The following is a 72,089-nucleotide window of genomic DNA, read 5'->3' as shown; positions in this document are numbered from 1 at the left end:
ATCACCACCTGAATGAGGGCTACCTGTGTAAGGAAGCGGCGGATCTTCCTAATTTTCCGTAGATGGAAAAAGCATTTGGAGACTACAAGACCCACTTGAGATTTCAGTGAGACGTCACCGCTAAGCGTTACTCCAAAAGTTTTTTCCGAGGGGGAGGGGAGAGGCAGACAGCCCATTTCTGGGGGCCAATAGTGCGGGCCCCAGAACTTGTGATTGTCTCCTGTAAGAACTAGCTCCGTTTTACACAGTCACCTTCTTGTTTTTGAGGGCTTTTATCAGAGGAAGGATGTAGAGGTTGAACAGGTGGGGGACAGGGAGGAGCCCTGCAGGACACCACAGGTGATTCTCTGCATAGGGTCCCGCATGTTGTTTAGACGGACTGCCTGCGACCTGTCCTTCAAGAAGGAGCTTATCCAACTGGCGGCAGTGCCCTGGATCCCGGCTTGTCCGACCCGGTCGACCAAGATGGTGTGGTCGACCGTGTCGAACGCGGCAGAGAGGTCCAAGAGTATCAAGGCCTCAGGGGAGCAGCGGTCTGCACCCTCATGGAGGGTGTCCAGTACAGCCAGGATAACTGATTCCGTTGAGTGGGCGGGCCGAAAGCCCGCCTGATGTGGCTCTAGAAAGTTAGATTCTTCCAGGAAGTTAGAGAGGCATCTAGCAACGTGTGCCTCTAAAATTTTCGCTAAAAAGGGTAGTAGGGAAATAGGGCGATAGTTGGACATACAGGAGGGATCGGCTCTAGGTTTTTTCAGTAGAGGCACCACTGTGGTCTCTTTGAAGGCCGTGGTAACAAGGCCCAATGCAAGAGAGTCATTGAGGAGGGTAAGAGCCGGCTCAGGGAAAGTAGAAAAACTGTTTTTTAGTATGTGGGGAGGGCAGCAGTCAGTGGGAGCTTCTGATTTGACTTTAACTAGGAACTCCAAAAACGTTTCCAAGCTTATTGATGGGAAGTTGTTGATTATGATTTTTTTTTTGTATGTGGTGTGGGAAACAGTACTAGGGTGTTTAGGGATGCTATCTTTGATGGTCAAAATATTATCTATAAAGTAGCTGTTAAGTGAATCGCACAGAGCTTGAGTAGGGATGCCCTTGGGGAGAACTCTGGCAGGGTTGGACAGTTTGTTCATAATGGAAAAGATCTCATTGGAGCTGTTTTTAGTGTTAAGGATGCGTGATGAAAAGTGGGTAGACTTGGCTTGGAGAATAGATTTCATGTATTCCTTGCATGCTGTTATGTACTGAAGCTTTAATTCTGGGGAGTAGTAGCGCCGCCACTGCCGTTCAAGTCGGCGGACTGTCAGTTTATGGGCTTTAAGTTCGGATGAGAACCATCTCTAAGCGTCTGATCGGCGGGCGAGTTTAACATTTTATAAGGGGCGTGCGTATTGCTGGCCGCAAGTAGCCAGCTAGAAAGATCAGCTTCAGATACATTGATATCAGGGTGAGATGGAGGGGCGGATCTAGTGAGAGTGTCAAGGAATTCCTTCTTATCTAAGGTGTTCCATTTCCTAGCTAGACCGCCAGTGGCCGTCCGGCTTTTCCTGGTGGAGATAAGAGCTAGTGTAAATTTTAAGCAGATAATGGTTGGACCATATACAGGGGGACATGGTGGGGGTCGTTATTGTCAAATTGTTGGACCATATTTGATCGAGAATAAGCCCTCTTTGATGGGCGGGCGAAGAAACCCATTGAGTAAGATTCAGGTTAGTAAGGAGATCAGTCAGTTCCGAAGAATGGGAACATTCATGGGGGTCATTGAACCAGTAGTTAAAGTCGCCCACAAGGAGAACTTTAGCGTGATCAATGACGAGATTGGCGATCTGTTTGCTCAAGGATAGGGAAACAATGGCATATGGTGCGGTGGCCGATAAACGAGTGCACAGACGAATGAATCGATGGTAGATTCAAATTTGATAATGAGATTCTCTGACCCTGGGAGGTTGAGGCATGTCAGGGAATTGAATTTAAGTTTATCATGAATAATTGCTGCGACTCCTCCTCCTGCTTTCCCAGGGGGCAGTCAGCCTGGATGATATAATAATCTGGTGGTAGCGCTGCCAGAATGTCGGGGGAAGAGTCGGTAGTCAGCCAGGTTTCTGTCAGTAACAGAATATCAGGTTTGTCATCTATACTACTATAATAAAGGAAGAACTTTCAGCCTTTCAGGCGGGTAAACTCGGGAACCACAGTGCCAATCCACACACCCGATACACCGTTGGAATCGTCAGGGTGTGTAGATGGTTATAGGCAATATAAATTTAAAAAAAAAACCTTATTTAAAAAATTGACAGTAAAAAAAAGTAGTCCCTCCGAAGTAGCGCCGGCCGCGACGTGCATGCTCACGTCAGGAGCGTGGGGAGGAGCGGCGTCCAGGAGCGCGACGAGGAGCGGCGGACATGGCGCGGGGGAGGAGCGGTGACATGAGGAGCAGCGGACAGGCCAGCGGCGGTGCGAGCAGCGGTCAGGCTGGAGGAGCGGTGGCTGAGGTAGGGGAGCGGCGGACATGGCGCGGGGGAGGAGCAGTGGACAGGCCAGCGGCGGTGCGAGCAGCAGACAGGCGGGAGGAGCGGCGGCTGAGGTAAGGGGACCCATGTCGGGGCAGGCGGGGGACGGGCTGGGCGGGGGCCCGGGCTGCAGGAGAAAATAGAATGATCCTGTGTTTTTATGGTGAAACAGCAATCATCAACAAAACCTCTAGGCCAAAAAGATTAGCTATGATGTAAGCTTTCCCAGCCAATGTACACTCTGTAGAACGGATTGGTCAGCTGTACACCTCTGCAAACAAGAACAGACATATTTAAAGCAGTATATCAGCAGCGGACAGGCGGGAGGAGCGGCAGCTGAGGTAAGGGGACCCATGTCGGGGCAGGCGGGGTCGGGGCAGGCGGGGGACGGGCCGGACGGGGGCCGGGCTGCTGGACAATGTCGGGGCGGGCGGGGGGCGGGGAAGCCTGTTGGTCCCGGACAACGTCGGGACGGGCTGCTAGTAGTTTAATAAAAGAAAGATGTCCATTTGGTGCTTAACCAGGGAGCAGGTATTAAGGTATCAAATGACTAGTGGGGAGCGCTGGGTTGGGCCTGCCTTTGACAGGGTAGTGAAACTAAGTTAGGTTGGCTTCGTATTTCCGGGAAGGAGCTACGTTCCGAATGTATTCCCATCTTGGTGATAAGGCTCACTGTTTTGCATGGGGTTTAAGGTGAGACGCGTGCAGCTTCTTGAGAGATTCGGGGAAATAGGTGATGGGACAAGCATAATGGCTGGCCCCTGGTCCCGGATGGTCCCGGACGAGCACAGACGGGCTTGCCTTTAGCGCGCATTTGGCGCGCCATCAGCGCGTCCGCTGCGCCTCCGTGCTGAGTGCTGCATAAATCTCCTGGTCCTGCCCCAAGTTCCGCCCCTAACCAGCGTGATTGGCTCTGACGCGGGGGTGAGGGGGATCAGCTGGGGTGTCGGAGTAGCTGCCCTGAGCGGTACGTGCAAATTTTAAAAAGATAATTATTTTAAAAGTCACACAGATAAATTCTAATTCAATTCACACAAGTTTTAAAAAAAGCCAGACTCAGTTTTTGCCAAGAGCGTGCCTAATCCACGTTCTCCAGTTACGAGAGATGCTAAGGGAGAGACTCCCGCACTGCGGTAGATTAAGTCTCCTGGCCCCGCCCCAAGTTCCGCCCCTAACCAGCGTGATTGGCTCTGACGCGGGGGTGAGGCGGATCAGCTGGGGTGTCGGAGTAGCCGCCCTGAGCGCTACGTGCAAATTTTAAAAAGACAATTTTTTAAAATACACAGGTAAATTCTAATTCAATTCACACAAGTTTTAAAAATAGCCAGACTCAGTTTGTGCCGAGAGCGTGCCTAATCGACGTTCTCCAGTTACGAGAGATGCTAAGGGAGAGACTCCCGCGCTGCGGTATGTTAAGTCTCCTGGCCCCGCCCCAAGTTCCACCCCATATCATCGTGTTTGGCTCTGACGCGGGGGGTGAGGGGGATCAGCTGGGGCGTCGGAGTAGCCACCCTGAGCGCAACGTGCAAATTTAAAAAAGACAGTTTTTTTAAAAACACAGGTAAATTCTAATTCATCTAAGCATTGAAACCTATGTGACTGATCTAAGGCGTTTAGCTTCTACTTGCAAGTTTGATGTCCTCATTGAAGAGAGGATACATGATCAATTTATGCTTGGGAGTATCTCTGAAAAAATACGAGATGAACTATGGCTTAAAGATGAACCCACATTAGATGAGGTCTTAGTTATAGCCAAAAGAATTGAACATTCGCTTGAATGTGCTAAAGAAATTAAAAGAGATTTAAAAAGGACGTTAGTAAAGATGTTTCAGTAGTTGTTACAAATTCATCCTCTAAAAATAAAAAAACACAGGTTAATAATTTCATTAAAAAGAAAAATACCCAACAGACCTAATATTAAATTTGACAAAGAAAATAAATGCTATAGGTGTAATAGTCCAGGTTAATGATAAAACATGTCCAGCTCTAAATGCCACATACACTTAGTGTAAGAAAAAGGGGCATTTTGTAAGTGCTTGTAGAATCAAGGCTTCCAAGCAAAGTGTCAATGAAATTTCTCATGACGATGACAATGCTCAACATGATTTTGAGTGTGGACAGATTGTGGTTCAGGTTGGTGGTGGTGGGCCTTTAGATTTCATCCTTGTGGAAGGTCACAAAACTAAAGTCTTATTTGACCCTGGGGCCAACATTACCATTGTTTCTAACAATTTTTTTAGTAATAATCTAAGCTCAAAGATTAGTCTTTTGAAACCTGATATTAGACCCACTGCTTATGGTGAAAATCAAATAAAATATTGAACTCCCAAAACAGATCCAAGGATGTTTTTAAAATAGTAAACAACCTCTGCACTAGTGACAGAACAGCTCCCACCCAGGAGCTCTGCAACTCACTTAATGAGTTTTTTATAAATAAAATCGCTACCATAAAAAGGAGCATCCCTAACTCACTCAGCTCAGAATTTATAGATGACATCTGTAATAATCCATTGACTCTTGATGCTCTTCCTCTCATTGATCCAAAAATACTCTTGGATTCCGGGTCACCCCTTGACAGCTGCCCTCCACACATCTTGAAAGAGGTATGCTCAGCCTTGTCCCTAGGTTTTCTTCCATTTCTGAATGAATTTCTCTCACAGGGCAAGGTCCCCTGTTCGTTTAAAACGCTACGGTTGTCCCACTATTACAAAAACCGGGTGTAGACCCGCGGGACCCGGCTAACTACAGGCCCATCTCTCTCCTCCCTTTCTTGTCTAAACTCCTTGAGGCTCACGTGTCTAGATGTCTCTCGAAGTTTATAGAGCAATCTGACTACTTAGAACAGAATTAAGCCGGCTTCTGTCCGGCACACTCCACAGAAGTGGTGATTCTTGCAGTTCAGGAAACCTTAAGAGTCAATGCAGACAAGGACATCCACCAAGCCCTGGTGCTTCTTGATTTGTCGGCCGCATTCGACGCGGTCGACCATAACGTCCTGCGGAACCGTGTCGAACAGGCCGTCCTCAGGGGACCTGCACTCAGCTGGATAGCCTCCTTTATTACTCACCGGACGCAGTCGGTGCGACTCGGAACTTTCACAGCTGAGAACCTGTCTTCCCCCTGTGGGGTGCCACAGGGCTCGTCACTCTCGCCACTCCTATTTAATTTGTATCTCAGACCTCTGCTACACTCCCTAAAAAATTGTAAAGTCACCGTCTTTAACTACACAGACAACTTGCAGTCAATAATCCCCCTGAACTCTCCGGATTCGGTCGATGAGTTTCAGGCAACAATGTCTCACATACTGAGATGGATGAACCTAAACCATCTTAAACTCAACCCGGCCAAGACTGAATTAGTTTTGCCCGGGAAGAGTGAGCTTAGCTGGGGCACCCATTTTTGGCCACCAGACATGGGTTCTCCACCTACGGCTTCTCAGTCGGTCAAAAGCTTGGGGGTTACCCTCAGCGCCGACTTGTCACTTAAAGGACAGGTGGGAGCTACTGTCGCTTCCAGCTTTTTCCAATTATGGAAAATTAGGAAAATCAGACACTTGCTGACTCATTCAGCACTCGTACAGGTAGTAATAGCCTTAGTACTTTCCCGCTTGGACTTTTCGAATGCTCTGTACCTTGGTCTTCCAGCCAGACTGCTGAAACGACTCCAGATGGTCCAAAATCAGGAGGCAAGACTCATCTGGAATCAACCCAAATGGCAGTCAGCCAGGCCAGGTATGGAAAAACTCCACTGGTTACCGCTAGCCCAAAGGATTGCCTTTAAGACCGGTTGCACTGCCTTTAAGGCACTGCACGGCAATGGCCCAAAATTTGTCAGACAGATGATAACTAAGCATAAACCCCAGCGCAACTTACGTTCTGCCCATCTCAATCTGGTCACTATCCCATCATTCAATAGGAAAAGACAAGGAGGATGCTGCTTTTCCTATCTGGCGGCTACCCTCTGGAATTCCTTTCCCCTCTCACTCAGGAATTACGACAATCTGCTGGTCTTCAGGAAATCCCTGAAAACGTGGTTATTCAAGCAAATCTACGTTTAGGGAGTGTATCTGGTCCTCTGACACTAGCACCATGAAACCTACGGGTGTACGTGCGCTTTATAAACAAAAATATTAACATATTAACATAACAGAGTTGAGTGGTTATTTTGTGGGTTTGATCGAATATAAGGGATGGTTTGCTTCTGGGAAAATGTATGTCTCCAAGAAAGGTGACAGTATTATTAGTTGGTGGCATCAGAAGGACCTAGGTGTAATGTTAGACCCTAATAGCAGTCTTCCCATCATTGTTAAGGAAACTGTAAAGTCTGTAAATAATTCCTCTGTTCCCAAAAGTATTTCCTCTGTTCCCAAAAGTCAATCATCTCTACAAACTCAATTAATGGAGGAATATCCCCAAGTTTTTGGAGAAAGGTTAGGGTGTCTGAAGGGATATTGTCATAAGATAAGATTAGTGCCTGAGTCTGTTCCTGTGTCCAGCAAAGTACGGAATGTTCCTTTGACTGTAAGGGATGAAATGTTGAAGGAGTTGGACAAACTTAAATCTCAAGGAATCATTGAGGAAGTTGAAGGAACCTCATGGTTGGCTCTGGTTGTGGCAGCTAGAAGGGCTGATGGGTCCCTGAGACTATGTGTGGACCTTTGGCAACTTAGTAAATGTGTTCTAGTGGACAAATATCATATCCCTAACATTTCTGAAATTCTGAGCATGGTGCGTGGTGCTAAATATTTCATCACAATTGACTTAACGTCCGCGTAACATCAGATCTTACTGGATGAATCTTCCAAAGATTTGACTGTATTCGTAACACCATTTGGTGCCTTTAGATTTATCAGACTACCATTTGGGTTAGTCTCTGTGGCCTCCGTTTTCCAACGGGTTATGGAAAGGGTGCTTGTAGACATTCCAGGGGTCTCTGTCTATCAAGATGATATCCTAGTGTATGGGTGTGATGAACTTGAACATTAAAGTAGGGTTCGACAGGTGTTAGAAAGGCTCACTACTCACAATCTCACCACCAAACGAAAAAAAAAAAATTTGGTCTTGACAAAATTGTTTATTTGGGTCATACCATAACGGCTGAAGGGGTAGTTCCAAAGGCTGATTTGTTCAACACTATCACAAACTTAACTACACCCATCTCTAGAGAAGAACTCATGCGGTTTTTAGGGATGGCGGAGTATTACAATAAGTTCATAAAACATTTTGCAGAGGCTACTTTTCATATGAGGAGCTTATTAAAGAAAGGTAACACACTTTTATGGACTGTGTTGTGTTTAAAAGAATTTGTAGAAATTAAAAAAGAGATCAAAAAACACTCCTAATCTTCGAAATTTTGACCCTACAAAAAGTTCTATTATCTCTGCTGATGCAAGTCTGAAGGGACTGGGTGCAGTACTATACCAAGGTGGGATTTCTCCAGAGAACACCATAATGTTAATTTCAAGAAGTTTAAAAGGCGCAGAGTCTAGATTTTCAGCTATTCAGAGGGAAGACGTCGCTGTTTATTGGGCTATCAAAAAATGTTAAAAAAATCTGTGGGGCACAACTTTTATTGTTAGAACAGACCACAATCCCCTGTGTGAAGTATTGACCAATAAGGGTATTGATGCCATTTCTCCTAGAATCTCTAAGTGGATTATTGGTTTACAAGGTTACAATTTTACTGTAATACGTGTTCCTGGTTCTGGCGATTTTGTGGCAGACACACTTTCAAGGTTAGTTCCTATTGATGATACTGATTCTTATACTGACTTAGCCTTTGATAATTCACACGATTTTGTTTGTGAAATCGATTATAAAGTAATTTCACACGGAAAATGGCTGGATGCCTGTAAAGAAGATGTAGTCATTCAGGATCTTTTTAAACGTATTCGAGATGGTTGGGACCATAAAGATCAGTGTGAACCAGCTAAAAAATATTTTTGGAGTGTTAACGATCAGCTCTCTTGCTGTGATGGTTTACTCATTAGGGGTCATAGATTGATTCCACCTTTATCCTTGAGGCAAGAGTTATTGGATTTAGCCCATGAGGCTCATCTTGATGTTTCCAAGACTAAGAAGAGAGTACGTTCTAGTTATTGGTGGCCAGGTCTTGACTTACAAATTGAAAGGTTAGTTAGAGAATGTGTTCAATGTTCTCTTAGTGAGAAAAGTTTGAAGATTAGAACTCAACCCATGGAAAAGAGGTCACGTTCTACTAGTCCATGGAAGGACTTTGCACTTGATATTTTAGGACCAATTCATGGTGAAGGTTTTGACACTTTTATCATAGTGACAATGGATCTCTATTCTAGATGGCCAGAGATTTTATTTACTAAGATTTTTTTAAATCACTTATTTCAAGAGAAGGGGTACCTGAGACGCTACTCACGACAATGGTGTTCAATTTGTTTCTGCTAATAAGGAAAACCTTCTTGATAATTGTGGTATTACTCATAAAAAATGTGCATTATATCACCCTGAATCCAATGCTACAGTCGAGAGATTCAATCGTGTTTTTAAAGAAACTGTATCTCTAGCGAAACAAAATGGGCTTAATTGGAAAGATGAGGTTGCCAAGAGAGTTTGTATATATCGCTTTGATACTCATTCTATTACTGGAAAGTCTCCTTTTCTTTTATTCCGTGGTAGACACTGTGACACTTTGTTTGAACGGGGAAGACTTGGATTCTAATTCGTGGAAAGAGAAGGAAGATCTAAAGTGTCTCAAGAGTAAGGTATACTATGATAAAAGACAAGCTGTTAAAGCAACTAAAGTTACCGTTGGTGATTTTGTAAGGATCAAAAAACCTGGGTTTTGTGTTTCTGGTCCTAAGTTCTCAAAACCCTTTAAAGTAATCAAAGTTTTTGATAATGCTGTAAAAACATCAGATCATAGAGTATGGAATTTGAACCATGTTGCTGTCTTTAAAGGTAAAGATCTTTCTGACAACTCATCAGAATTTCTGAGTGATGGGAATGTTCCTGTTGTATGAAGATCTTTCTGTAAAGGTAAAGGTCTTCTTGACAACTCATCAGAAGTTCTGACTGATGGGAATGTTCCTGTTGTACGAAGATCTTGTAGGTTTGCTCGTAGTCCTTCATATTTACATGACTATACTACTTAAACTTTGTTTGTTTTATTAATGTATAAAGGAGGGAGATGTGTTGTAATGTTCTTATCATTTTAGATAAGATTCTTGTGTGACTTAGTTTTGTTCAAGAATAGAACTTAATGAGCCTGACTCTGATTTAGATTCTTGGAGACAGATGATGTTAGAGCCTGTGCCAGTTGGGTGGATGAGCTGTATTACCCATTTTACTTGAAGATTAAATCTATATTTTAAGACCTACGTTTTCCTGCTTATAATTTCATAGGAAGAATCTACTTTTTAACAGCTATTCTCTGAAATATTCTGTGTCATGTTTTGTAACAAATGGATCTACAAAGTCCAACTAACACAGCGAGAACAATATCCTTACAAGCTTGAATATACCAACTGCCAATACATGGGATATACCTACTGGGCTGAGGAAGAGACTCAGCCGAGGAAGCAAGATTGAGTTATTCAGTTTATCTAAAGAAAATAAGAAACCAACCAACCTTGGTGGCGCCATGTCGTGTAGTTTTCACTAATCAGTAGGAACTGAACATTTGCAGACAACATAAACTTAGAATGATGTCAGACTGATTCAATACACCCTTATAGGATATGTTGCCCCTAGGCCCAGCTAGCTTGCAGTGCCACCGTTAGCCCCCCTAAACCTGAACAGGGAGCAAACAGTTTTGGCAACCACTGAACATGACAATACTGTTCCCTCATGAACTGTGGGCCCAGACTTCAAACCCTTGCTCAGTCACTCATGCTTTCTTTTGTCCGGAGAAAATAAATAAAGAATAGACAGAGGGGCATTATAAATATTTATTGAACCATAGTTATTATTGTATAGACTATATAGGCTGCAATGATTAATAGACAGAAGCAGATACAAGTAAAAATGAGTGTCATCACAGAGAATAAAATAAAATGTTGCACATTCATGTTGAGAGAGGATCAATATGAATACATATAAAAGGCTATAACAATCAAGTGTACCCCTACAATGCTAACCATTACTGAACATGTCTAGGGTGTGAATATTTGTTCTGCCAAGAAAACCCCCTTTTGGGTGATCTAACCCCTTTTTCTGGTGGGTAAGATGTATGACCCCGTCTTGGTCACAAACTGGACACCACTCATGGAGATGTCATGAGCAAAGGCTTCAGCATGCAGGAACCCTTCAGGATCAGCAGAAGTGTCTCTTTTGATTATGCTAGGAAACAAAAGGCTTTATATAGAAAATTACATCCTTACCTCGGGCCAAGATTGTGATCAGTCAACCATTGTTTGTTTTCTACTGATAGCTGTGTTGCCATATGGATGTAATAATAAACACATTTGCATTATGCATGTGGGAGGCCTTGCACCAAATGCCAAGACAGTGTGATAGTATTCTCACAAAGTGTTCCGTGTCAACAAGGTCAGTGTTTCTACAAAACTAATATAAGCATCACAAATGCAAATGTGTGTCAGACGTCGATGTGGCAAAGAGAAGGCAGCTTCAGGGAAAGGGATTGTGTAAATGTAAGAACTGCACTAATTCCAAGTTTAACATGTTGGGTAAAGAGTCACAAAATAAAGCTTACAATGCTCACCTTCAATGTTCTCTGGTAAACTAAAAATTTGGAGATTATAAAGCCTAGTTCTATTCTTTAGATCAATTTGTGAACGAGAGCTACAATCTTAACTATAGGTGAAATTTAATCTAATCACTTATTATTTATATTTCTGATTTCATTTTCTGATAATCTTGTGGATTGCCCTGCACTTTCTTTAAGAATGCACTTAATGTCATTACTGATGGTATCAGTGCTCATACGTATTGCCAGAATAATTTTTCAGAGAAGGTTCTTGATATTCCTTAAGTTTTGGCTTAGTCTGAGGAAACTGTGTCTGTTTTCTTTTAGTAATTTTTAGATTCAGTCTTTGTGCCAAATGGTTTAAAGCAGATTAAATATTAGTGCAACTATGGGTTCTCACTTTACGAATAAAATGCTTCAAAATGCTGGAATATATTTATATATATATATATTCACTGAAAAAACCATAGGTTTTACACACGTTATAGTTAGGAAGTAGCATTTACAAAACCTATGAAATTCACTGAAAAAACCATAGGTTTGACACCAGTTATAGTTAGCTGTAAATTTTACTGATATAAAACCAATGAAATTCCACGTTATAGTTAGTTGGACTCACTATAACTTGCGCGTGTAATGCACTGCTGATGACGTCACATATTACATCACTCATGACATCACTGATGACACCATCCAGTGAATGTGTGTCTTTCTGAAAAATAAATATGTGTTATATATGTATATATTATTGAATATCTTAGTGAATACATATATTAGTGAGTAATGCTTAAATGTTTAAATATATGTATTAGTGTTTCACTTTGTGTATAAGTGGCTGCATGGGTTGATGAGTAGCTACATGTGTATGTATATAGGTTATTAGATGTTTTTCTTAGTATCAGTATGAGTGTTTGCATGCTTTGGTGGGAGTATTACTTAGTACATAGATGCAAGAATGACTGAGTCTCTGTTTGTATGTGTTTTGAAGACAGCATATGTGCAGGACTGTATGGGTGGATGAGTGTGTATATGTCTGTGTTAGTGAGTGAATGACTGTCTTATTAGTGGCTTTATCAGTAACTACATATGTTTTAATCTAGTATATGTGAATATTGATGTATATAAGTGAGTATATGTGAGAGTGAGGGATTGTAAGAGTTCCTGTTTAAATTAGTATGTGTTTCTATAAGTGATTTTTTAAGAGAGTAACTATGTGTAAGTTTCCTTAGAAGTAAAGTGGTAGTGTGTGTATAGCTGTTTATGCAAATAAATGGATGTTCAATAGTTTATTTGCATGTGTGAGTATGTGTGTGAATAACTTTTGGATGACTGTCGGTGTGTAACAGGATGTGTAGGTGTATCACTACATATGATTAGTGAATATATGTATGAGTGACTATATAGAACTGTTGGTGAATTAGTGCATGTGTATATGGATGGTGGAATTATTGAATTGGTTGTTGTAACTGGTATGGGTATCTCCATTTTTTTGAAAATTTTAGTTTCTATTTTTGAATATGTGTTTCAAGGGTTAGATTACAGTGAAAGGAGGTCTGTCACTGTGTCACAAGGATGGTGTCATCAGTGATGTCATGAGTGATGTAATATGTGACGTCATCAGCAGTGCATTACACGCGCAAGTTATAGTGAGTCCAACTAACTATAACGTGGAATTTCATTGGTTTTATATCAGTAAAATTTACAGCTAACTATAACTGGTGTCAAACCTATGGTTTTTTCAGTGAATTTCATAGGTTTTGTAAATGCTACTTCCTAACTATAACGTGTGTAAAACCTATGGTTTTTTCAGTGAATTTCATTGGTTTTAAAAATGCTAATTCAGAAATATCTCGTGTATACAACCTATACTTTTGTCAATAAAGTTCTGGAAATATTTTTTTCGGAAACAAGCCGTTTTCTTCACTGTTCAAGTTGCATAGAGACTCCTTGTAAAGCGATACAGAATTAGAAAGTCTGTCCCTTGCCTTTTTTTCAACGCATTAAAATTTGCCTGTAAATAAAAATAGCCTTTCTAAACTTTCGTGCACGACCCGGTGTGCGCACTCTCGGCAACAGTTCTCAATAAAATGGATAGCGCATTTCCAGGCTTTCGTGCGCGACCGACTGCGCGCACCCGCCTATATATTTCTTGAAAACTTTGCAATCTGAACTTATTGAATTTCTTCATAGACCCATCAAAGAACTTATACTACGTCAAAGAGACTAAACCTAGGCTTCTTTTTTAATATTATGAAAATTTTCATTAAATGGAGCCGAATGTTTTTTTAAACTTTCGTGTGTGACCGAATGTACACACCTTGGTATTTAAAAAAAATATATAAAAGGTTTTATACTTTAACAATTGTATGCTAGAATCGAGCTCAGAAGATATATTAAATCCGGATATGTTTGGATTTACTCCTTTTCACGTTTTGAAACTTCGCTGAATTAGACCGCTACTTCCAAATGGCGTACGTGACCAGATACTATCACCGCGTACACGTCCTGAGACGCGCATGTGAAGTCATGTGACTTGAAAACAACACTTCCAATTGGTTCTTAGTAGTTTCTATTCTGCAATTTACACGGAGCACTCCACCCACTTCTCTCACTATCTTTTCTACTCTGAAAAGAGAACAACGTTCAACATCTTTCGAAAGACTTTCTTTTCACGCGATAATGTGAAATACTGAGATTGTTACAGGATTTTCTATCAGATATGTGTTCCCATTTCTGTTGAAGCACTAACACCGTGGAAAATTCCACCGATAGCAGTGATATTTTTAACGCCGAGCACCGGCGATTTTTATCACTTAGAAGCCTTCCTATTATGAAGGTTTATCTCCTAAGTCTCTGATTCTCAAACTGTGCAAGACAGCTCCCCTGTGTGCCGTAATGAAGTACTAGGGGCGCCGCCCACACTCTAGTGTGACTAACCATCTATAAATTCCACAGACATCTCTACCCTGTTATCTGCAATTGTGAGCATCAAAAGGAGCTGCGCTACGCCCCTGTGAGAGGCCTCACTCCCACTGCTGCAACGGCTTGGCAGTCCTCCAGATGCACAGGAACAGCCCCTCCGATCCATTGAAGTTCTGTGTCGGTCTCAATACCACTTACGAAATGAAAATAAGCACTGAAGAATATTCAAGCATGTAGTACTCCTCCTGCTACAGCATACAGAATGCATTGTATTACCTATAAAAAAGTGAAACACCCACGCTACAATCATATAGAATACTTCCTCTAAAGAAGCCTGTGAATAACTTTAAAACATCAGGTTAACCTTTTTTTACTCTCTCATCATTGTTAAAGATAAGTATTTACAATACTATATTAAACAATGCCATGGTTGTTGCTTTTTAATTTTAAAAATCTTGCAATCTTTCACAAACGCAATACTCATGGCTTCTTTTTCGTGACAAAAATATTGCAATATTACATACCTACATAGAATAACAGAAAAAACATAAAACTACAAAGGCCAAACAGTCTACTAAACGTGGATTTGTAACCTATGGGGCAGATTTATGTTAACTACTTCATACCCAGATATGCACCAGTTAATGTGCACCACAGTATGCTAGTGCTCCGTTACCCATGGTGTGCCACATTTGAAATGTGGCGCACCATGGTACAAAAACACCATACATGCGTAACACATCTGTGCTGAAAAAGTAATACATTGCTAGAGTTGCATCGCAACTGTGATGCAGCTCCAGCAAGGCTCACCAATGCACTATATTCACAATGCTGCGTCAATACCTACGCCTGCTTCAAGCACATGCACAGTTTTGAAACAGCATGGGCCTGAAAGTCACTGAGTGAAATATCATACATTACAGTCAGCCACTTTCAAGACGCATTCCTCCAGAGAAACACTTACCGTTTATTAGAGGTAGATCGTCCGACTCCACCGGAGGACACCCCTAATAAAAAAGACATATATATATAAAATGCGGACTAGCCGCTGTATCGTGCTAGCAAACTTTAACTTAAAAATCGTTAGAAAAAACAAAAGGAATCGAGCAAAATCAGTAGGCCACTGATAGGATCTCTTTTTGACCTCGCTAAAATAGAAACATTAGGAACAACCCCTCATGAGAAATATGAAACTAGTGAGAGAAACCGAGCTCGATGCCATGATGGCTGCAACATAGCTCGGCTCCGCCGCCCACCCCGCCCAAAATAACGACAAACCCTATGCAAATATTATAAATAAATACAACACACCAGCAAAGTAACAGGGTAAAACATTTTATTAAATAACTATTTACATGGCAGCCTGCTGCAACATGAAAACAACACTTCCAATTGGTTCTTACTAGTTTCTATTCTGGAATTTACACGCAGCACTCCACCCACTTCTCTCACTATCTTTTCTACTCTCAAGAGAGAACAACGTCCTACATTTTTCGGAAGACTTTGGTGAAATGGCTACCGTATCTCATTCATCTTCCGAATCTGAACAAAATGATCGACTACCTTTAAGAAGAAAAAAACAATCTTTCATCTGGCAATTTTTCACTTATCCTAAAGATCAAAAGAAAGTAAATGCACCAAAAGTAACCTGCACGATATGTGACTCGTTTCTCTCAAGAGGAAAACCAACAAAAAAATATTCCATTTCCATACATACCATGGTGCAGCATGTCAAACAAGTGCACCCTGTGCAATTTGCAGAGGCATCGACAAAAGCCCTGGCCACGCTATTACCATTAGAGGTGGCCAGCACATTTTCTGATCTACGACCTGTATCTCCATCGAGTGCACAGATGGACTTGAGATATTTAACTATATATGGTCTATAACCTATGGTTTTTTCAGTGAATTTTCAAGGTTTTGTAAATGCTAATTCCTAACTATATATGGTCTATAAGCTATGGTTTTTTCAGTGAATCTGCTCCGCCGCCCACCCCGCCCAAAATAACGACAAACCCTATGCAAATATTATAAATATATACAACACACCAACAAAGTAACAGGGTAAAACGTTTCATTAAATAACTATTTACATGGCAGCCTGCTGCAACATCGATCCAAATGCATGACACTGTTCCTGTCAAGGTAGCATAGCTGGCGGCCTTGGGGTGGAGGACCGTTGTGCAAATACCCCGGGGAGGACTCTGGATATGCTTGGTCCCTGAGATTCTTCGATGTCACTGCCTTCCACAAATGGCATAAGTCCTGGATGTTGGGTGCCATACTTGAGGGTTTGACCTAAAGACACATCCTGGGGTGCCCTGGTCCAACCATCACATATACCTGCGCCAGGAGACGGCGTGGGTTGCACTGGAAGGGAGAGGCGGCGCGAACGAGCCTCCCCCCACCTCCCCAGGTGGAGGTTTCTCAGCTACACCCCTAAAGACACGTCCTGCGGTGCCCTGGTCCAACCATCACATATACCTGCGCCAGGAGACGGCGTGGGGTGCACTGGAAGGGAGAGGCGGCGCAAACGAACCTCCCCCACCTCCCCAGGTGGAGGTTTCTCAGCTACACCCCAGCGCTTCACTGATCTCCTTGTCCTCAGTCAAGCATCAATAGTAAGATTTTCATAGGTGAGTGTAGGTTCATAGTTTGCCATCCACAGACTAAAAGCCTGGAGTGGGAGTGAAAAAACCATAATTAGGTAAGAAGGAACGCAGAGGCTGTAGGAAGGACTCTGGATATGCTTGGTCCCTGAGATGCTTCGATGTCACTGCCTTCCACAAATGGCATAAGTCCTGGATGTTGGGTACCATAGTTGAGGGTTTCACCTAAAGACACGTCCTGCGGTGCCCTGGTCCAACCATCACATATACCTGCGCCAGGAGACGGCGTGGGGTGCACTGGAAGGGAGAGGCAGCGCAAACGAGCCTCCCCAGGTGGAGGTTTCTCAGCTGCACCCCAGCACTTCACTCGACATAGGCGGCCGGCTCCCGGGATCCGGCGGAACTTTTAGCCTTTTGGTGACTCTTCCATTCTGGACCTTGTCCCACAATCCGTTTGACCTGAAGACACGTCCTGCGGTGCCCTGGTCCAACCCTCACATATACCTGCGCCAGGAGACGGCGTGGGGTGCACTAGAAGGGAGAGGCGGCGCGAACGAGCCTCCCCCACCTCCCCAGGTGGAGGTTTCTCAGCTGCACCCCAGCGCGTCACTCGACAAGATGAGTTGCGCCCGCTCCTGCGGCACATTGCCTCGCTCGGCCAGCTCAATTACGCCTGCACTTGCTATTACAGCGTCTCACCCGCCATCCGGCTGAATTGCACCCACTCTTGCAGTACAGCGACAGGCGGCTGCCACGGAACTCAGGAAATGGCGGTCGGCTCCACAGACTTGGGCCTGGCCTGCAAGGATGGCTCTGGACAACCCTGGAACTCGGACGCTTCACTGCTACGGCATTGGCCCCATTCCCAAAAGCGTCCCATCAGCCTTGAAGATTCTAAAAGAGTCACCGGGGCCCCCGACTCCCGCAGAGTTCCAGTGGGGAGCTTCTGCCATGATTGCTCGCAGAATGGCCACGACGTAGCCACGGGGTGCTCTCATGCTGACGCCAGCTTCAGTCTGAAACTTCCAGAAACACTGTAGACTACCAATTCAATCAGTTCCGGTGGAGCCCCAACGACGTATCGCGTTGTTGCATAATGCGTCATATGACACGCCGCGTTAGCGCACCCGGAAGTGCTCCGGTGCACGAGGCGCGAAGCGCAGCTTCCCGGAAGCAATCCGGGGCGCGGCGCGGAGCGCGTAACGTAAGCATAACAGGTCATGTGACTTGTTAATAAAACTTTTCATTGGTTTAGAAATATTTTTATGAGCATATTTGACTATTTTATTAAAGACACTACACATAACCTGTTTTTCAAGTTGTGTTTAATTTTAAATGAAACGGTTTACATTTTTACTTTTTATTTCCAGTAAATTTAAAAAATAAATGTTTATAGTTCCATAGGCTCAAGCACGTCAGCTTCCCACCCTATGTCATACAATTCTGACAAATCGGCATCCTCATCATGTTCTTCGTCATCCTCAGGATTTAAATCATCTAAGGGATCCACTTCCACTGACGTTTCAATGACAAGTTCAACGATAAGATCGAGATCAACGGATTGCTCATTATCACTCATGGTTGATGTTGTCGTTATCTTTAAAGAAAGAGAACAACAATAAGATGTTGCAGAGTAAGAGACAAATCTCAGAGACTATAATAGTAAAATTGTTTAACAAGAGTAACATTTTACAGCTATTATTTAGCCATGTCCAGCGATGCTGAGGAGGTGAGGCCTATGTCCAAGTTTTCAGTGAACAGGACTCATCTCTTTTTAACCTTGGATAAGCCTCACCAACTCTGTGTCCCCTGCTCATACTTAAATGTAAAGGGGCAGATTTATGTTAACTGGCGCATCCCCAGAGATGCACTAGTTAATGTGCACCGCTGCTCTCCCACCCATGGTGTGCCGCATTTACAATGTGGAGCACCATTGAGCAAAAACAGCACAGATGCATCACGCATCTGTGCCGCAAAAGCAGCACATTGCAGGAATCACGTCGTAAGCGCGACATGTCTACTGCAATGCACAGGAGCAAGCCACACATTGCATGGTGCATCACTCCTTATGCCTGTTTCAAACAGGCGTAAGGATTTGATTCAGCAATGCTATAAAGCTGACTCAGTGAAATCTTCTAAATTTCACTGTGTTAGTTTTACAGGGCTTTCATGCAAATGAATGCCCACCCTGCAACAAAACGCCTATATGAAACCTGACGCAGGTTTCATGTGGTGTGGAAAATGAAAATGTATATGTACATAAGCGGCGTTCATTTGTGTTCACCCTCACCACTGTTGGAGTTAAAGCGAAAGTCACGGCACAGTGGCCCCGCCATCTTGCCCCCTTTTAGGCCCCATCACGAACATAGATAGCAGCCATTTTGTGTGCCATTTCCTCTCTGATCACTGCCAATAGCCTACATCTCTCTTTCTCTCTCCCCCCCGCGCCCGACAGCCCCCGGCCTCTCCTACTTGGGCCCTAAAACGCACCTCCAGCGCGGCCCTGCTTCCGAGCCACATCCCGTGAGGAACCCCCCCACACCCTTTTCATCTCATTCATAGAGCAGGCCCTTTTGGTAACCTCTTCCTCCCTGCCCGATTGCCCGGCCTGATCCCAGGCCATCACCTAGTCCAACAGATGCAGTTTATTGCTCCCTACAGTTGGACCTCGCCTCACACTAGAGGAGTGGTGATTAATTGAGACCTTCACACCCCTAGATCCGACCGACACCCCTGCTTTCCTCCTAGGAACATCCTTCCTCTCTTCTGATGACACCCCCCCCGGCTACACCTGGCCTCTCGACCCAGCCCCATGTCATAAACCTAGGTCTCGTGGATGTACCCCCCCCGGCCCCACATAGCAAAACGTGATCTTATCGCCTGCCCAACTTCAGATCTGACCCCCCCCTTTTGCTCTCATGTCCTGTCGGAATGTCCGGCTGTAGATTACAATCACATGTTACATTTGGGAGGGGAAACGACATCAGAGCGACCGGTATGGGAATAGGCCTGAAGCTGGGATTCCAAACATGCCTTTCGTACTTGTCATGCCTCGGGACTCCCCTACACTGTCCCTTTAAGAAGTGGGCTATGTAAAGCACCGGGAAACAAGGAGCGACGCTTCACGTTCTAGCCTCAAGCTCCCTTTGTTTCCGCATCCGTCTGTATCCTGTTGCCTGACTTCCGCATTTTCTGTTGGATCTTCCTGTTTGTTCCGTGCTTAGCGTAATCGGCCCCCGCGCTCTTGTGCGGGCTTCGTTCTACGCATTCAAGCTGCAGCTATTCGCTGCCTTCAGGCGTACATTTGTAGACGCCTATTTTCCCCTTGCCCTTGAGCCTCGCCCGGCGTCCGGGTTTTGCTCCGCCATCCGGCTGGGCTCAGCCTTGCTCCCCGCTACGGTGGGTCGTTCACGGTACTTAGCGTGAACCTTCCTTTTCCCCCGCTGGCCCTTGAGTCTTGCCCGGCGGCCGGGTTTTGCTCCGCCATCCGGTGGGACTCATACTTTCTTTTCTCCCTGTTCGAGTGTGCTGCATCCGACAGCCGGGCTTGTGCTCCGCTGTCCGGTGTAGGTATTGCCCTTATTCCTCCTATGTTTCCCGCTTAGATAATTAGTTAGTGCACTGTTATTCCGGTCCCCTTCCTCTCTTCCTTCTTCGTCCCTTGATACCAGTTTTTCTTCATTTCACTTGACTTGAATGCTGGATTTTCCCTTCCCTGGCATTTGGTGGTATACTTGCGTGGATCAGGGTGGGTGCATATGTTCTACACTACAGGGAATCATGGTAAGAGCGCTTATGCGCTACCACTCCTTTTTTCACTATTGGCTCTCATGTAAATATTATATATTCCGTTTTGGTTTTCATAGATGGTCATAAACATCAGCAGAAGAAGTGGTCTGAAGGTTCTTTGCCTGCCATACATTAGTGAATGTTTCTTCAAGGCCTGTTACACAACAATTGAAGTAAGAAGGGGACAAACTAGACCATATTGTTATTACCAGTATCTAGTCTGCAATTGCTCATCTACCTATTGTGTCATCCCTATCCCAGCTCCAGACGATGATCTTTATTTACGACTTCATATGTTAAATCAGCGACACGTTAAGAACCTGGGGTATGTGATAGGTTTCTTGTAAATGTATGTTAGAGTATTCCAGTTACTGGGTTATAGCTAGAGTGTTTACTCCCTCTTTTCATTACAGCCTACCTGTTATCCGGTTCCCTTCATTGAATCACCCCGCATCCACTACTGGAGATCACCATCGACCATCTTTGTTCCCCCCAACCTTTCCTTGTTTTGTCTCCCTGTTTTCCCCTGGCGTGTCTCTCGTACTCTAGTGCTTGATAGAGTTGGAAGGCCGTAGGGGAAGGCTGTGGACTATTCTTCGGATTCCTGACGCTCCTGTGGAACCAACCTGCAATCCTTACAGTACTTCAGAGTGTTTTTATTGCAATAAGGAATGTTTGTGCATCATAAACCTGTGTATAAAAGACAGAGCCGTAGAGAAACTTGTCTGAGCACCTCGAGAAGATACCCTGTTGTCTGATTTGACGTGTTCTGTTCCATCGGAAATAAACTCCTGTTTCCTGCCTTCCAGTCTCCAGCGCCTGCCTCTTTATTTGGTAATCGTGAGTTGGGTGAGAAGCGGCTAACGCCGGGCAAACATAGAAAAGGGGTAGAACGACCTGATCTGCCTGAACCCTTTTTCATCAATTGGCGTCCCAAGCGTGGGGCCCATCAGCGACACGTGGATCCAGTGAGAGAGGTCCCAACGACAGAGTGAACGACTGCAACGATCGGGAAGAGCTCCTGCCCGATAGACCCTTGTCTGGCAGCCGATCATCCGAACTTCACTGGTTCCGAACAGACCTCTCTCGAGGGATCTACGGTCCTGACTGGGAACCATCAGGAGTGCCACAGCAATTACGGAGAATAGAGGACGATCGGGCGCTGGAAATGGAAGACGAGAAACTGTCCATACGGTCCGGATAAGGTTGTGTATACACGACAAATTGCGAATTGATTGTTTGATTGTCATTGGAAAATACTAGTATTACGCGGTTGAATTGTTTCGTTCTGAGAGATTCTCTGTCTACAAACGGGGAAGGATAGGAGTATTCTCCCTTTGCAGATAGTGAAAGGTGGGTAGCGCAGGCTTTTGCTCCCGTTGTAACCCGTCGCGCCTACTTCCCTCTCCATTTGATTGATTGTTATCCAAGCATTTATTGTTTTGGAATTGATTCTCTTTGGATCATTCTCTATTTGCAAACAAGCACAGAGTCGCCATACTCTGTTTAGTCTTTGCAGATAGTGAAGGATAGGTAACGCAGGCTTTTGCCCCCGTTGTAATCCGTCGTGCCTATTTTTATCCCCCACTGATTGATTGTTTGACCGAACATTGATCGTTCGGAATTGGTTCTCGGAAAGGATCTTCTCTGCCTACAAACAGAGAGGAACAGGAAGACCTCTCTCTTTGCAGATAGTGAAGGGTAGGTAGCGCAGGCTTTTGCCCCCGTTGTAACCCGTCGCGCCTATTTTATTCCTCATTTGATTGATTGATTGTTTGTCCGAACTTGACTGTTTGGATTTGGTTCTCTCTTTGGGTATTCCCTATTTGCGAATACTGTAGAATAGAAAATTCTACCTAGTCTCCGCAAAATAGTGAAGGATAGGTAGTGCTGACTTTTGTCCCCGTTGTAACCCGTCATGCCTATCTTCCCCCCATTGCTCAGTAGTTGGTTCAGCCCGGACCATTTATTAGAGGTAGACCATCTGGCTCCACCGGAGGACACCCCTAATAGAGAGGACATATATAAAGAAAATGCGGATTAGCCGCTGTATCGTGCTAGCAAATAAAAGAACATAAAAATCGTTAGGAAAAACAAAGAGGAATCGAGTGAAATCAGTAGGCCACTGATGAGATCTCTTTTCAACCTCACTGAAATGGAAGCATTAGGAACAACCCCTCAGGAAAATATGAAACTAGTGAGGAAAACCGAACTCAACGTCATGATGACTGCGAGACAACTCGGCTCCACCGAACACCCCGCCCAATTAACGACAAACCCTAGACAAATATTAGAAATATACCACACGACAGCAAAATAACAGGTTAAAACGTTTTTATTCTTGAACAAAAATATATTAAAACAACTATTTACATGACAAACGGCCGCAGCAACAAACCCACAATGCATTTCGCCGTCTACTTGACGCCGTCCCTGTCCCTCCTTTCCCAAAGTAGCAATGTTGGGCTACTTTGGGCTGCTTTCTAGTAGGGTTTATGGGCGTCAGAAAGTCTACAAAAGCCGTCGGCAACGGCCGGGGGTGGAGAACCATTACGCGAATAGTCCGGAGGTGACACCACGCGCCAAGGCCTGTCCCCAGGATGAACCAAGGGATCCGTTCCTGGGACCGTGGCAAAGAGCTGCCGGCCGCCATCGGCCGGAGAAGGCATGGGCCCGACCCGAGATGTACTGGTCTTCCAATTCCCTTCCTCTTTCGGCGCCTTGCAGGCCACGAGGGGGGGATGTCTTGCATATGCCTCCGACCCCCCCCCTCTCTTCATCGCCTGGTCCGGCCATAACAAATGTCAGCAAGACGCCGTGGGGTGCACTGGGAGGGAGAGGCGGCGCGGACGAGCCTCTCCTGCCTCCCCAGGTGGAGGCCCCTCAGCTGCACCCTCAACGCTCCACGCACCCGACAAAGGGTTCGTCCACTGTGGCGGTATAGGGACGCTCCACGCGCCCGGCAAAGGACTCGTCCACTCTTGCGGTGCAGCGACGCTCCACTCACCCAGCAGGGTCTCGTCCACTGTGGCGGTATAGGGACGCTCCACGCGCCCGGCAAAGGACTCGTCCACTCTTGCGGTGCATCGACGCTCCACTCACCCAGCAGGGTCTCGTCCACTGTGGCGGTGCAACGATGCTTCGCCCGACAGGCTGGAGTCCATCTGCTCTTGCAACCCAGTGACTGCCGGTGGTTGCAGATCTCCTAAAAATGGCGGTCGACTTTGCAGGAATGGGCCTGGCGTGAAAAGTTGGCCTGGTCGCCTGTTAACCAGAAAATGGGCCCCTGTCCAGAGGCGTTCTCCTCAACTTTGAAGATTCTACGAGAGCTGCGGAGGGCCCTCGGCCTATGCGGGCCTCCGACTGCCCCCGATGGGAAAGGACTGCCATGATTGCCCGCAGAACGACCAAAGCGTAGCCACGAGACGTTGGCGCTCTCATGCTGACGCCAGCCTCAGTTTGAATGACCAAAAATCCTGCAGACTACTGATTAGATCGGTTCCGGTGGAACATCAGTATGACCCGGTAGGAAAGATTGTTGCCCCTCTCTTTTCTTTGATTGATGGTTCATGTCACCGGTCCCTTCTGTTGCCCCTTAACGGAACTTCTGGACTGCCGAAAGAGATTCTGGTCCAACCCCGAGTTGGTGGAGACATTTTGACTATACTTGGGCCCGCCTGACCCCACCAAAATGGCGCCGGTATAAACGAAACTCTCAATTCCCCGTTGTGTTCCGGATGCTCAGACTTGAGATCATGAAATATGGATGCAGTTCTTGAAGCACATGGCGGGAGGGGATGAGTATTGCTTGAACATTCGGACAATGTATTGATATTAAGTTCTGACGCATCATTAATTACAGTATTATTGAAAGGTCGATATTCCTATTTCACCTGTGTACATCCTGTATTTCATTGCCTGAGCTGTGATTTCATGTGGGCCCTGGACTTATGTCTCTGCAACTTGGTACCTCCTGAAGTGAATTACAATCATCTCATGAATCCGTTAATTGATCATGAACAGCTATGTTCCAACGGAGGGATTATGGCCTTTGCAGCGATACAAGGACTTCTAGGTCATTGGAATATATTCGCAGCGGCGCAAGATTTCCTGACAGACAGCTACATTGAAAACCCACAGAGCTGTCCTCTGATGGTACTAGAGGCTCCGATAATAACAGATCATGAATGCTGCTTTCCTCTTTTCAATTGGATGGCTGACAGGTTTTCGGATCATAACAGTGACTTCCTGTTAGAGGCACTTGCTGCCTACTTTGCCTATACAATACTTGGATGACTGTTATGCAAGCCATTGACGTCCACATTTCGTTTTGCCTCCCTATCTTTTTCACGTTTTCTTGGATATTTTCTTAACATGAACAGATCTATTGGCTTTACTAACAGTGGACATTATGATTTCCTGCTGGTTAAATTTTGATCTTTTCTGTGGACTAAATTTTTTTTCTTCAGCTACTCGATTTTGAACTTTATTTTTTATTAAAGTCTAATCTCAACAATTCTATTGTATATCTTATCTTATGTTCTTTCAAACGTACTCGAAGCAAAACTCGGTAAAATATGCTACATGTGCCCTAATTAATGTGTAAATATAGAATGAGTTTTTTATAACTGTAAACGCCATTTCGCATTTGAACTGCTTATTTCCGCCTCACACACCTCTGCTCCTTTAATTTTCCATAAACTAAAATATTTTTTAATACATAAGAGAAAAATATGTTCTTTCAATAATATTTCCATTGTTTTTCGTACTGTACTTCAAATGCAATACTGCAACCTTCAAAAGATATCTCAATACAGTAGTTCTTCTCAACACTGATTTGCGAACGATCCAACACATTACATACATGCACCTCTCGCCATTTTGTCGGTTTTGGCGTGTTTTTTTCCCTTACACAATAGCATAACAGAAACGTGATAGTGCTTCGCATGCAGAGAGCTCATTGATAAAGACATATTGTCTAACCACTAGCATTTTCATGTATCGTTCCTAAACTGAAAGGCCAGAGACCATCTTCCATTTATTAACATATAATGAGCCTTATTTATGAAGGCCTTACGCCGCCGGTGTGTCACTTTTTCCCATGTTAAAAGTGACGCACCGGCGGCGCAAGGCCTTCCTAAATCTGCCCCAATATACTTCCTCATAAGAGTGTATAATTAATTTTGCTAAACCATATTCATTTTTCATCAACTATACCGTTTGTATTTTATGTACTAGTGGCTATACCGATTACTTTGTTTTTTGCAATGTCTGTACTCGTATTAGATAAGAAACTTGCCTTGAAAACAGTGCATTTCTGAATAAACATTTCAAATATACACGTTCTCTCTTTTAATCCATAATCTCAACTAAAATGATTGTATATTGAAACAGTATTCATGTGTTCCACGTAACTTCAGCTGTACTAACTTAATATTTTCTTTTGTCGACCTGATTTACTCATACTAGAACCCACAGGCCTATAACAGCCCGTGAACCCTTTCTTAGTAGGTCGCGCACCATCAGACAGTTGTACCTCTGTAAAAAAATAATTTATTACTCTTAGCAAGCACTACCGCAGTTCCGCTTCTCTCAGTGTTAATCACTGCTCCCACGCTTCTACAGACCAGACGCTATGTCGTATTTCACTCCTTATCACGCTTTAATCTCCACAATAACAAACACTTCTCCGCCAGCCACCAGAGAACAGAGTGCAGATGCAGAGGCACTAAGTAGTGAAATACAACATACCCTCTGCTCTATGGAAACAACCGAGTGGTAATTGTGAAAGAAAACATTCACTAGCGCTTCAAAAAAGCATTTCAATTATATAAATAGTTTTTTCAAAACGTTCCAACTACTTTGATGAGACTATCTGTGTGTGCCTACACAACAAAGTTCCTCAACCCGGACTGAAGGCAGACACAGACAGACACACACACAATAAGATACCACAGGGCAACGGAGACGGAAAACAGAAGGGAGATGAAGATGCAGTCAAACAGCAGGAGTGAGAGAGATATTTTTATACTCCGTTTGGTACCTCAATTTACGAACACATTTACTGCACAAATCTGTGTACAACCTCATGGTCAGAACTATGAGGAAAATCAATCATTGTTTGTGAGTAAACCATATTTTACGGTACATGACAAAACAAACAGTTACAGACTTACCTTTACCAATGCTTTGTACGATGTACAACAGTGACAGTCACAAAATAGATATTCGTTTGACGGAAGTCTCAATTATGCTGCTATCACTGCAACCAAAATTCAATGGCACAGATATCCAGTCAATACAGACTCATATATGTCTCTTCAGCCAATCATATTTCCTCCCGCAAAATTTTGTATTCAAATTTACATTTCAGTTGGTTGTCCCTCACAATATTTTCAATGTCACATAAAAGTCACCCATCACCCACTGCCATCTCTGGCTGTTTCCATGGTAACACCTCATTCTGCACCTGGCTGAAGGCACAGGTCAAAAGTTCATATCTCAACGTTCTACAGCAAACTAACAACACTGTTTTCCCTCCAGAAACACCTGCCTATCCACAGCTCTGTTACATGTCATTTTTTTCACACCCAATACTACTTTTTCTTTTACATAACATTAACATGCAACGTAGTCTTCAATCTTCACGTATTAGAATCAACCAATCATTTTTTGTTTTTCAACCACACCAAGCCTCATCCATTTTTTTATCCTGACTTTCAGCTTCTAACTGCCATTCCTCTTCCAGAACCCATCGGAGTACGAGTACATCTACCTTGAAAATTAAGGTTTGGCTTTTAGGACACAGCTATATTCACTGGAGTGGAAAATATGCAGCAAGCAGACGAATTTCCAACCTTGATTTACCAAATGTGCAGATAACGTGGATTGGGCAAAGAGGATTAAGATGTCACCAATTAATACTATTGGTGAAAACTTTTATTCATCTCCCAGAACCAGACCTTATAATTGTGCACTGTGGTGGGAACGATCTAGGCACATTGACTGGGGTAGGTCTGGAAATGCTTCTAAAAGACACCTTTAGACAATTGATGACATTTTTTCCTCGAACTGCCTTGGTATATTCCAATATATGCCAAAGACAGAAATGGAATCGGTCCAATCAACATTGTGCACAAATTGAGAAAGCAAGGAGACATGTTAATAAATCTGTTTCTGCTTTCCTCAGAGATTATAGCATGGGTTCTATTTACCACAACAACTTGCGTTACCACATGCAAGACATCTATAGGACAGATGGTGTTCATTTCACGGATGAGGGAAACAAAATCTTCCTCTGCAACATCAGACTCTGCATCGGTACTTACTTATAAATGCAGAAAAAACTCAATTAACACAAGGGCTCTTTTCAGAGCCACCTTATATCAAAGCACTCAAACTTCTGATTTATCTCCATTTTCACACTCTTGCAAATAGGTGTGCGCGCCCGGGTGCGCGCACCCCGCAACTTAAAAAAAAAAAAATATATATATTTTCGCGTTTAAGGACCTTACTGCACACCCTGAGAGAACCTACGCAGCAAAACAATCTCTACCTTCTCCCCTTTCCATGTTCCAACGCTTTGAAATGACAATATATTTACTCGCAGTGACAAAATGGCGGTCAACACTTCCTGATTTCCTTCAAATCGAACGTTAACAGACGTCACGCAGCAAAAAAAAAATTCCGCTCGCGCGCAGCCGCTTGAGTGTGCGCACCCGTGCGCGCTTATAGATATATAATTGACTTTAACTTTCATTTTCTCAGCAACTACTGAACAGATTTACACCATTCCAAAAAAAGCGTAATCTGCGAGCCGGACTCTACAGTTTTGCCAAATTTCTTATAAATCCATTCAGCCGTTCGACCTGTAGCCGTGTCTAAACGTCCTATGGAAAATAACATTGAGAAAACACGTTTTGGGACCCCCCTTTTATCTCAGCCCCCACTTCACCATTCCCCCCCAAACTTTCAGGGAAGGAGCGCAACGGACCGAGCCATCTTCTTTGAGAAATTCGCAAAGATTCATCCACCAGGGCCAAAGTTAACCCAAATAGAATGTTGAGGATTTCCTATGGAAACTAGGTCCTAACTATAACTACCTACTGGCAACCGCCAGTAGGTAATATATATATATATTTGCCATTTACGCCACTGAAGAAAGGAATCCATTTCCTGAAACGCGTCTGGCGTTTTAAACTGAAAACGAAGTTTTACATGAACAATCCTGCTGGCAGGCTGTTGCTTTTATAAAGAGGGATGATACCACTACCTTCGTGAGGCTTCTTTTCCAAGAGGGTTCTGTTATGGCTTGGATATTATGCGGCCGTCCCGGTCGCGGAGGAGAAGCCTGTCGCTCTAGCGGATCCAAGGAAGCATAAACCGATGTTTCCATTCACGGAGCGAAGGTGCAAGCGAAGGGTCTTGCAGAGGACTCCAGCTTCTAACCCTAAGCAATGACACGCAAAGCCGAGCAGGCGGCTTCATCGCTAACTTTCATTGACTGGCTGTTACTTGGTGTTGGCATGCAGGCGCACCCACAGTGGTAAGACTAAAGGGGACTACATCACCCAGAAGGCCGTTGGCCACGCCTACCAGAGCGGGTGATGTTAAATTGAGTGCTCTTTACCAAAGCGCCCGCAGCTGATACTTGCCATTTACGCCACTGAAGAAAGGAATCCATTCCCTGAAACGCGTCTGGCGTTTTAAACTGAAAACGAAGTTTTACATGAACAATCCTGCTGGCAGGCTGTTGCTTTTATAAAGAGGGATGATACCACTACCTTCGTGAGGCTTCTTTTCCAGGAGGGTTCTGTTATGGCTTGGATATATATATATATATATATATATATATATATATATATATATATATATATATATATATATATATATATATATATATATATATATATATATATATATATATATATCATTCACATTTGCCCCTGAGCGAGGGAAACGCCACTCCACGAGGATTGGAAAACTTTCCTTTTTATTGCACAAAATCACGCAGGCAGCCCCAGCTACATGTAGATTCCTTAACGCGTTTTGCTGCACCTGCAGCTTATACATAAGGGAAGGGGACACAGGCAAAATCCGGTTAGTATTTTAAAGTCTGCATTTTACCCATATTGCATCTGCTCCCAATGAAGATGTATGCTGGGATTTCAAGTGAAAATAATCCCTTTCAGTAGGGTCCGTTTATTTTTGCCAAAACTGTTATCAGCCCCATTATTTTTCACACAGTTCATAGCCCTCCAGTGGGTCCAGGGCTGCTCTCGTGATATGAATTAGGCAAATCTTCGTGCTGACAGGATGTGATGAATCACAGCCTCACAGACCTGGTTTCAAGTTCCAGACGGTGCTTCTCCCGCGGCACAGAGCCTGCCGCCTTAAATCATTCACATTTGCCCCTGAGCAAGGGAAACGCCACTCCACGAGGATTGGAAAACTTTCCTTTTTATTGCACAAAATCACGCAGGCAGCCCCAGCTACATGTAGATTCCTTAACGCGTTTCGCTGCACCTGCAGCTTATTCATAAGGGAAGGGGACACAGGCAAAATCCGGTTAGTATTTTAAAGTCTGCATTTTACCCATATTGCATCTGCTCCCAATGAAGATGTATGCTGGGATTTCGAGTGAAAATAATCCCTTTCAGTAGGGTCCGTTTATTTTTGCCAAAACTGTTATCAGCCCCATTATTTTTCACACAGTTCATAGCCCTCCAGTGGGTCCAGGGCTGCTCTCGTAATATGAATTAGGCAAATCTTCGTGCTGACAGGATGTGATGAATCACAGCCTCACAGACCTGGTTTCAAGTTCCAGACGGTGCTTCTCCCGCGGCACAGAGCCTGCCGCCTTAAATCATTCACATTTGCCCCTGAGCAAGGGAAACGCCACTCCACGAGGATTGGAAAACTTTCCTTTTTATTGCACAAAATCACGCAGGCAGCCCCAGCTACATGTAGATTCCTTAACGCGTTTCGCTGCACCTGCAGCTTATTCATAAGGGAAGGGGACACAGGCAAAATCCGGTTAGTATTTTAAAGTCTGCATTTTACCCATATTGCATCTGCTCCCAATGAAGATGTATGCTGGGATTTCGAGTGAAAATAATCCCTTTCAGTAGGGTCCGTTTATTTTTGCCAAAACTGTTATCAGCCCCATTATTTTTCACACAGTTCATAGCCCTCCAGTGGGTCCAGGGCTGCTCTCGTGATATGAATTAGGCAAATCTTCGTGCTGACAGGATGTGATGAGTCACAGCCTCACAGACCTGGTTTCAAGTTCCAGACGGTGCTTCTCCCGCGGCACAGAGCCTGCCGCCTTAAATCATTCACATTTGCCCCTGAGCAAGGGAAACGCCACTCCACGAGGATTGGAAAACTTTCCTTTTTATTGCACAAAATCACGCAGGCAGCCCCAGCTACATGTAGATTTCTTGACGCGTTTCGCTGCACCTGCAGCTTATTCATAAGGGAAGGGGACACAGGCAAAATCCGGTTAGTATTTTAAAGTCTGCATTTTACCCATATTGCATCTGCTCCCAATGAAGATGTATGCTGGGATTTCGAGTGAGAATAATCCCTTTCAGTAGGGTCCGTTTATTTTTGCCAAAACTGTTATCAGCCCCATTATTTTTCACACAGCTCATAGCCCTCCAGTGGGTCCAGGGCTGCTCTCGTGATCTGAATTAGGCAAATCTTCGTGCTGACAGGATGTGATGAGTCACAGCCTCACAGACCTGGTTTCAAGTTCCAGACGGTGCTTCTCCCGCGGCACGGAGCCTGCCGCCTTAAATCATTCACATTTGCCCCTGAGCAAGGGAAACGCCACTCCACGAGGATTGGAAAACTTTCCTTTTTATTGCACAAAATCACGCAGGCAGCCCCAGCTACATGTAGATTCCTTGACGCGTTTCGCTGCACCTGCAGCTTATTCATAAGGGAAGGGGACACAGGCAAAATCCGGTTAGTATTTTAAAGTCTGCATTTTACCCATATTGCATCTGCTCCCAATGAAGATGTATGCTGGGATTTCGTGTGAAAATAATCCCTTTCAGTAGGGTCCGTTTATTTTTGCCAAAACTGTTATCAGCCCCATTATTTTTCACGCAGTTCACAGCCCTCCAGTGGGTCCAGGGCTGCTCTCGTGATCTGAATTAGGCAAATCTTCGTGCTGACAGGATGTGATGAGTCACAGCCTCACAGACCTGGTTTCAAGTTCCAGACGGTGCTTCTCCCGCGGCACGGAGCCTGCCGCCTTAAATCATTCACATTTTCCCCTGAGCAAGGGAAACGCCACTCCACGAGGATTGGAAAACTTTCCTTTTTATTGCACAAAATCACGCAGGCAGCCCCAGCTACATGTAGATTCCTTGACGCGTTTCGCTGCACCTGCAGCTTATTCATAAGGGAAGGGGACACAGGCAAAATCCGGTTAGTATTTTAAAGTCTGCATTTTACCCATATTGCATCTGCTCCCAATGAAGATGTATGCTGGGATTTCGAGTGAAAATAATCCCTTTCAGTAGGGTCCGTTTATTTTTGCCAAAACTGTTATCACCCCATTATTTTTCACACAGTTCATAGCCCTCCAGTGGGTCCAGGGCTGCTCTCGTGATCTGAATTAGGCAAATCTTCGTGCTGACAGGATGTGATGAGTCACAGCCTCACAGACCTGGTTTCAAGTTCCAGACGGTGCTTCTCCCGCGGCACGGAGCCTGCCGCCTTAAATCATTCACATTTGCCCCTGAGTAAGGGAAACGCCACTCCACGAGGATTGGAAAACTTTCCTTTTTATTGCACAAAATCATGCAGGCAGCCCCAGCTACATGTAGATTCCTTGACACGTTTCGCTGCACCTGCAGCTTATTCATAAGGGAAGGGGACACAGGCAAAATCCGGTTAGTATTTTAAAGTCTGCATTTTACCCATATTGCATCTGCTCCCAATGAAGATGTATGCTGGGATTTCAAGTGAAAATAATCCCTTTCAGTAGGGTATATATATATATAAAGTACCTACCGGCAGTCACCAGTAGGTAGTTATAGTTAGGACTCATTTTCCATAGGAAATTCGCAACAGTCTATTCCCAATAACTTTGGCGCCGGTTGATAAATCTTCGCAAAATTTTCAAAACTTATGGCCCGCTCCAGTCTGCTCCTATCCTGGAAGTTTTGGGGTGATTCGTCAAGCGGGGGCTGAGAAAAAATGCGGGTCCCAACACGTGTTTTCCCCATGCAATTTCCCAGTGGAAACTTTAGACACGGCTACAGCCCGAACTGCTGAACGGAATTACACAAAATTTGGCAAAAAGGTAGCTCTTGGTTCCGAAAGAGCCCTTTTTGATAAATGATGTAAATCCATTCAGTAGTTGCTTAGAAAATAAGAAAGTAAAAAACTTTATATATCTATGGCCGCGCAGGATCCGCGCACCCTCCCGATCAAGAGCTTTATGGTAATTGGCTGTCAACACTCCATACCAGGAAGTGTTGGCAGCCATCTTGTGCCTCGGTAGAACCGAGGAACAAGAAATCAGTTAAAGAAATGCGCAAAATGCGAACAGGGGGGAGGGTAGAAACACCCTGAGCCCCTTGGCCTGCTTAGGGGGTCCCACAAGAACCCGGAATTAGACACGGAAGGAGGGCCCACACGGCCCCCATCCCATTAATATATATATTTTTTTACATTGGGGGTCAGGCCCTGGGGGATGGGGTCCCCAGGGCCATAAAAAAGAAAAAAGAAGGGGGGCTACACAGCCTCCCTTTCCAAAAAATAAAGAGAGACACGATCGTGCCTAGGCCTCGCCTTCTCATGGAACCACTCTGCAAACGCACCCTGTGGCGCGTTTTAAATTGGGGAATTAATTCCCCTTCAATACTGGGGGTCCCTGCGGGCCAACTAGCCCACCAGGAACCTCCAGTATGCACCCGGAGCTCTGTTGCAGACAGGTGTACAGAGGCCATGCCCCTTTTCACACCTCTCTGCAACACAGCTCTGTGGCGCTTAATGGAGCTACCTGGTGGGTTAGTTGCACCCCAGGGACCCTCAGTGTTCATGGGGAGTTAATTCCCCAACTTAAAACGCACCACGGGGCGGGTTTGCACAGTGGTGAAGGGAGGGGGCGGGCCTGAGGTGACATGTGTGCAAACACACACAGTGGCGCATTTTAAGTGGGGGAATTAATTCCTCTTCAACCCTGAAGGGCCCTGGGGGCCAACTAGCCCACCAGGTACCTTCAGTTAGCACCACAGAGCTGCATTGCAGAGTGTTGTAAAAAGGGGCATGGCCTCTGAACACGTCACTGCAACGCAGCTCTCTGGTGCATACTGGAAGTATCTGGTATGCTAGTTGGCCCCCCGGGACCCTCAGGATTGAAGAGGAATTAATTCCTCAAATTAAAAAGCGCCACAGGGCGTGTTTGCAGACATGTCACCTCAGCCCCCGCCCCCTTCCTTCAACATTGTGCAAACGCGCCCGTGGTGAGTTGTAAGTTGGGGAATTAATTATCTTTCAATACTGAGGGTCTCTGAAGGCCAACTAGCCCACCAGGTATCTGCAGTATGCTCCAGGGAGCTGCAATTCAGACAGGTGTTCAGAGGCGATGCCCCTTTTTGCAACACTCTGCAACGCAGCTCTGTGGTGCTTACTTGAGGTACCTAGTGAGCTAGTTTGACCCTAGGGACCCTTAGGATTCAAGGGGACTTAATCTCCAAATTTATAACCACCACACGGCACATTTACACAGGGTTGAAGGGAGGGGACAGGGCCTGTGGTGACCTGTGGAAACACGCCCTGTGGCGCATTTTAAGTTGGGGAAATGATTCCCTTTTAATCCTGAGGCCCCAGGGGGGCTAACTAGCCCATAAGGTGCTTCCAGTTTGCGCTGCGTTGCAGAGAGGTGGTCTAGGCCATGCCCCTTTTTACACCTCTCTGCAACTCAACTCTGTGGCGCTTACTGGAGGTACCTCGTGGGCTAGTTGAACCCTAGGGACCTTCAGTATTCAAAGGGACTTAATCTCCCAAATTAAAATGACCACAGAGCGTGTTTACACAGTGGTGAAGGCAGGGGACAGGGCCTGTTAGTGACGTGTGCAAACACGCCCTGTGGCGCGTTTTAAGTTGGGGAGTTAAGTTCTCTTTAAACTAGAGGGTACCTGGGTCCAACTAGTCCACCATGTACCTCCAGTAAGCAACAGAGAGCTGCATTGCAGAGAGGTGGTCCGAGGCCATGCCCCATTTTACACCTCTCTGCAATGCAACTCTGTGGCACTTACTGAGCATACCTGGTGGGTTAGTTGGCCCCCAGGGACCCTCAGGATTCAAGGGGACTGTATCCCCCAACTTGAACCGCCCACAAGTCGTGTTTGCACACATGTGATCTCAGGCCCCACTTCACCAGTGTGCAAATGCACCCCGTGCCGCATTTTAAGAGGTAGTTTTAATCCCCCTGCCCTAATATTTACTAAGAGCTTACAGAGGAGTTCAAGCTAATCACCGGGGGACCCCAACGCATAGTGTTCCCTGCTGTATGTAGGTGTTATCACTGTATTCTAAGTGTCTTTTAACATAGCACTGGCTCTAGTACTGGTTAGTCAGACTCAGTTACCACCAGTATCCGTCTGAAAAAGTTGAAGGTACAGGATGATTTTGCAACAAGGCTTCTTTTTGCTCCTCTGTTTGTTCTTTCTGCATGTTTTCCTTCTTCCAGCACTTTTCTTCGTCTTTGAGGACTTCTGTTGCTTCTTTCTGCATTTCATTTTTTTCTTTCTGTGCATTTTTTCTTCTTTCTTCACATATCCTACCTCTGTAGGCATAGTTAGAAACTAGCATTTAAAAAACCTTTGAAATTCACTTAAAAAAAACATAGGGGCATATTACCAAGCAATAGCGATAATTATCGCTATTGCTTGGTTAGAGACAAAAATGTACCGCGAGGCTGCGGCAATTTTTATCGCAGATAAACCTTGGTATTACCAAGGTTTATCGCAAATGCGATAAAAAACGGTCGCAATGCATGAATATCGCTGAAAAGTCAGCGATATTCATGCATTACCGAGCTAATGCTCTTAGCCATGTTATCCACCTCCCATTGGATAACATGGCTAAGAACTGCTCAGGGCAGGTGTTAGCTTTTGGAGATATTCGCGCTTAGCGCGAATATCTCCAAAAGTTGGTAATAGGAGATAGCGATGTTAGCGACTGTTTCCAGTCGCTAACATCTTGGCACGCCCACTTTGCATGTCATTAGTGATAAATATCACTGACATGCAAAGTGTGGCCCAAGATGGTCGCTATCTCCTGCTAGCTGTCGCTAACTGGTGTTAGCGACAGCTAGGTAATAGGGAGATAATTTTATCTCTGCTTTCTTGGCTTTTAAAGCCAAAAAAGCGGAGATAAACCCCATTGATAATATGCCCCATAGATTTCAGTCACATTAAAGTTGGAAATTATCATTTAAAAAACTTTTGAAATTCACTGAAAAAAACCAAAGGTTTTCAGGAACGTTATGGTTAGGAATTAGCATTTATCAAACCTTAGAAATTCACTGAAAAAAAACATAGGCTTCAGGGGCGTTATAATTAGCTTGACATTTCACTCGTACAAAACCATTAAACCATTGAAATTCCCCCGTTATAGTTAGTTTAGCTAACTATAACTCGCTCACCCGCAATGCACTGCTGATGACGTCACATATTGCATAACTCATGACATGGTCAGTGACATTACTCATGACATCACTGATGACATCTCAAATGACATCACTAATGACATCACTGATGCCATCATCATTGTGATAGAGTGTCAGACCTCCTCTCACCCTAATCTACACACATACAAAAATAGAACCTAAAAATGTCAAAACAATGGACATACCAATACCAGTAAAAACAACCTATTTAGTATTTTTAAGATCTACATACACATCCACTCATTCAACAACAGTCATATATGGTCACTCATACATGTACTCACTCATCATATGTACTTCTACACCTATACATCCTGTTACACACTGCCACTCATCCATAGAGTTACTCACACATATAGTCACTCATGCTAATAAAGAATCAAACATCCATTTACTTCCATATACAGTTATACACACACCACCACACTTACTTCTTCAGAAACTTACACATACTTACTCTTTTGAACAATGATTCATAGAAACACATACTTATTCATACAGGAACTCTTCCAATCGCTCTCTCTCACATATACTAACTTTCATTCAGTATACTTTATTCAGCATAAAACACAATACCATAAAAGTACAATTTATAAAAGATACAAACATCACATTATCAAAAGACCGACCCATAAATACATGTGCAATCCATTCGCAGGTAGAGCCACTTCTCCTATATCATTCTTGTGTAGGGTGGTAAATAAATAATCCTGAGTGTGAATAGGTCGAAGTGAATTATTAATGGGGTAACATATAAAGTCGGCTACCTAAAATGCATGAATAATGAATCACTTTATGCTTAAAAGATACCCCACCCAATTTGTTGCTATGACCTTTAACAAGCCAATACAAGAAGCTCCCCAATCAAAAGGAACAAACCCACCGCCCGACAAGGGCCATTCCCAAGCATTTTTGACTATGAGATCAGGAAAGCCATGAGGCGAAGAAAAACCACAGGGGAAGACAAAAAAGGGTAAAGGGGACCCTCCGAGCACGAACAAAGAGGCAGAAGAAGGATTATCCACGGGCAGGGGTATAAGCCCCAAAAAGTCAACAACTTCAAAAGAGCCATACATTAGTTTAACAGAACACTCAGAACTCTCAGACCCCCCGGATATGATAAAACAAGGATCGCAGAGCTCAGCCGCAGCTGCAAAGGATTTCCACAGGGACAGGACAGACTGCAGACCCGCAGAAAACAATAAGGGTCAAATCGATAATGACGCAATGCCCTCCCTTGCACACAATGCTCAAGTCCCACACCTCAAAGCAAGTAAACGTGCACTAATCACCAACTTTCTTAAAGTATGTCAAAGACTCTCCACTGGGAGCGGAGTGGAATTCCCACAAAATAATGCCAGCTACAATTCTAACAGTAATCAACAAAATGTCCCCACGGAGGTCACGAATAACGGAGTCAAATTAACGTCACCACCCAAATCAAGGAGCCAAAGTGAGCCCTGCAATGCCCCCAAAACTAAAACAAGAAGGAGCCCTGGGGGCAGGGGATCGGGCCCTCCTGGGTCAGATGATTCGAGCAGCCCACAACAAATCAAAGGATCGGACCAACCCTCGGCACAACCATTCCCCAAGGCTCAACTAGCCTCCCACCCTTCAACAGTTTGTGCTTTAGTCCATCGGGCTCCAGACGCAAGCTACGACTCGGTCTTTTTCCAGCAAAGCCCATGGTCAGTTCAGAAAACGATCCCTTACGTAACAGAGGAAGGCTCTCTGCACAACCACAATCGCATTCAAAAGCTGAGCCCACCCTCCCTGGTGCATTTCCCTAGTTTAATGAGTGGACAATTTACACCGGAACAAGACAAAACGGATGGAAACTACAGCCTCCTTTCTGCAGGCCCAGAAACCTAAGAAATCAAAGAAAGTAAAATTCCGAAGCCACAAGAAGTAAATGCAACAGCAAACGAAACAGTAGATCTTAAACAATGTACGTGCCTGTCTCCAGTCTCAAATGAGCTAAGCCCTGGTAAGGAAGAGGGTTTTTTAAAAGGGACATCTCAAAGGAGCGATCACCTGTGTGAGCACCACACTCAAACAGACCTTCTTGAGCACATTGTTTCTTCACGCATATTTAGTCAAACTCAGGGGGAAACATCGGATAGAACTCTATCGGCCACCATATGGCCGCAACTACTAAAGTCCATGGAAACCATAGGCTTGCAATGTCCTACCATGCAGACAAACTAGATAAGCAAGTCGATCTGCTTAACAGCTTGGCCTCCCACGTCCAGGGGATAGAATCAAACTTACAGGACTTAAACAGTATGATAGCGAAGGTGCAACTCAATAAGGACACCTCCTTCTACACTTGTCACTGTTCCCAAATAATTGATAACCTTGCGACTGTACCCAGTTTGTTGACACAGATACTGGGGGCCGTTAAGGAACCATCAACGGAGATAAAGATAACCACCAGCACAGTAAATGCCCATCAACACGTCAAGGAGGGTTTTGGCAGGTCAATCGATGCCTGTAGCGGCGAAGCGAGCCCTGAAACCCAAGATAAATCGTACTCTCCCACTTCAGATGACACCACTATGCCAGCAATTTCAGACAAACAAAATCAATCTGACATGCGAGAGGAAGGCCGGCAAAATCAGGCTTCACCAACAAATGGTCTAATAGGCCCCAAACATACTGAAAAGGTACCCACACTCACAAAGAGAGAAAGGAAGCGCCTGAGAAAAGCAAGAAAATCCAAATCACACACCCGAGGGGTGCTAGTAACCCAGCCTCAAAAAATAAACACCGACCCCAATGACATTGAAAATAAAGTGCAGATAGAGGGCGCCGAATCCCAAATCAAAACAACGTCAGAGCTTGGGCCAATTCCAACTGTCAACCTCCCAACTGAGAAATCCACTACCTCAAACGGCCCAATTGAACGCATTAGTTCAATTCAGAATGCAAGGAAAGTGTACAGCATATTTAATGTCCCAGGAGGATAAGTAGAACCCAAATCATCAAGCTCAGAGTCAGCAAATAACATAGACACTGAGCACGGAAACAAAGCCAAATTTAGCACTTTCACCATGCAAGCACCAGCAAACGATAGTCAAGTAGACGTAGATAAACTAGTAAGGATTAAGGGAAGAAAGACAATGGCCATGCCGTGCGGAGAACCACAAGCACCATCAGTAATAGTCCCCAACGGTCAGGAGGCAACAAGCCTCCCAAACATATCTAACTGGTTCCTACCCGATTTAGAGGCTGACCGAGTAGGAACAGTCTTTTCAAACGTCGGAGAGAGAAGACGACTAAAAGACCAAATACGGCACACCCCAAGCAAAAAACTCGAACTAATTCCGCAATATAGCTCAAGATGGTCTCATGACATCCTGAACAGAGGGTCCATTTTAAAACTTCTAGAAGAATTACCAGGTTTGCGACATCTAAAAACAAGCGATCTGGTGTCAATTGAATTCAAACCAAACCCTCACCAACCAGGCCCCGACTCCACGATTACAGCGTGGACCGAACATATCTTCACAGAATTAATCCTGTCACATAGGGAGGAATTCGTGTTATGGGGCATAGAGCTAAAAAAGGTGGAGCCCGCACGATACCCCAGTCCGTTGCAGAAACAAAGCCCTAAACGAAGCCGTCTAAAAGGCGCCAAAGGCCCAGATCAAAGAAGTAACATCGAAGATGAAGGTCATTGATCCAGGCAAATCACAGTCACGTTCGCCCACCAGGATGTAGCTACACTTGAGAGGCACCAACAAGCTCCCCTGGTATCAACCCAAAGGAACGTAGAATGAATCAACGGAAGAACAACAGCAGGAAAATAGCAGGACTGGAAGATCTGTTCGTGGAATGTCAATGGACTAAACACAAAGCTGGAGGAAGACGACTTTATAGAGTTCATCACTCAATACAACATACATTTGTTTCAGGAAACATGGCAGACACAAAACTTGCCTCTGGTGGGATATAAAGAATGATTCATACCAGCATATAAGGAGGCACGCCCTGGCAGGGCAAAGGGAGGCCTATCAACCTTTATATCCACCGATTTCCTTTGGTCAGTCAGTTGTATCGACCTAGACTCCACATGGATGCAATACATCAAAATTGAAATATCGCCTATCATTGGTCTATTGATCGTAAATGTATACATTCACCCTGGTAGAAAACATAAAGGGAAAAGGATAAAGCAACTAATAACCGCAATTACCACATTGAAATCCACCTACCCAAGCGATAACATGCTAATAACTGGAGATTTCAACATGAACTTAATTCAAGGTCAGGAGGGAACTTTACCTACCTCTATTGAGCCACGACAGGGCAATCAAAGCAGACAATGTGCAATGGGGAGGAAATGTGCTGCAGAACTGGAAGCCCTCTACCTGTATACACTAAACGAAAGGGGTCACTTGGACAGAACAGCCGCCCTAACGAGGGTCACTAGGAATTCAGGTTCAAAAATAGACTACACATTGGCAGATCCCGATCTATTTCCTCTCATCAAAGACTTCCATATTCGGGAACGGGGCGAAAACGATCACTACCCACAGATTCTCACACTATCAATCCCATTAAACAAGTCCGAGCAAGCGCAGCCTTTAACTTTAAATACTCAACTTTTTAATCTGCAAAGATTAAATTGGAATGAAGATAACATTTCCAATTTAATGGAGAAATGCCACTCACTGCTCTCACCAACAGCTGAATCAAAAGGCATAGTAATGACCTGGGAGTCCTTTGTAGTGAATATCAACCAAAAATATCAAACCAATCACAGAGGACACAAAACAACAAGAAATGGAGGTGGGAAATGGTACACTCCAAAATTGCGTTTATTAAAAAAGCAAATTAATTCATATCTGAGGTCTCAACATGAAAAGGATCCTCAACTATCACAACAAACTCTGAAAAAAATTGAATCCTTAAAAAAAGAGCTAAAACGTGAGACCAAATTGGCCAAGCAAAAGCACAAGGAAAAACTAGAGTGCACCATACTCCATGCTAGCAAACTGCGGAATTCGAAAGACTTCTGGGCAAAAATAAATTGTATGCTTAACGGCAAACACCGTCAGTTCAATTCGGACATGACCGATCAGATTTGGGGCACTCACATTGATCTACTATACAACTTTACGCATGATACATCCACAGACAACACACTCGCAACTCCATTAGAGTCCACTCCAACTCCAAGCTTGAGAACAATGGCAGAAGCAAAGTCTTCTCAATTCAAAGCAACCTGCAAGCCATCTTCACTGGAGTACATCGGAGAAAACGATCAGATTACACCAAAGCAGGTTTCGAGTACTATAAAACACCTGAGAGCAGACGGGGCCCCCGGACCAAATGGCCTTCCCAACGCCTTATTTAGGCAAGATCCTACGTTTTGGGCCAGTCACTTATCCCCCTTGTTCTGCTACAGCCTAAGGACCGGGAACATTCCCGACTCCCGGAAGGGCAGTATTCTACAACCAATTCACAAATCAGGGTCTCGTTCAGATCCCAACAACTATAGGTTAATAGCCTTAATAGATGTGGAGGCCAAGATCTACGCATCCAATCTTTGGCAGAGTTGGAGTCATGGGTTAGCAGCAAAGGGTTAATCCCATTGACACAAACAGGTTTCCGGGCCGTTATGGTCACCCTAACAAACCTATCTGCGCTAACCCTTCTTGCAAAAAAGGCAATTGATAATTCCACCACGCTATACACGTGTTTTTTAGACTTCAAAGCGGCCTTTGATAAAGTGCCTAGATCTAAACTTTGGGACAAAATGAAAGCCTGGGGTGCGCCTCCAAAGTTATTGGGAGCAATTATAGAATTATACTCGCATACCTGGGTCCAAATAAAAAAAGGAGATGGTCGATGCCTAACAAAGAAACTTCAAACATTTAACGGGCTAAAGCAAGGATGCGTGCTGGCCCCTAGCCTATTTAACATCTACATCGCAGACCTAGAGAGTGACCTACGCACAATTCAGGGAGACCCACCGAAATTGGGACAAACACCCATAGCGAGTCTGCAATATGCAGACGACATCGTGCTTCTCTCGCAAACTCCGCTTGGCCTACAACGGCTGATTTCCAAACTTGCGTTGTACATCTCCAAAGCACAATTAACAAAAAACCTCAAAAAATGAAATATTCTATGCTTCTCCAGTTCCTGAAAGAAACAACCAAAATTTGTCTGGAGGATAAACCCTTCTACTCTAACACAGGTTGATAAATACAAATACTTGGGCATCCTACTTGACCATCAACTAAAGTACAAATACCATTTAGATCTGGGGAAATCAAAATTCAAACAACTCCAATTTGCCTTCAAAACCATACAAAAACATTTAAGTGGAAGTTCAGCCGGTCATATGTTAAAGATCGTAGCAGCAAAATTTCTGCCTTCGCTCACATACGGCTTGGAAATGATGGCAACCAGGGACTCTACAGTGCTAAATCTTGCCCAATCTAAACTGTTTAAAAACCTCTTTTCGATCCCGCGACACATTTCACAAGCCCAAATACGTCTGGAATATGGATTAACAAACCAGACTCCGGCAAGACAAGGGGCCCTGGCCAAATACTATTGGCGTATGAGGGACGCCGAAGACAACTCACTTGCCCACCTCTGCTGGCTAGAAATCGAAAAACAGGCTAAGCTCTCCAATTCATTATGTAAGTCTCTTAGGCAAGTGCTTCTATCGTTAAATCTGGAAGAAGCCTGGCTTACACCTATGTCTTACAATGCTTTTAAACAGATTACTAACAAAGCCATCAAACAAGCATTGCTGCTAATGGACAAAGGTGCAGTGGCAGGCAAAAGCCATGCCTGGATCTTGTTGCCAACTTATAACCAACTGAAACATCAGCCATACTTGCAAGAAAGTTTCAGGGATTACTACAAGAGGAAACTAAGTCTTCTGAGGCTGGGCTGGTTCTCGAGTAAAGACCTTACCCCCAAATGGCTACGGACCTGGTCAACTTCAGATTGTCGCCTCTGCGGCAAGGGTGCAAAGTCATTATTGCACTTATTATGTATATGCCCGGCTCTACAAAATCCAAGGAAGATGCTCTTGTTACCACTCCTAAGAGAAGCGCAAGTTAGAACTTGCAGGGCGGCCGTGATAAAATGCCTTAGCGGGTCTTTGATAAAACTTTCCTGCAAAAATATAAAATTCCTGGCTCTCGCTGCCCAAGAGTTGGAAAACAAGGCAGCAATTAAAGACGAACTGGGCCTTTTGGTCTCCCCACGGCTGGCCCGGACTCTCCCCTATTTTCCTAATAGATACCCTCTTCTCCACTCTTCCAGCATATGCACTTCATTCTGAGTCAACAAGTGTTATTTTTACTAAGTTAAATTCAACCCCCCAAGCATTTTGTATCCCTTGTCAGTACACTCATTTGTTGTCCTGAACCCTCAATGAGACAGTTATTCTCTTGCACAGCCACACTTGTGTTTTTTAATGTTATTTTTTTTCTTCTTCTTTTTACACATTGGTTGCATATTCATGCAAGTTGCAAACGATTTGTTTTATTTTATTGTGCCATTTTTTTCTTTTTTCCTTACTTTAATGTGATTTTACGCTGTTACTATGTTGACTCAAAGATGTTAACGTTTATCTCATGGTGGTAAGATCCACCCTTTTATGATTTTTAGAAATCAAATAAAGTATTATTATTATCATTATTATCAGTTGATGGACAGAATGCAGAACAATGTCATACATTCACCCCGGTATAGAGATCTAGGCCTAAATCCATCGTTTTTTACACTCCACACCACCCCAGTTCAGACATGGCCATATCAAAATCAGCCTTGACCCTGTGCCTCATGGGACCAGTCCAGCCCGAACTGCCAAGCCAATTCTTTCCTGGACCGGAATCAAGCATCCTAGGACCGGTTTCTGGCTATCAGTCGTCTTCAGGCAGGTTAGCTTGACTCGAGTGGTGTGGAGAGCATGGGACTCACGTCTGAGCATACCCATCCCACTCGGGGTGACAAATGCAAAAACAACAGTTGATGGACAGAATGCAGAACAATGTCATACATTCACCCCAGTACAGAGATATAGGCCTACATCCATCGTTTTTTTGCACTCCACACCACCCCAGTTCAGACATGGCCATATGCAAATCAGCCTTGACCCTGTGCCTCATGGGAACAGTCCTGCCCGAATTTTAGTGATTATGTGGTGTTCATCCGCCCAGTCCATTAGCCGGTTGAGGATGACCCTACCTAATACTAATGGGACGATAACGTAATGGGCTGTCCTTGTTTCCCTTTTTAAAAATGGGGACAATTGTAGCCGTGGACCAGGATGCAGGCATACCCGATTCCACTGCTGCATTAATGATCCTGGTCAGTATGGGTGGCCAAAGTTCTACCTGACTCAGGAAAAGATCGGGGGTATCCCATCGGGCCCCGGGGCCTTATTACTTGTCAGACTCTCAATGCCCGCCTTTATCTCGCCCAGGGAAAATATTGTCTGGGCGTTAGTCTCGCCCCCTCCTCTACTTCTGGCAGATCGTCGGACCTGCTGTGATTGTAGAGGCCGTTGAAGTGCCCATACCAAGATTCTGGCAGGATATGATTTGCTACCTTAGGTTTATTTGTGTCTTGGAAGCAGGGGTCATTTATAACTTTCCAAAAAGCGGCCTCATTCTTAGACTCGACTGATTCCCTCAGATTCTCCCACGTTGCTGTTGCAAAGAGGTTTTGCGTCGTTTTAAGGCTTGTTTATAAAGAGCCCTACATGAGGACACCCTTATCTTATCTTTTGGGACAGCTTTTAATGCTGACCTCAGCTCCCTCCGGGCAAAGGAGCATTGGTGGTCAAACCACCTATAATCCTCCTTTCTATTATTGTTACTACTAATCCTAAGAAGGCCATCAATATATTGAGTGATGCCCTCAAAGGCTTTGACCAATTCTGCCCCATCCACTGTTAGGTTTAAGCACTTCCAAAACTGCTGTTCTTTATCAGCCATTAAGGCTCTATGAAAGGCTTCACCCTCGACCTGGGATCATCTCAGCTTCCTTCCTTGATCAATGGCACTTATCGTACCCCTATCCCCCGTTCGTACAGAGTGCTTAATTACATTTGAGTCCCCGAGCGACATAACCAAAGGGTTGTGATCACTAAAAATGCTTATGTGTATCTTAAAACCTAAAATCCAACACTTTAACGTATTGGAGACAAAAATAAAAATTAATGAAAGAATCACAGCCTCTACCTTTGAAAGTTGGATGCACCAAACTGTCCTCCCCTACTTTAATCAAGGTCCATAGTATGTGTGAGGGTATGAGTGCCTAACACCTTATTTAACTCCCTTCCCTCCCTTGTGTGCTCTTAGTGCGGGCCCTCTTCCAATGGGCAAGAAGACCAATAGCCCTTGCTGAATGTCACATTTGGGCACAGGTGGCAGTTGAAGTCGCCAAGTAACACCAACTGGGACATCCTCGCCCCTTGATCTTGTACACCTGCCAGCATACACACCAACTCAATCAGTCTTAATGTGGTTTGTCCAACTAAAATAGCATTATAGAAATTAATAAAAATACCCTTATAACCCTCGTTACAAAATCTGGTCCCCTGCATAAAATCTGAGTCCCAACCCAAATCATCCCACTTCCTTTGTACCCTCAGGTCCACGTATGTGACCAGGCCTCCCCTTGCTCTTCCAGCAGCTGCCTTGCACGCTGGAACAAAGTACATTTTATAACGTTCTAAAGGAAACGCACTACTATCCGTCTCCCACATTTCCTGAGGGCAAATAACCTGGTATTCCTTTATATAGGCTAGCCATTCATTGTTATGTATTTTAGATGAAAGTCCAGCTATATTCCAGGAATTTATCTCAATGTTACCCTGTCTATGGACCTCTGGGCTCTCTAGTATTGGACAAATGTTAGGACTGAGAGATACATTAGCTACTTGGGTATCTCCTTCAATGGCGGGCCCAGAAAGGACACCAGGTAAAGGGGGTATGATAAACTAATTGGCCTATGGCATGACTGTCCCTCCCATACCTACATTAAGAGGCAAGCTCTCCAATCTGTGACCATCCCTAATTGACGTACTCCTATCGAGTCAATCTATGTCGTCCAGGGCTGATACATTATTGAGAGGGGCTCTCCGGTTATTTAATGGGACAGAGGAACCCTGTTGATCAGGTCCCACTAGGTGTCTCCTGTGTTCGTCCTGATTATATGGAACCATCATCTCCCTATAAAAGAACCCCAGGGGGAGTATACTAATACTCGATCCACCCTCCACCTGGAAGGGCCCGTTTCGCTGGGTGAGATCATGTACCAGCCCTGGATACCTTAAATTTAAAATCACAGTGTCTCCAGGAAAGCACTTCCTACTGCTTCCAATCCAGGACACCCTTCTGGCCTTTAATATGTGCCTATGGTTTGAGATGCTAAAACCTACATTTCTCTTCAACCAATAGACCGCCTTGTCAATCAGCATTCGCGGGCTTTCTTCTCTATCTCCGCTAAGAGCCGGGACCCCAGCCAAGACTATTGTATATGGGCATGATGCTGGCGGTAGATCTAGAACCGGCAAGCCCACAGTACATCTAGCAAAGTCACCTGACGTGGGCGCAGTTTCATGTGGTGTTGGTGTTCTGCCCTCTAAATCTATGGGGGCTGGGTTAGAGATCGAGTTTTGGACTGCGGTTCCCCCCTCATATATCTATTGTCTCCCATGATATGGCTTAATCTTGAGACATTTCCATCCGTAGGCCCAGCCGTTTGTCCTTTATCTACACCCTTCTTTGTTCCCTCCAACTGTTCACACTCATACTTTCCAGCCTCTTTTCTCTCTATGGGAATCACTGCCCTTGGTGGTATGGGACCCTCTAGTGCCCCCGAGCTGTTAACTGGATGTTCCGTCACCACATTTGTTAAGGTGCTATTCTGTGCGATCAACATGGACAATTTCCCTTCTATCAGCTTAATTTTCTCATGTACGGGCCCTAAGTGGACAGTTAACATTGTTTTCAACCTAGACCAGAGTTCCAAATCTGCCCTGAGTCTTTTCCGCCCCTCCACAATTTGGACACTGGTGGCTAACTGTGGAATCTTCTGTGTCTTTGGACCTGATCACTTTGGGTGCTCCCTTGTGCTTCGGTTTACCATTAGAAATCTGATGCCCACCCCCCTGGTTCGCTTTACTGGGGCCGTAGGACCAACCGATAAAATGGCGAGACTGTTTGTGGTACTTTTGTCAATCTAAGCCTTTTTAGATCGGGTAACCACCTCCCCGCCTTTCCTTGGAGTAATTTCCACGCCAGTTAAATCTACGGCCAGTGGATGTTCTCCCTCTGCTAGCCCCGCCCCCTGTGATGACAGAAAATTTAGATCAGAGCCCCCCTCACTCTCTTCTACAATAATCTCTGACGGGCTCAAATCGTCAGATAATAACTGGATGGAGTGGGTTAACAGTCCCGCCGCCTGTGGTGATAAAGTGACGGAAATGGAGCCATTTGCAGTAAGACCACTTTTTGAATTAACTTGACCTAGGGGAGCCCTGGCATTGGGTGACTTTGTTGTAGCTAACCGCTTTTGTGCCACAATCGAGTCCAACGAGAGTCTCTTCTCAGCCAACTGTATTTCATGGACTAATAATGACTCTGCCCTCGATAAGAAGGCATCAAGGGTCCCCTTTATACCCCCCTACCAGTGAGCCCGTTGCCTTCCGCTTACTCATCCTGCCAAATAACAAATATGGCTGGACTAATGATTAGATGAGAGTCCAGTACCTTAAAACTTAGTGAATTCTGTCCCAAAGTTCTCCGTGTATTCCCGATCCCTAAATGTCCACACGTCTTCTTGCAACGATTAGCAGTACTTCAGAGTTCTGATGACGAGGTTAAGGGGGTGGCCCAGCCCGACTTCTTCTGGCCCCTGATGGGCATGGACTGGCCCGCCCATGGCACGGGCTTCGCCCAGGCATCGCCCGGGCACGTCCGTGCAGGTCCCGCGCTGCAGGAGCCCTCTCCTCTTCTTATGCGCCTCCTGGCACTGACATGCATTGGGGCGGCTTCACTGCCGCAAGGGCTGCTGGGTACCATAGTTCCTGGTGGCAGCGGGACAATGGCAGCGCTGGGCGACGCATAGATCAAACAAGCCCCGTGGAGTGAAAGGGAAATATCCAGCGACGAAGGGCAACCAGCATCCACAGGTAGGCTCTAAGTTTTCACCAAAACGGGCTCCCTTATATACACCAATGCTCACATATACTAGTTTAAAATATATATAGTTACTTATAAAGACACTATTGAGACAGTCATTCACTCACTAACACACCCATACACACACTCATCCACCCATACAGTCCTGCACACATACTGTCTTCAACACATACAAACAGTGACTCACGCATTCATGCATGTATGCACTAAGTAATACCCTCCACGGAACCATACTCAGACATTCATATGATAATCAAAAAACCAAGTAATAACCCATATAGACACTCATGTAGCTACTCACCAACCCATGCAGCCACTTATACAAAAAGTGAGAGACTGATACAGATATTTACACATTTAAACATTACTCACTAACCCATCTATTCACTCAGATACACTTAATCAGTCCGGTATACAATCAATTTTACAAAAAAAAAAATCACCCATTTAGACACTTATATACCCATTTATTCTTCCATTGACCTTGAGATATCCATATATAAAACATTTTTAATTTTCAGAAACAAAAACACATTCACTGGATGATGTCATCAGTGATGTCATGAGTGATGCCATTTGAGATGTCATCAGTGATGTCATGAGTGATGTCACTGACCATGTCATGGGTGATATAATATGTGACGTCATATTTAGCTGAACTAACTATAACAGGGGAATTTCAATTGGTTTTGTATGAGTGAAATGTCCAGCTAACTATAACGCCCCTGAAACCTATGTTTTTTTCAGTGAAAAAAAAAAAAATATATATATATATATTACCTACTGGCGATAGCCAGTAGGTATATATAGTTAGGATTTTTTCTCTATGGGATTTCTGAAAATTCTATGTCTAATAACTTTGGCGTTTGTGGACAAAATTGGCTGAAATTGTCAGGAAAATGGCACATTTTGTTTCTGAGCAGCCCCTGAAAATTTGGGGGGGTTTTGTTAAGGGGGGGCCGAGAAAAAAGGGGGGTCCCAAAACGTTTTTTTAACATTGAGTTTTCCATAGGGCGGTTGGCCTCACTTTTAGCTCGAACGGCTGAATGGATTTCCACAAAACTTGGCAAAATTGTAGGGACTGGTAGCCCGATGTGCCTTTGCTATGTCTCAAGATATATGCTCCAGTGGTTTTTACGAAAATTAACTTTGAAAAATATATATTGGGCTACATTGGGCTATATATATGTTGGAGCCCAAATGTAGCCCAATGTAGCCCAATGTAGCCCAATGTAGTCCAAAGATGGCCACCAGAGACAAAAGAGCCCAAATGTAGCCCAAATATCAGCCAGATGTAGCCCAACTATAGCCCAGTGACAGAATGTCCCAGAGTGTTCTAAAGAACAACTAGAGCGCTAACAGTCTTACTTATGACAAAAGTGTGGCACACCTGAAGTCATCTTGATTGGAATAAAGTGTTAACACTTACAACATTTAATTTGCAAAGGAACAAAATGAGGGGTTTCATTTTGCCATAGAAATGTTATATATATATAATTTGAGATGTCATCAGTGATGTCATCAGTGATGTCACTGACCATGTCATGAATGATGTAATATGTGACATGATCAGCAGTGGATTGCGGGTGCGCGATATATAGTTAGTGCAACTAACTATATATGCGAATTTCAATGGTTTTGTGTGAGTAAAATAAGGTTTTGTAAATGCTAATTCCTAACTATATATGGTCTATAACCTATGGTTTTTTCAGTGAATATATATATATATATATTCACTGAAAAAAACATAGGTTTCACACCAGTTATAGTTAGCTGAACATTTTATTCATACAAAACCATTGAAATTCTCACGTTATAGTTAGTTGGACTCACTATTACTCGCGCGCCCGCAATCCACTGCTGATGATGTCACATATTACATCATTCATGACATGGTCAGTGACATCACTGATGACATCACTGATGACATCTCAAATGACATCACTGATGACATCATCCAGTGACTGTGTGTTTTTGTTAAATTTAAATATATTTTACATATTGAAGAATGAGTGGATGTATAAGTGTCTGGATGAAGGATTTAGTAGATGCGTGACTGACTGTATGAGTGAGTGATTAAATGTGTCTTACTGAATGCATGGGTTAGTGACTAAACTGTCCGAATGTGTGCATCAGTATGTCTGTTGTTGTGTAAGCTGCTGCATGTGTTGATCAGTAGCTATATGAGTGGCTATATGAGTTATTGATTGTTTGCCCAAGTATTTGTATGTGAGGCTGCGTGTGTGTGTGGGTTCCTAGGAGGTGTGTGACTCTGTGCATACATGTGTGAGCAGTTGATTCACTTGGTGTATGAGTTCAAGAGTGCATGTGAAAGCAACTGTATAGGCGGTTGACTGTGTGCATGGGTGTGTTGGTGAGTGAATGGATATCTTAGTGGTACATATCCAAGTAAGTATATTTGTAAAACACAGTGCATGTGGGAGTTGGCATATATCAATGACTATACATGAGAGCCTGTGATTGCGTAAGTGACTGTATGGATCAATGTGTACTTGTATCAGTGATTGTAAAAGAGAGTAAGTATGTATTAGTATATGTTTGAATAAGTAAGGTTATGTGTGTATAACTGTATACATGAGGAAATGAGAGTGTGATTGTTTCTTTGCATGACTGACTAGGTTTGTGAGTAACTCCATGGATGAGTGGCACTGTGTGAGTGTCTGTATAGGTGTATGAGTGCATATGATAGTGTTGTATTGATAAGTGACTGTATGTATGAGTGATTGTATGGGTGAATGAGTGGATGTGTGTGTAGACTTAGGAATCAGTGTGTGTGTATGTAGTAACTGGTATTGGTGTGTCAATGGTTTCAGGAATGGTAGTCTGTATTCAACACTAGATGTATCAAAGGTTAGATTAGAGTGTGATGAGGTGCATTATATTATCACATGGATGATGTCATCAGTGATGTCATTTGAGATGTCATCAGTGATGTCATCAGTGATGTCACTGACCATGTCATGAATGATGTAATATGTGACATCATCAGCAATGGATTGTGGGAGCGCGAGTTATAGTGAGTCCAACTAACTATAACGTGGGAATTTCAGTGGTTTTGTATGAGTAAAATGTTCAGCTAACTATAACTGGTGTGAAACCTATGGTTTTTTCAGTGAATTTCAAAGATTTTTTTAAATGCTAATTCCTAACTATAACGAGTGTGAAACCTATGGTTTTTTCAGTTAATTTTAAAGGTTTTTTAAATGCTAATTCCTAACTATAACGATTGAGAAACCTATGGTTTTTTCAGTGAATTTCAAAGGTTTTTAAAAGCTAATTTCTTTGTATATCGAGTTTGTAACCTACGATTTTTAAAGTGAATTATCATTTTTTTTAGAAGCTGTTTTTTTAACTATTAATTATTATTTTTTTTTCAAAAAATTAATTTTTAAATGTACTTTTTATGCAGGTTTTTTTTTTAATCATTTTGTCTCGGAGCGCTCAGGGTGCGCGCACCGGTAAGCTCACCCGAGAGCGCAGCGAGCGCAGCGAGAGCGCTATTCCCGCGTGCGAGAAAAAAAAAATTGTATTTAAAGTAAAAAATAATGCAAGACCTTTAGTGGCATACTTATAAAACTATTATTTTTGATTTTTGATTTTAAATAGCCGTATTTTAACTTTAAACGTATTTCCGAAAAGGTAGCAAAACATCATTTAGACGCGCCGCGTAAGCGCCCCCGGAAGCGCTCCGTTGCGCGCAGCGTAAGCGCGTCAAGTCATGTGACCTTAAAAAACCACTTTTCATTGGTTCTTTACAGACTAATGAAAACCCCACCCATTTCCTTCACTACGTCTTTCACTTTGGAGAGAGCAAGACCTGTTCCTTGTTTCTCTTGATTACTTTTGAAAGAATGGCTGCAAGACCACCTAGCAGCACTGAAGACTCTGATGAGTTTATCCAGGAGGAGCCTCCTCAGCCATAGGTGAAGGAGCACTTTATATGGACATTTTTCTCTATTCCAGCAGGGGAAAAGAAGGTGAATGCTCCTAAGGTGGAGTGTAAGATTTGCCAAACAGTTCTTTCACGGGGTGACCCTAAAGGAAAGATAGTTTTGCCAATTCCACAATGATTCGGCATGTTCAAAGGAGGCACCCCCAGAACTATGCCCGGGAGAGTGTCAGGGACCTGGCACGTAATCCCCCAAGGGATGGCGCCTCAACATCCACCGGAGGACGAACAACATCGGGGAGAGGAAGACCACAGGAGCCGATCCCTAACATTCAGCCTGTCTTCAGTGATATCACTATCAAGTGTAAGCAGTGTGATAAACTGCTTTGCTACGGAGAGCAGAGTATCATGCTCATTGTACGCAGAAGAGAGGAACATCGCTGCCCTCCCCAGCCCTAATTTTTCCCCTTTTTTTGCTCCTGTTGAGCAGTTTGGCATTCCCTCTTTTTGTTTTTGTTCAGAAAAAAAAAAAAGAAGAAAAAAAACTGTTCTTTTTAGAACTACCTCCAATTCTCCAAAAAGAGCTGTATTCTTTAAAAATTCAAAAGAAGTGAGTGAAGTGGAGTGCAGTGAGAGAGGAAAGCAAAATGAGTGAGGGAGCAAAGAAAGGGACGAGAGGGGAAGGGAAGTGAAGTAGGGGGATTGAAAGAAGGTGAGTGTGGGAGGTGAGTGAGGGGAAGGGGAGTGAACAAGGGGAATGAGGATAAGTGAAGAAAACGAAGTAAGGGAATGGGGGTGAGGAAGGGTAACAGAAGAGCAGTGAGGTTGAGGAAAAAGTGGTGATAGAGAGTGGATAAAGGCAAGTGAGCGTGAGACAAGGGGAGTGAGGGAGTGAGGAGACAGAGGAAGTGAAGGAAAGAGTGAGAGAAGAGGACTGAGTGAGGGAGCAAAGAAAGATAAGTGAGGGAGTGTGGCTGAGTTATAGGGAGTAAGCGTAACAGAAGAGGAGTGAGAGACTAAGAGGACGGAGAGAATGGGGGTAACAGAGAGAGAGTGAGGGAAGGGGAGTGAGTAAGTTAGAGGACAGAGGGATTGAGAGAAGGAGTTACTGAAGTGGAGTAAGGAGAGTAACAGAAGGGAAAAGAGTGAAGGAGGAAGGGAAGTAAAACAGGAGAGCTGAAAGAAAGTGAGTGAGGGAGTGTGGCAGAGTTATAGGGAGTGAGCATGACAGAAGAGGAGTGAGAGATTAAGAGGACGGAGAGAATGAGGCTAACAGAGAGAGAATGAGGGAAGGGGAGTGCAGAAGTAAGAGGACAGAGGGAGTAAGAGAAGGATTTAGTGAAGTGGAGTAAGGAGAGTAAGGGAAGGAAAAAGAGTGAAGGTGCGAAAGAAGGGAAGAGAGAGGAAGGGAAGTAAAACAGGAGATCTGAAAGAAAGTGAGTGTGGGAGTGCGGCTGAGTTATAGGGAGTGAGTGTGACAGAAAAGGAGTGAGAGACTAAAAGGACGGAGAGAATGAGGCTAACAGAGAGAGAATGAGGGAAGGGAAGTGTAGAAGTAAGAGGACAGAGGGAGTAAGAGAAGGAGTTAGTAAAGTGGAGTAAGGAGAGTAAGGGAAGGAAAAAGAGTGAAGGAGCGAAGGAAGAGAAGAGAGAGGAAGGGAAGTAAAACAGGAGATCTGAAAGAAAGTGAGTGTGGGAGTGCGGCTGAGTTATAGGGAGTGAGCGTGACAGAAGAGGAGTGAGAGACTAAAAGGACGGAGAGAATGAGGCTAACAGAGAGAGAATGAGGGAAGGGGAGTGTAGAAGTAAGAGGACAGAGTGATTAAGAGAAGGAGTTAGTGAAGTGGAGTAAGGAGAGTAAGGGAAGGAAAAAGAGTGAAGGAGCGAAGGAAGGGAAGAGAGAGGAAGGGAAGTAAAGGAGAAGGTCTGAAAGAAGGTGAGTGTGGGAGTATGGCTGAGTTATAGGGAGTGAGCATGACAGAAGAGGAGTGAGAGACTAAGAGGACGGAGAGAATGAGGCTAACAGAGAGAGAATGAGGGAAGGGGAGTGTAGAAGTAAGAGGACTGAGGGAGTAAGAGTAGGAGTTAGTGAAGTGGAGTAAGGAGAGTAAGGGAAGGACAAAGAGTGAAGGAGTGAAGGAAGGGAAGAGAGAGGAAGGAAAGTAAAGGAGAAGGTCTGAAAGAAAGTGAGTGTGGGAGTGTGGCTGAGTTATAGGGAGTGAGTGTGACAGAAGAGGAGTGAGAGACTAAAAGGACGGAGAGAATGAGGCTAACAGAGAGAGAATGAGGGAAGGAAAGTGTAGAAGTAAGAGGACAGAGGGAGTAAGAGAAGGAGTTAGTGAAGTGGAGTAAGGAGAGTAAGGGAAGGGAAAGAGTGAAGGAGTGAAGGAAGGGAAGAGAGAGGAAGGAAATTAAAGGAGAAGGTCTGAAAGAAGGTGAGTGTGGGAGTATGGCTGAGTTATAGGGAGTGAGCATGACAGAAGAGGAGTGAGAGACTAAAAGGACGGAGAGAATGAGGCTAACAGAGAGAGAATGAGGGAAGGGGAGTGTAGAAGTAAGAGGGCAGAGGGAGTGAGAGAAGGAGTTACTGAGGTGGAGTAAGGAGAGTAACAGAAGGGAAAAGAGTGAAGGAGCGAAGGAAGGGAAGAGAGAGGAAGGGAAGTAAAACAGGTGAGCTGAAAGAAAGTGAGTGTGGGAGTGTGGCTGAGTTATAGGGAGTGAGAAATGTCCAGCTAACTATAACTCCCCTGAAACCTATGGTTTTTTCTTAATTCAAAACCAAACTGCACATTTTAATTGGTTGTATATTTCAACACTTTGAAACTCACATAATATTCACCCATCCCCCCCAGTGCTCATTCAGCCTGTTACCATGGTAACTCCCACCTAACTGAGCACACAGGTGAAAAGTTCATGATACTATGTTGCAAATGAATCCAGCAAGGGTGTTTGACTTCTCAATATATCAACATTACAAAAAATTTATTTTTACTTTAAATCATCTGAATATGTGTCTCCTTTCTCTGATCCATGTAATGCTTTGTGCATGCAATATACATTGTCTTTTCATTTATACCTTTTGGGATATTGTTTTACCTTTATACCTTGAACCCTAATTCCGATTGGTTAATGGGTCACACTCTTGTTTTTCCCTACAACAATGACTTCTCAATATAGCAGCTTATCCTGTGCAATGTTTCTTTCAATGACTTTTTCTTAACCATTAGAATTACATCTTTCAAAAAACAAAAGCATGCACCCTAATTTTCAGTGGAGAATGTTAAGAAAGCACCAATCATTTCTTGTTTTTCAAGTGCACTGAATCTCAACCACTTTTTTTTCATAACTCTTACTTTCAAACTGCCATTTCATTTCCACAACTCATCTGAATACAAGCACATCTACCTTCAAGATGCCAAAAGTCTGGTTTGTGGGTCATAGCTTTGTCTACTGGAGTGAAAAATGTGCAAGTAACAGAGGTATTTACAACCTTGATTTACCAAATGTGGACATTGTGTGGATTGGACAGAGGATTGAGAAGTCACCAATTGATACCATTGATAAAATCCTTTATGCATCTACCACAGCCTGACCTTATAATTGTGCACTGTGGTGGCAATGACCTGGGCACTTTGACTGGGGTAGGTCTGGAAATGCCTTTAAAGGACATCTTTGGGCAATTGATGTCACTTTTTCCAAAAACTGCCTTGGTATTTTCTAATATATGCCAAAAGCAAAAATGGAACTGGTCCAACCAATTTTGTCCACAGATTGAGAAAGCAAGGAAACATGTGAATAAATCTGTTTCTGCTTTCCTCAGAGACTATGGTATGGGTTCCATATACCACAACAACTTGCGTTACAACATGCAAGGCATCTATAGGAGAGATGGTGTACATTTCACAGATGAGGGGAATAGAGTCTTCCTCTTGAATTTGAGACTCTGCATTGGTACCTACTTGCAGGTACAAAAAACACCCACATAACACAACAGCTCTTTTCAGAGCTACTCTACCACTAAGCACTCTAAAGTATTTTTTTACTCTAATTTTTTACACTATTTTTCCCCGTGGTGCGCTCAGGGTGCGCGTACCGGAGGGCATACACGGGAACGCATCCAGCGCTCACCCCGCGAAAATTGCAAAAAAAAAAAGTTTTTTTGCCCTTCAGGGTCCTTCTAGGCCCCCCTCAGAAAACCTAGAGGGTCAGGGGATGTCTACCCTGCCCCCTTTTAATCATTTCCCCCTTTTTATTTTCACCTCTTGTGTCTCGATTCTACCGAGACACAAGATGGCGGACTCTCCGGACTGTTTAGAATGTTGACAGACACCCGAGAGCCATTCAGCTTTCTGCGCGCGCACTCCCATAGCGCGCCGGGTGCGCTCCCCGGTACGCGCACCGGTGAGCGCTCGTAGCGCCTATAGATATATATGTGTTTTTGAAGTTAATTTACAAATAAAAACCACTGGAGCTATTTTCACCAAATATAGCAAAGTCACATCTGCGTACCAGTCCCTTCAATTTTGCAAAGTTTGTCGTAATTCCGTTCAGCGGTTCGGGCTGTAGCCGTGTCAGAACGTCCTATGGAAATTAACATGGGGAAAACACGTTTTGGGACCCCCCTTTTTTCTCAGCCCCCACTTCACGAATCCCCCCGAAACTTTCAGGGAAGGAGCAGAGCGGAGCTGGCTAAAATTTTGGAAAATTACACACAAATTCCTCAACCGGCACCAGAGTTATTCCCAATAGAATGTTACGGATTTACTATGGTAGCTAGGTCCTAACTATAACTACCTACTGGCGACCGCCAGTAGGTAATATATACATAAATATATATATATGTACATATGTATAACTAAATTGTTTTGTGCCAATTGACGAATCTTCACAAATGTTCTTTAAAAAAATGCCCCAGTGATGCTTGCTGTGCATGAAAGGTTTTGGGGTAATACATCAAGCGGGAACTGAGAAAAAAGGGGAGGGTAAAAAAAAAGTTTTTCCAATGTTGATTCACAAAAAGATTTTAGTCGCAACTACAGCTCGAACCGCTGGATGGAATTACACCAAATTTGGCAGAAAGGCAGCTCTTGGTCCAGAAAGACCCCTTTTTGCTATTAGTGTAAATCCATTCAGTATTTTAGAGATATATAAAGAAAAAACATTGTATATATATATATATATATATGGTGATGCGATGCATCCTCTGAGGATCCGACAGTCCCGTTGCGAAAATCTGATTGCCTGCTAACACTTCAACAAATGAGCATTAGCAGCCATTTTGGGACTCGACTCATAGCCGAGTTCCCCAACAAATGCTTGGAAAAAAGGGAAAAGTGCAGGGTAGGAATACCCTTGCATCCTAAATGTGAACCTGAGGTCCCCTGAGAACCCGACAGGGTCAAAAAACACTTCACAAACAATCTTTGCTGTGGAAACCAATGGCACTCCGAATCCACAGCAAAAAAAAGTATGGGCTCTCCCTCTTTTAATTAGAGTCCCTGCGTTGATAGGTCCAAGGGAATTTTTTTAAAAAGGAGGGGGGTGCACAGGGCCCCCCTACTAAGGCTCTTTAGACCACCCCCTTCCTAGGGCACTATGTAAATATTGGAGGGGGACCGTTCAGAACCCCCTCCATGGGCATATTTGCACCCTGGGGACCACCACCTCCCCAGGCAGTTATTTTTATAAATGGAGGAGGCCCAGCAGTCCCTCCTCTTGGGGCTTTTTGAAGCCCCAAGAACCACCACCTCACTGGGGCATATATTCTACAGGTCCTGCCCCCTTTATCTACCTCTCTGCAAATGCACCTCCTGGTGCACAACTCTTTGAGGGATGACGTCCCCTTCTATACTGAGGGTCCTTGGGAGCCAAGAAGCTCTCCTGTTACAATCAGTAAGTCTCACACAGTGGGATTGATTAGAGCTTACCAGAGGCCCTGCTCCCTTTCACCACTACTCAGTAAATGTGCCTCCTGACACAGCTCTGGCAGGGGGATGAAGTCCCTTTGGATGATGAGGGTCTTTGGGGGCCAAGAACCCCACCTCTTACCTCCAGAAAGTCCCACACAGCAGGATTGCTGAGAGGTAGTCGGATGCCCCGCACCCTTTGTCCAGCACTCTGCAAACACATCTGCTGGTGCACTACTGGTTGGGGGATGAAGTTCAATTGGATGCTTAGGATCGTTGAGAGCCAAGAATCCCTGCTGTTACCAAGGTAAGTCTCTCACAGAGGGATTGCTGAGAGCTCATCAGAGGCTCTGCCCTCTTTCTCCACCCATTGTACAGACCCATACAGCCACTCACAAACCCACTCATGCACCCACATAGCTACTCACAAACCCACTCACAGACCCATAGAACCAATCCCAACCCTACTCACAAACCCATATGGCCACTCACAAACCCACTCACACACCCACTCAGAGACCTTACAGCCACTCACAAACCCACTCACCTACCTATAAAGTCACTCACACACCCACTCTCAAAGGTTACATCTTACAGTTGAAAATACGACTAAAAAAAAGACATTCACTGGAAAAAACAAAGGTTACAGTGGTGTTATAGTTAGGGAATAGAATTAAAAAAATTAGAAGTTCACTGAAAAAACTAAAGGTTACATGAATGTTATAGTTATGAAATAGAATTATAAAAACCTTTGAAATTCACAGAAGTATCTGAGTGGGTTTGTGTTTGAGTGAGTCTATCAGTGGGTGCATGAGTGTCTGAGTGGTTCTATGAGTACATGCGTGAGTCTCTGACTTCATCTGTGATTGGGTTCATGAGTGTCCTTGAAAGTCCATGAGTGGATGGATGAGCCTCTGAGTGCGTGATTGAGTGGGTGCATGAGTTTCTAAGTGGGTCTGTGAGGGGTTCTGGAGAGGGTGGGAGTGCTGTGTTCTGGAGTGACCAATCACTTGTTCCTCTGTGAGTGTGGGGGCAAGTGAGACGATATAGCTAGTCAGTCCTGGGCTCATGGGTACTTATAAACGGGACCCCTAAGTAGCACTTGTGCTTGTCCACAATACCCTCACTCCATACCCGGAGACTTCCGTGGTGGGTGGGCTTTGCCTTCTCAGGTTATAGGGATCACCTATTGCTGTAGGTTTTTAAAGCTTGACTTTTAAAAGGTTGGTTTACCCATTTTTGTGCTATCGTCTGAATCCCTTTCCTCAGCTTCATGGCTCAACTGGTTGTGATTATGGCTCATTGCTACACAGTGGCAACTCAACATTTGTTGCAGCATGGTGTCCCCAATGAGGGGTATCCGGTTGTTTTTGTGGTCGAAGCAGATCCTGCGTACCGTTTTGAGGTGTTTTACTCCTGGGTTACGTTTCCCACTGTGGATGCGAAGGATAATTATTTTCATGCTTATACTGCTGCTGCAGTTCCAATGACTTATTGCCCTTTTGCGGTTGTTAAAGTTCCTTGTATGGCCAGGAAATACAAGATTTGGTTTAATGGTGCCCCACCCTATCCTATTGCTACTGGCGGTATGGCTCCCATGGCCTGTTCTTGCCGGTCTTACTACCTATCCTAATTAACTCAACACTACTTTGGCGGATGTTTGTTTATTGTATGTTCAAGTTATTCTCCTTCATAGGTGCTTGATCCAATTTGTTGCCCATGCTTTTCTAGCGGCTCTGCCTTGTGCTGCTCCTCCTGTGAAGGCTGCGCACAGTGGGGGTCTTGGTATTAGCCCCGTAATTATTAATTTGGTGATGGACAAACACCCTCAGAATCGTGAGGACTTTCCTTTTTGGGTTGCTCAGAAAATTGATCAGCTTGATGCAGATTTCCCTCTTACGGGTCCTGTAGAGAAACACCGATTTCTTACTTTATGCTTGCCTAGTGGTCTAATTCCTCCTTTGGCCAGCTGCAGCACCGTGGGGACAGTGTTTGCCTCAGTGCATACGCTCTGTTATGGCACCCCCTCGATGAGCATTGATCTGAGCATTCTCAATCAAGAACAGAATGATCAAGGGGCAGGTCTTGCCCTAGATTGGGGGACTGAAGCTGATGGGTATGTCTCCAACTTTCTTCTTTCCAATATAAAAGCTGAAGCATCATCATTAATGGTTCGTCAATGCCTTTCGGTGGTGGCTGACATTGATCGGGGACGCGAGTTGCCGATTATTATTAGTACTGTTTATACATCCTTGGAACGCAACAACTTGGAGGTTAGACCTTCTACTCAGTCTCAGGGTAAGCCCCCTCCTGAAAAGGAGAGTTGTCCTATCTATCCCTAAAAGACATGGGAAAAATCCAAGCAGCAAAAAGAAGCCAGGTCTCATGGTGGGTCACCACCACTGGAAGTTTCTGAACGTATGTATGATTTACATGATTGCTCTAAAATAAATAAAAACCTGAGAGGTTTTAGGTTCTCATTCTCCTCATTCCTTTCAGAAATTGTCCGATCAAGCGAACGACCAAGGAGGACTGCAAGATCGCAGACAAGGTGAGTCCACGTAACTTAAGTGGGACCCTCAGTGCTCTTTTGATGTGAAGGTCTGGAGAGAGCAACTACCTCTGTTTAGAGCCCCATTCCAGAAGAAGAAAGTTGCCAATTTAACAGTGAAATATGCCCCAGATGGTAAGAACCCACCTCCTGGACAGGAGTTGGGCAGTGACTCTCCTCAACAGCATGGCAAAAGTTACCGTGGTGTGCCAAACACTCCACCAGGTTCTAAAGGCGAAAGCAACTGACACCTTTGTAACTGTTGAAACCGCGTACACTGTATAGCTCCCTCTGATAGACTTTATAATGTAGACATTCAGATTTAAGGTGACATTAAGCGTACCATAAATGCTATTTTTTGGAACAGCTTAACGTCTTCTTATAACAGAATTGGGCACCCCTGTTTGTTCCTACCTTCCCTTTCCCAATATGTACCTGGTGAAACTAAGCATACTTATGCTTCTGGGTGGGCTCTTTCCTTAGCCCCTGCCTTACACCACAACAGAGCTGGTTGGGATGACGATAGAGATTCTAACTCAATTATAATATCAAGGTGTTATTAAACCCTGTTTCTCTGCAATGAATAATCCTCTCTTTCTGTTTTTGAAACATGATGATCACACCCATACTTTTGCAGTGCAAAGCACGCGTAGTACAGCATCAATCAATAATATTGTGCATAAGAAGTTTACTTTGGATATTTCAAATGGCTTTTTCAGTCATAACCTGGCTCCTGAGTGCTGGGACTTGTCGTCATTCTGTGCACCTTGGATACCAGAGGCGCTATGCACGACTGCCCATGGAAATTGCCCTGGGATGTTTGCAGCACTTATTGTGTCCGGTTTGAATAAAGCCGATCCTGATGCTTTTTCCTATGTCAATGACATATACCTGACAGATGATGAATTAAATCCCCATCTCACGTGAGTGGATCACATCATCATGTGATTCGCTGCTCTGGGCTACAAATTCAATTTTGTAAAGTCGCATATTGCATTTCTGACCTTGTTTTTCTTGGTTATGATTTAACTGATGAGGGTAGGAGTCTATCACCCCATTTACTGAAGATGGGGGCTCAATTACAACTTTCATCTACCCTTAAGAAATTGCAGTCTCTTCTGGGTTTCTTAAATGGCAGCAGGACTTAGATTCCCTTCCATGCCCAGTGTATCAAACCTCTTTATGCTTTGATACATCCATCCTTTTCTGCTTCCTCTTGGCTTCCGGAACACATCGCAGTGTTGTAAGCTGTACAGTCAGTCCTGCTTTCTAAACAATACTTATGGACTAGATTGAATACCACCAATTTGGTCATCCAGATTTTGACAGGTGCGATCGGTTTCACTATTGCAACTTTTAATGTGGGGGACACGGTTCCAATTGCTTATAAATTGCATCTGTATACTCCTGCGGAATTGTGTTTTTCTCCTACTGAAAAAATGATGACTGCTGTGCAGATGGCCGTTCTAAAAGAATTCCCACTTGCACAAGGTAAACAATTTTTGTCAATCAACCCGTGCCTGCCTTAGCGGCGGTCACAAAAGCTAGTGTTCCTAATTCTAAAGTTCTGCATCCTCATTGGATTCATTCAGCTTTGTCTTTGACGTTGGCTGATGTCAGTTTTGTTTTTCACTCTTCTTTGCAAACACAAGAATATCTTTAGTATGAACATGTTCACCCTCTCATTTCTCCAGTTTTTCCTCTTGAGCAGTACAAATGTATCATTTACACTGATGATTTGGCCTAACCGGCCATTGGTTTGAAGCTGACCTATTCTGCAGCTTGCGCTTTTGTCGTAGGTACAATGGAAGATGGAGTTTTTCACTCTACTTTGGTTCATACCCAGTCCCTTGGGGACTGCACAGCCCAGTTGCCCGAATTGCGAGTTCTCCTTTCAGCTCTTGAAAATGCTGATCCTGAATTACCCACCCTTGTTGTGTGTGAGTCTTTTTATTGTGTACAATTTTTCTATGACAATTATTTTTGGGGGAAACAAAATGATTTTTGGGATTCTAAAGGTAGAACGATAAAGCCTAAAAAGCTTTGGGTTTGATTGGCCACTCTTAAGGAACACCTGCCACTTACACATGTTGTTCATACATTGGGTCATCAATGTGTGGGAGTGCACACTGTTGGAAATTTGATGGCTGATGAAGCAGCCAAATCTGCAGTATCCACAGTTAAAGTAGCCACATTTACTCGTTCTGTGACTAAAATTGACGATAACGTTTTCTATTGTATAATCAATTTTGTTGGTTATGGCGACTTATGACAAAGATTATTGTCTGTTTTAACTTTTGTGTTGTGTTTTTAACCTTGTTTCTTATAGTGATTATATTTTTTGTAATTGTCTTTTGATATAATGATTTTTCTGTTTTTGTAACTATTGATAAAATGTGATTTTAATTGTATATGAACTTCTGTTTCAATAAATCAAGATCACGTATAAACTGTAGATTTCTGTGCCAATATGTTACAAACTCTGCTGTGAACAGTGATGTTTCTGTGTGTATGCTGAATGCATGAGAAGATATTATATGCCTGTTGAAATATTTCTTAAAGAGGCTTTTTAATGTAAAGTACTCCCAGAGGACACAATTTTAGACTTTCTCTCTGAATCCCAGTCCTTTGGGTCTCCAAGGGTCCCTCTCTTTTTTCAAATAAAATTGACGATGACATTTTGCCGCACATAGGGAGGGCACTCCTTTTCCTCAGGAGTTTCCTTCTTGATATACTAATCAATTAACTATTGACATAGCTCCTTTTGTGTCCATTCCTACGGTTGTTGATCGCTTGATTCCCAACCTTGACCGCAGACAGTCTCTTATAGGGGCTGCCCATGAAGGCATTGCTTATGCTCATTCAGGAGTGGAGGCTACTGGTTCTCTTTTATAACAAAGCTATTGGTGGCAGTGTTTGAAGCAGCAGACTCGCAGATATGTTCTTGTGAAGTTTGACAACAAATCAAGAGTTCTACTGTGTTGCAACCGCCTCAGACTCATCTTTTCATTTCGAATCATTGTTTGCAGTGAATTTTTGTGCTAGGTTCCTCTTGGTTTGGCCACAGCGCTCTGCTGATGCTTGCACTGTTATAAAGGATTTCATGTCTTTGTCAGAACATAAGCCTGTGGCGCTTACCATTCAGACCTGGTCCGGCTTTTGCCTCTAAGGCTTACCATAATTCAATGACATTTCTGGGAGTGCAGATGCATTACTTGTCTCCATATAGGCTCAGGGCAATTCTGTTGTGGAGCGGATGAACAGTGACTTGAAGCAATCTTTACCAGCAAGGGTATTAGGTACAGGCTGTGGCTGGTTAACTCACCTTTATGAGGTTCAACATGATCTTAATCATCTCCCAAGAAGATCTCTGGGTGGACGGACAGTCACGGCCAGCATGACTTGTGGGTGGAGGGGGCGGGGGGTCGCACGAGGGGGTTAATTTAAATAGAATTAAAAAGGTTAACTTACTTATGCCGGCCCAGTCCTGCATCGTCTTTGCCTCTCCTGCTCTTCTGTCTCCAGCAGCAACAGGCAGCCTCCCTCCCCTCCCCTCCCCTAAGCCAATCACAGCTCTGCAATGGCAGCATTGTGATAGGTCAGGACGCCGGCAAGCCAGGTGCCTATCGGGAGGCCATTTTCTCCATGTAGGCTGCATGCAGGGGGCTAGCCACTCCTCCCCTGCCCTACAGCAGCCCAGCCCACCTGCCAGCCCCCAATCAAACACTTCTGCTTTCTTGTAGAACGAGAAGCAGAAACATAAACTGGTAGTTTTACCATGTTATGTTTCTGCTTCTTGCACTGCAAGAAAGCAATGGGGCGATGCTCCTCTGCCCTATTGGAGGAGCCACCCCTGCGGACGAACCCTGTACAATATGCTCTTCTTCATGTATGTTCCAGACCTTGATAGTCTAGACGTTTGGGGCTGGCACAATATTTGACGTAGATAACCACTGTGCTCTCTTACAGGCTCTAAAAAAGTATTGTGATGCTCTGGCCAAAACCCATTTGCCCTCAACTTTGCCATCAGATGCAGCAGTTCTGATTCCTGTTTCTGACTGGATTCCTAAAGTCGGTGATCTGGTTTGTGAAAAGGTGGCAATCAAGAAGGAATTCTGGCCCTCCTATTGTGCTCCTATTCCAGTGCTTGGTCTTCAGGGTACCCAAACTGTGATTTTACCTCCACTATCTGGATACAAAGACAATCACTTTGATTCCATTGAACATGTCAAGTTACACCATATGGCCAATACTCAATAGTATGCCTCAGGTTGTCCCAGAACCAGATATTTCCTTACATCCTGTGAGCTTCATTCCATCTGATTCTCCTCAACTTCTGGATGGGATGTTGAGTCTTCAGTTGATATGGTATCTGTTTTACCTTCTTCACACTTCACATTGGAAATCGTTTATTCTGATCCACCCCTCGAGGCTACTTCAGAAGTGCCAGCCTCAGGTCTAAATCCAGAATCCAAGCCTCCGTTATTCCAACGGAGTTTTTCTGGTTACTATATTGATCAAGATAATATTTCCTCATACAGTTCTTCGTTGTCTTCAGTTTTATCACCACAACCAGCGCAGATTTGTGTTTTCGTCTCATAGTTAAAAAGCACTTATTAGGTTCCACCTTAGATGTATGTCTGGGTCATGTATTCCATGGTATTTCTGTTAATGTGGATTGGATTCGTGACCGTTTTTCCTTTTGATAACTGGCCACTACCTTCCAGAACGTTCTGCTGCAGAACTTGTCCACAGGGTGTTGGCCCCACATTCCTCCTTGCATAAAAGGAAAAGAGACCAGTCCCTTGTTAACATTTCAGTGATCCCAGTTACTGATGGAATTGTAAGGGATAGAGTATCATTTGATGTATTCGATCCTACGGTGATCCTACAAGTAACATATGTAGTCCATCTTATAACCTATCAGACCCAGTATCATACTATTTTAAATTTGGTTCCCACTCTTTTGAAAAAGTATATGCTTACTCAGACCAAGTTAATATATGCATCCCTTTTTATTGATAACCTAGCCCTAAAATAATATGATTACTGAAAGGACAATATTGACTTGAAATTGGTTTGGGGCACTAAGGACCCCATTAGGATGGCGGGCTGGCTTGCGGAAAACGAGACCGCCCGCCTTAAGGGCGGGGGTCCCGATGTCTGCATTAGGATGCGCCTGCCACAGTGGCGGGCGCATCCCCCATTTTTAACATTGTGGCGGGTGGTGCTCACTGCACCGCCCGCCACAATGTTAAAAATGAATGCGCACCTTTGCATAAACAAAGCGGCAGTCACCGCGCGGTGCCTGACGCTTTGTTTATGCAAATGCAAACGCTTTGTTTATGCAAATGCTGGGGGGTACCACAGGTATCCCCCGTGTGCACCCCCCACCCCTCCTTCACTCTGGGGACCCGAAGGGAGCCCCCAGAGTGAAGACCGCATGTCTTTCCGTGCCGGTATCGCCGCCACGGAAAGGCATCCGATTTGGCCCATACTAATATGGCTGGCAGTGTCTATGAGCCACCGCCACCATATTAATCCTTTTCCGCGCCGGCCGCAAGGCGACCGGGGCGGAAAAGCAGCGGACGGTCTTTCCGTTCCCCGCAGTCCCCCCCGCCATACTACTATGGCGGGGTGGCATTCAGGAGTGGATGTCGGGGGGATTGCCCCCACCAGGCCGGCGGTGCCTAATGCCAGCATGGTGGGGGCAATCCGCCCGACATCGTAAAGGGCCCCTAAGTCTTGTAGAATCTCCAAGCCCAAGTCATGGAATCTCTATTCCATGCATGTCTGATATCTACTCAAAACATCTTTCTTAATGACACAGCCCAACCAACTACTTGTTTGGGGTTGGCTAAGATTATAGAATTGAATACTCCCACTATTCCATCCTTGGCCCTTTTTGATACCTGGTAATCTTTTACAAATTATACTGAAGATCAACTAAATTGTCAGGAACAGTACATTTATTTTTTCTATGATAGTTCCAACTGGGTGAGCTTTGTGGCTGACAGACAGAAATGTTTGTCATTCTCGTTTCATGAACACTACTTCTGGGTTCACATTAAATAGACATGATCCACGCTACCACAAACACCACATTCAAATACTGTTACTACTTATTCCGTAGCTAAATGATGTCAACAATAGTTAGAACATTCCACATTGGTTGCCCTGAAACAACATCTTTCTCTCCTATCGGAAGACATACAACTTTCTGAATTCCTTTTGGGTCCAAAATACCCCCGTTCATAATGATTTGTCTATGCTGCATGTAATGGAATTTGGAATTTGTCATAATTGGAGGCTGCTGTACACTTACACCAAATTGATCAGGATAGTTTGGATTAAGTGCTTGCGGTTGTTGATATCTGTATTAATACGTTATCATCTCATCTTTATACAACATTGTGTCTTCTGTTATTGACATTGTACAATATGAAGTGTCTACCTTATATCATGGTCCAAATCAACTTAGATCAGTTATGTAATTTGGTTGGACACGGCAAACGCTTACAAATGGGCGCGTTCCTTGGCATTACCTATACTGTAGTGCATTGTTCTTACCATTCACTTTAACAGGCAAACAAGAAACTATGGCTATGAAAGACACTACTTCCCTTCACTGTAGCTGAAACTCATTCCATCGTTCAGTTAATACACAGGGTAATCTCAATGCCCATCTCAATTTGTCACTTCCCTGCCTGCATGAAGCACTTCTCTGTAGTTAGATATGAACCCCTTGAAGCAGTTGAATACAGGAGTTATGGTCCCTGCCTTTTGCGTATTGTTGTCAATGAGCTGAAAGATAGGTTTTTCTTGGATCACTGACAGAATATCGAGGAGAAGAATATCAAGCTGCCACAATATCGAGGTAGAAATATCGAGTGACAGAATATCGACTTCCTATCTACAAACAGGTAAGTACAAAAGTATTGAATCCTAAATATTGTTGTTAATAATTTAGTTTGCTAAAATATAGACTTTTTAAAATGTAATATAAAATGTATAAAATATGAAAACATACTTAAGAATAGTTAAAAAGGGTTAAAATCAATAACTAATAAATGTAATGTAAAAAAATGCATTTTTATTTTTTATATATATTAACTTAATAATATAAAAAGATATATATGTTTAATTATAAAATGTTAAAAACATAATTTAAAATATAATCACATATGTATACAAAAAACGTATAATATAAATATAAAAAGAAATTATGTGTAATAAGTTAATACTTTAAAATAAATATATTTTTAAAAAAAATATTCTACACAACATTAAATATAGCAATACTGACGTTGCATGGCGGGAGGGTAACACTTACTATTCTCACACCAGTGAGTGTTACAGTAGAGAAAGTGTTGGATAGCGTGAGGGTAAAAATGACTATTCCCACTCTAGCAAGTGGAACAGTAGGGAACGTTTTGGATAGCGGAAGGTAAACATTCCTATTCCTACTCCAGTGAGAGGAACAGTAGGGAAAGTTTTGGATACCGGGTGGGTAAAAATTACTATTCCCACTCCAGGGAGTGCACCAGTAGGGAAAGTGTTGGATAGTGGTGGGTAAAAATGACTATTCCCACTCCAGTGAGTGCAACAGTAGGGAAAGTGTTGGATAGCGGATGGGTAAAAATTACTATTCCCACTCCAGTGAGTGCAACAGTAGGGAAAGTGTTGGATAGCGGGTGGGAATAATTTAATATTCCCACTCCACCAAGTGTAACAGCAGGGAAAGTGTTGGATAGCATACTGGAATAATTTAGTATACCCACTCCTGCAATATAATTAACATTAATTAACAATTAATTCTTTTTTCAAAATTAATTTACCTTCCACCGTTTTCCCCATAAACGTCACCTACAATTTTGTAAAATAGTATTCAATTAACATAATTAATTAATAAATACTTAATTAACTAATAACAATTAACAATAAAATGAATAACCAGCAAATCGAAATTAATTCACACAATTAACACTATAAAATAACTTTTAATAACTATTATACAAAAAATTATAAAATTGACATTAAAATTAAATTACCTCCCACCCTACTCTCCTATCAACCCTCAACCCGCTCCTAAAAAGTACACAATTAACATATGTACAAATCAATTATTAATAATTAATATCTAATTAATTGCTAATTAATAAAAAACATTAAAAATACTGAACAGTATTACCAATTAATTATTATTTGTTATTAATCGATGTATAATTAATTGATTAATTAAATAATTAAATAACTTAATTAACACTACGAATTATTAAATATCAAATTATTAACTAATAAAACAATTAAATAATTAATTTCAATAAATTACTTCCCACCCTATTCCCCTATAAACCCACAACCCGCTACAGAATTAAATTACGCAAAAAGTAATTAACAGATAAATAATTAATTCTAAATAATTCCTAAAAAAGATATTATAATTAAAATACTTCCCGCCCTATCCCCCTATAAACCCACAACCTGCTACAGAATTATATTACGCAAAAATGAATTAACATAAAATTCATTACTTTAAAAAAATTCAAACATACATTACAAAAATAATACATACTTTTAACACATATACTAACATACAAAACGCTAAAACTATTTCAATATTATTAACAACGATATTTTTACAAACAATATTACTACTAACTTCGATATTATAAAAAATTATATTTCTTACCTGCATGACGATATTCTTAACCACTATATTTTCGCAGGTCGATATCCTGTCCACTCGATATTCAAAACTCAATATTTTGTTCATTCGATATTTTGAATTCGATATTAAAACTAGTTACCGTTTTTCTTACAGGGGAAGAATGCAACTCCACTGCTTGTGTGTCAACAAGTAGAAATCTACAGTGTCTGCAATGTTTCTGAACACAATTCTCCTGTTCCCTATATTATTTCCACACTCACATTACTTTTGAATGGCAGTTATGTCATTTTTAATAATCAGGACTGTTGCTGTCTGTGGGCGGGAATCTCGTATGTGGTGTCTGATTCCCAGTTAGGTACTTGTTGCAACAGCTTCCTGTTTCCTCTCCACATGGGAGTGTATATAGTTTGTTGTGGCCTTCCATTCCAACTCTGAAAACAGATCTCAATTAGCTAAGCAGACTCAAAGCGCTATTGTTTCAACAAGATGTGTCTCTCACTTCAGCGGATGAGACCTTTGATTGCTGGTATAGAGAACATCTACTGAAATACAGTCATTGTTGAACACAAATCTCCTCCTACATTTCAGGGAATTGATATATCAAATATTTAATGTGTCTGATACCCCAGGCCTGGCACACATTTTTTAACTTGTGGGCTCCGGCCTCGTGACATAATTTCAAACTTTTTTTTGAGTAATCCCAGCTTTTATACATGCTATTTTTTCCAGCCTATTTTGTGGGTTCCCGCTGATGCTCACCTTGATTTGTGGCATCATTGTGCTGTTCCATCTATTCGGCAATGGCTGCTCCATCTGTGGTCCTGGCTGGACAGGCATTGCTGTAGCTGTACTGTGAGCGAATGCTACATCTTTTTGGAATGGTGCCCTTAGACGCTGTAGATGTTGAATTTTGTATAACCTTCCAATATGCTTATTTCCCCAGTGTGCAAACTGTGTTTCACTGCATCTGGTGCCCCTTTCAGTGGGTCCTGGATATCTACATGGCTACACCATCTCACCCTGCCGGGGATGTCAAACTGTTGATGGGTCTCTTAATTGCCTATAACCTGGACTGTTCCTTGGGTATGCAACTTGGGGCCAGTGGCTGGAGTTAATCTCTGTGCAGATGTTCAGCATCTCCTGGATCTCAGTTTCATCGAAGTTAACACAGATTCTTCGTGGATGGTCCTATCGACAAGTGGAAATGAGGAGCTTGTTTGTTCCTTTGACCTGCTCAATGGGATGGCTGCCATTTCCACTTCGGAAGCAGGGCTGTAGCCACAGGGGGTAATTTGTGGGCCAGCCACAATAATCTTTGGCCCGCCAAATGACCAAGACAGCTGGCACAGTATAGAAGTATGGAAGATCAGAAGGTGAATGAGCAAAAAAATTGCTTTTAGATTTTGTTTTCATCTTGTTACATTTGCTGCGTGTTCCAATACAGGTTAAACGTCAGGCTGCCTTCTGATTAATTGCTGCTTATTATTTTAAATGGAGATGCTGTTTACTTTTGCTTTCTTTGACTGCAAAGTAAAATAAATTTGTAAAGTGAACTATGTGACACTCTTTCTGGGGTACAGGCAGAGCCAGTGGTATTATGCGGCATGAGAGGCCTACATTTTGTGCCAATGTTGACTAAATCATGTGGCAAGACAAAACAAATTATGTGCCACTTAATACAGCACATTTTGTGATAGTATCACTTCATTATTTTGTCATTTTTACACTTTTAGCACTTTAACACTTTCATGTAAAAGCTTCACTGCATCAGTACCAGTTCCACATCCAAATACAACTGTAAGTTACTGAAAGGTGACCAGTCAACCTTTGTGAAGGACCTTCCACTGAACAGCAGGGCATGTTGCAGCATTTTTGGTAACTTTTGGTCTTTTTGAGCAAAAAATAAATGTGTTTCATTTTTTTAAATCTGCAGTTTGTGCAGCAGATGACGGCTTATGTGGCAAATGCAGCATTCATAACTATGCGGAAAACGCTATGGCTTCCAAATCACGTAATTCCAGTGGCCTTGCATACAGGGAGTGTGAAAGGAAGTACTGTAGAATGTCAGTTTGTTTCTAATTCACAAAAAATGAAATACCAGTAAATGAACTATACAAATATCTCACCATATGCTAATGAAGCACCTTTTGCTTTATAATTCCGAAGTATGATGGAAACAAAGATCAAAACAAATCTTGGTGATACACAAATGATAAATATTGTATTGTACATTTGTATAGTGCTACACTTATGTGTGGCAACGAAGCGCTTTCCTACATGGCAGCAAAGTACGCCATATCGAGTGGTTTGTGGTTGGAAGTGTGTTGTCTTTGTTTTGTAGTCCTATGTGGAAAGTGTTTCCATGCCATGTGTGATGACCACCAAAGTGTGGTCATCATATTAGGAGAGGCAGCGCCTAGCGGTGTGGTGAATGATGAAGTGTAAGACAAACAGAGGCTCAGTTTATTGTTTTTCAGTATGCTGGCAGCTTTAAACAGCTTTGCAGGTCCCTTTATGATATTTCTGTTTTGTTATAATCTGTTTAGCTGTTTATTGCACTGGGGTGTCCAATCAGAAATTTTGTGGCAGATTTGCTTACATTTCATACAACACAGTGTAACAAAGCAGTGCAACTTGCAGCACCGCGTGAAAGGCACACAGCAGAA

Source organism: Lissotriton helveticus, chromosome 6 (genome assembly GCF_964261635.1).
Source record: "Lissotriton helveticus chromosome 6, aLisHel1.1, whole genome shotgun sequence".
NCBI classification, from domain to species: Eukaryota; Metazoa; Chordata; class Amphibia; order Caudata; family Salamandridae; genus Lissotriton; species Lissotriton helveticus.
This window is presented reverse-complemented; position numbering follows the sequence as displayed.